The 62,357-nt window shown below is 36.6% G+C and overlaps 1 long non-coding RNA gene across 1 annotated transcript; it reads left to right on the forward strand.

The window, feature by feature from the left end:
* Positions 1-16,385: 16,385 nt before the first annotated feature.
* Positions 16,386-57,508, forward strand: LOC147584277 (uncharacterized). Its single transcript, XR_015247729.1, has 8 exons — positions 16,386-18,491; positions 25,576-25,711; positions 29,299-29,413; positions 51,240-51,335; positions 53,321-53,410; positions 54,321-54,378; positions 55,795-55,899; positions 56,484-57,508. It is a non-coding gene; the product is annotated as an uncharacterized LOC147584277 (long non-coding RNA).
* Positions 57,509-62,357: the final 4,849 nt, after the last annotated feature.

The following is a 62,357-nucleotide window of genomic DNA, read 5'->3' on the forward strand; positions in this document are numbered from 1 at the left end:
AAATCACATTTCATTTTTTGACCTCGATCATCCAGACTTCCTTCCCTCTCCATGGTACCAACCTCTACTTTCCTTTCCAGCTGCCTCTTGCATTGCTTATAGCAAAATTCTTCAGAGTTGTTTATACTTATAGATGACAAGTCCTCTCCTCTCTTGCTCTCTTGAATATAACCTACTCAGGCTTTTTTTGCCTCCACCTCTCCATGGAAACAACTCTTATCACTGATGACTTCCATGTTGTTCATTAAAGTCACTGCTCATATCCCAACTCTCTTCTTACTTGAACTACCATCAGCTTTTTCTGGATATATTTTCTTTCTTTGGTTTCCAGTATAACACAATCATCTGACTGTTCTGATATCTTTATGACTAATCATGCCTAGTCACCTTTGCTGGTGCCTCATCACCTGCCATTTCTAGGTTGGACTGCTTTCTAGCTCAGCACTTAGACTTCTCTTCCATATTTCTCCTCCTTACATAGATGTTCTCTTTCAGGTTAATGACTTCCAAATGCTATTGATCACTTCAGTCTTACATCTTCTGCCTGAAACACCTCTTTTAACCCCAGATATATGTACTTGGATGCTTAATAAACATCTAAAACCTTATGTATGTCCAATACTAAGCTGCTGATCCTTCCTCAATAATTCTATGCTTTCTGCGGTCTTTTCCATCTCACAAAATCCATTCTTCCAAATATTCAGGCCAAACACCTCAGAGTAATCATTGATTTCTTTCTTTCTCGTATACTCCCAACTCTAATACATCAGTAAATCCTCTTATCTTTAAACTCACAATCAGGACTGTCTACATACTTTGTAGCACCTGGTGCAAATGAACATATAGGGCCATTTGTTAAAAACTTATTAAGAATTTCAAGACTATGGCAGTAGAGCATTGAATCAGAGATAGAGTCCTTCATGATAGCCTAGGATACATGCCTATGGAACCTGTTCACAATATAATGATTGTAACTACTCACCTCTTCCACTTATACGAGATCCAAGCCACCAGGATTTTTTTCCCCCTGAACTATTTAAATGGGGTCCAATCAGGTGTTCCTGTTCCCCCTCTTGACCCTTCCAATGTATTCTAAACTGAACAGAGAGATTTACTAAAAGATAAATCATATAATTTCACTCCTTTGCTCAAAGCCCTCCAGTGACTGCCATTTCACTCGCAGTAAAACCTCCATTTCTCTCTGTCCAACCTGAGTCAGTGTGGCATCGGTCGCACCTAGATAACTGCACTATCATCTGAGCTTCTTACACCTGTCTCTCCTGATTTTGATCTGCCTGCATACCTTAACAAGACCCGTCTTTATGAAACACTGTTTTTATCACTTCGCTTTACAACATTCAATCCTTATCTTCTACTATCTCAAGTGAAAATTCCTCTTGCTCTTCAAGCCCTCCATGGTCTACCCCAACTCTATAAAATAACCCATCACCCCTTTTTTTCTCCATTCAGAAATCTCCATTCATTTAGTCCAGCCAGTCTCCAGTATACCATTGACACTTGAACAACATGGGTTTGAACTACCTGAGTTACTTATACGTGGATCTTTTTGATAAATACAGTACATACCATAAATGTATTTTCTCTTCCTTATGATTTTCTTAATAATATTTTCTTTTTCTCTAGCTGACTTTATTAAAAAAACAGCATATAATACATATAACATACAAACTCTGTGTTAATTGACTGTTTATGTTATTGGAAAGACTTCTGGTCAACAGTAGGCAATTCATAGCATACTGGGTATGGAATATTATATCAAAATATTGGGGGTATCAAATATTGTATGCGGATTTTCAACTCTGCAATGAGTCAGTCCCCCTGCCTCCACATCCTTCAAGGGTTAACTGTATTCCATAATCACTCATAATACTGCTAATATTATTTTTCTTAGTAGGAAGCACATTTTTTGCTTTATGCCTGTCTTGATCATGCACATCCTCTGAAGCTTACTTTGTCTCTACTTTCTCCCCAGAGCCTTCTCCAACTACCCTGGTTTCCACTGATTTACCCTGCATTCTAATATCTATCCAACTTAGATTTTTGTACTACCTACTACCACGCTAAGATGTACTCTGTGGAATAGGTCACTTAATAAGCAAATTTGGGCAGGGTCCATACTTTTTCTATTTGATTATCCACTGCACTGTGAGCTTAGCAAAAGTGCTCAACACACATTTATTTATTAACTCATTGCAGGCATATTAGGCTGTTTAATAGTTACTGATTTTTATATTTTATGTGTTAAAAACAAGGCACTAAATATAAAACAAACCAAAGCAGGGGTACCTGGGTGGCTCAGTCAGTTGAGCATCCGACTTTGGCTCAGGTCATGATCTCGTGGTTTGTGAGTTGGACCCCCACCTTGGGCTCTGTGCTGACAGCCCAGAGTCTGGAGCCTGATTTGGATTCTGGGTCTTCCTCTTTTTGCCCTCCCCTACTCGTGCGCATGCTGTCTCTCTTTCTCTCTCTCTCTCTCAAAAATAAATAAACATTTAAGAAAACAACAACAACAACAACAAAGCAGACCTTTTTGGAGTATACCAAGACGGCATACAGAATACACAAAATAATGAGAGTTATCATTTATTGGGAGTCTGGCAAACACAGTACTAATGATTAGCTCATGTAATCTTCAACATAAACCTGTCAGTTAGGCATCAGTATTATTCCCATTTTAGCTGCAAGGATCCTGAAGCTGAATAGGGTTAAGGAACTTTGTAAGGATGCAAAACTAGGAAGTAGGTAGAACAGGTTTCAAATATAGGTAGTCTGCTTGCTGGGCCCATCCATTGTGCTGAGTCGCCCCTCTTAGTCTACATTTGTTTACTATAAAATTGTAAGACTCTGGACCATTACCATAATTTCTATATGGAGTTGTATTTTCCTTTCTTGTATATCAGAGAACTATGGATTCTTTGGATTTTGTTTCAGTCAGATAACCAGAGAAACACATCCAAATATTCACCCATTTTCTCAGTTACAGGCACTTCATAAATAGCCCTTGTGGACCCAGGGCCCACATGGTTTGTGCATGGGGCCATCTTTCGGTTATTCTACAGTGGGACAAGAATTCCAAGTATTTGCCAGTCTTACAAATTAGTTTCCAGAAAGACTTATTTTCAGTAGTTGAGTTTAAAAACATTCTAAATTACATTTACTACAGTTTGTTTAAAGCTTTTTTTCTGGCCTATCTTTCTGAGTTGCAGCTTAATTTTTCACTGTCTCATTTTAATTTCTCTCTTTCTTTCTAGATTTCATCCTCTCATTCATTATTCTTTGTCTCCTCTCTGTTTCTGGCTTTTCTTCCTGCAGCTGGGCTTTTGTTAGAAGGGGTGGACACAGCTGCCCAACCATTTTCACATTCTTCACTGGGATGATTTTCTTGAGGTAAAACATCATTTAAGTATTACTCTACAATTAAATATTTCTGTCATTCTCAAATTCTATGTCTGACAATCTGCCAGTAAGACCCTTTGCAGTTGTTTACATTGGTTTGGATCCCTCCCTGTTACACATTATTTTCTCTCTTCTGTGCTGGTTTGTCTTTTATGTAATATTGTGTTATAGTCCTCATTTCCTCTTTCTGTTTTATTTCAAGCCCCAACTTGGTTCCACGGTTATCTTTCTTTTTTACAGGGGGAGATATTCATTGACTACTTTCCCCTACAGATTTTTGAATACTTTTTAAAATAAATGTTTCATCAGTTTGATGGTCTAAGTTTTCAAAGGATTTAGGGGCAATCCTGGAGGTAGGAATTAGACTTTTCCTCTACCTTTGAAGACTCTTAACTTGTCCACGATGCTATTGGATTGAAGCAGGAACAATGTACGTTGATAGCACTGGTTCAGGGCACAGTGTCGTACCACAAGAAAATAATTTGTGGTGGAAGCCTTAGACTATCTGCTTTGAGTCTTATTTATCAATGTAAGTGTCTTTTAATCTTTCAACAGTTATCCTAGACTTTTTCAGAGTAACACATTAGCAGACTTTTCAATGGAACATTAGACATTGAAACATCTGATTCTTACTAATGTGTTGAATAGCACTTATTTATTATGCCTAGTTTATCTTCAGGTAAATAGGGACGTATTGGGAAACCTGAATTGAAGGCTGCCATTTTACACATACAGAAGGGAGAGGGAGGAGGTGGATCAGGGGTAATACTAACATATTTAACAACTGTGAACACCAATGAATGAATGGAAGCCAGTTTCAGAGTCGGGTCTTAGAGATTCCTATCATGCTAGTACTCAATACCTTGGTTGCTGAATTATTGGGAGGCTGAGGTCCCAGTGGAGGGCATCAGGGTGTGCACATGAGGGACTTAAGTTAGTATGGAATTATTCTCATACTTTAATAGGTGGATACATGTTAGTCTTGGGTGAGAGCGTGCTCACAGTTGATTTATTTTTATTCAGGTATTGCCATCCCCTTCCATTTTATACAGTGTGACTCACAGAGGGGAGTATTGGGATGGCGTATGATTTCCCATGGTGGTTCCTAGTGAAATGTGTTCACGTCAAGGTTAGATCTTTTTAAATTGAAGTTCTCAACTCTATGGTAATCAAAGCTTACCTTTGTCTGCAGAAGAAAGTTTTATATTTCAAGGGACTGAACTTGGGATTGAGGTTTTTTGTACCAGTTATTAACTGTAATTTTGGGGAAATCTATTAATAACTGATTTCATCCCCCCTTCCTTTTCAGTAAAAAGAAGGGAATTGAATTGATGAGCTATAAGATCCCTTTAAGATCTAGCATTCTCTACTTTTATTTAAATAACAATATGAAAACTTATTTTGCCTGACACTTTAATAGAAGATTGAGTAAAATTCAATTCATCTTTTAGGGTGTGTAGGTAAAGAAAAAGTATGACCAACTTCTGGACATATAAACCATCCTTGATAATTCTGTACTCATTTTTTTTCCCACACACACAACCATGTTTAAAGACTATCTGACTAAAATCTTTTTTTTGTCCTTTAATTTGAATACAAAATCAAGCAATGATTACATAAAATACATTGTCTTTCTCTGTATATTTAGCGTTTAATTGCATGCTGAAATATCACTATAGCCTTTCTGCAACAAGCGTACAGTTATCCTAAATTCTTCTCCCTGCTTATATGGAAGATGTAATTTTCAATGTTTATTTCAATTGAAAGCGGTTGAAATTTGTGAAAGTTCATTATTGAGATTGCATTTGTTACCTTCAGAATCATGCAGAAGGAGCTGTTTTTCACATTAATGACACCTGGATAGTAAGTCAGAACTATTAATCGGTGGTATAAACAGTCCATAGCTTGATTAAAAGGAGGAAACAAGAAAAGGTAATTTCTTCGTAAACTTTAAAAACCGCTCTGAAATTAATCTGGATCACATATGAGAATTCCCTTAGCCTTTGGCATTTCCACAGGTCTCAGAAGCACAACAGCTAAACTGTTTAGGTCATGTGCTTCCACCTTCGCACTGATAACCTGTTTTACAGACAGCAGCTTTCGTCCCTAGTGATCACATTTTGATAATGCTCTTACTTAGACACTAAATCATGATCCTTCACACAAAACTAAATATATTCCCTTTAAGGTTAAGACCAATATTCTGCCTGTCCTAATTATAGCATCAGTTTCCATGCTTTAGGTCTTCTGTGACAAACAGGTCATTAATGAGGAAACTGCCCTGAAATAATAAGAGCCTTGTTTATGATTGGGTTTCAATATATTTTTTGTTGACCTGAGGTATAATCTTCGTTGGTTCTAATTTAACTCGAGTGTATATACTTCTTAAAGACATTACAACGAATTAAAGAATGAAGCTAGGATCCAGAAAGAGGAACTATAATAGGAAATATCCAACCTGATGTTTTGGCCACAAATGTATTCATTTGTTTTTCCATTTGCTTCCCTACCCACGATTAAAGAAATATTTATTCAGGGCCTAATATTTTCTAGACAAAGTATTAATTTTGGTGGCGTAAAAATGAAGGAAAACAGACCTCCATCTCGAGGAATTTACCTTTTGGGAATACATCAAAGATATAAATTATTTTAATATACTCGGGTTTGTAAAACTAGAGAAACATATTACAAAGTGCAGAGGTGGGGTGCTTGGGTGCCTCAGTAGGTAAGCGTCCAACTCTTAATTTCAGCTCTGGTCATGATCTCACATTTTGTGATCTCGAACCCTCCTTTGGGGTCTGTGCTGATAGTGTGGAGCCTGCTTGGGATTCTCTCTCCCTCTCTCTCTCTCTCTGCTTCTATTTCATTTATGTGAGTGCACTCACTCTCTTTCTCTCTCAAAATAAATAAATGCACTTAAAAAAACAAAAGAAAAAACCACAAAGTACAATGAGAAAGTACAGTACAAAGTACAGTAATGGTAAGAAAAAATTATAAGGTCCTATCTGTGCCAGACAATCATCTAAGTATTTTATATTTAATCTTTATGATAACAAGTATGAAGTGAGTCCTACAATTATCATTCTCATCTTACAGATTGGAAACTGAAGTACAGGAGGTTATTTGCCCAGTGCCACTCAGTGATTTGGGGTCCACTGAGAGGAATCATGTCTCACAGAGGGATGATTGAGCTCTCTCAGAGCAAGGATAGATGAGCTCCTGAGAACAGTTATAAAGGACCCAGTGCATGGCAACTACTGAGCCAAGTAGGTCCTTCCAAAATCACATCCTATAAAAGGATGTTTCTATCTAGAATATCTAGAATGTTTTATTCTATGTTTCTTGCACTCTGAATAAAGCTGCAATGCCTGCTAGTGTTAGCATTACATTTGTCTTCCCAGACATATGTATATCACAATCAGTCCTTGATTTTAAAAGTCTATTTATTGAAAAGGGTTTAACAGCTCACAAACTCCCCCACTTTCCCAATTTAATCAATACTGTATTGGTCAGGTATCCAATAGGATTTCTATCATCGTCCATCTGCAGGGACAGAGACGGATAGATTTATTTAGCATGAGCAATTGACTACATGACTGTGGAGACTGAGAAGTCCCACAGTCTGCCACCTGTAAGCTGCAAGCCAATAGTATAGTTCCAGTCCAAGCCTGAAGGTCTAGTCCAAGGACAGGAGAAGACTGATGTTCCAGCTCAACAGTCAGGCACAAAGAATGAATTCTCCCTTCCTCTTCCTTTTTGTTCTATTCTGGCTTTTGGTGGATTGGCTGATACCCACCCACACTGGGGAAGACAAGCTGCTTTACTCAGTCTGTTGAGTCAAATGCTAGTCTCTTTGGGCCACACCCTCACAAACACACCAAGAAATAATGTTTAATTAAATATCTGGGCACCCAGTGACCCAGTCAAATTGACACATGAAATTAACCATCCCAAGTGCCAATGCATGAAGCATCGGTTATCACCAGGTATCAGAGACCCAAAAAGGGAGAGGCCCTTTGCTGCTGGCAGGTGTCCAAGTACTTTAGCTATCAGGCCACAGACATCTTTCTGGTTGGTTCCCATTGCCTTGTGTTAGTTTTTTTCTGACTCTGTGGAGCTCTGGATAAATTTATTGTTCCAGTTAATCACAAGAAAAAACATTAAGGAAAATAGTAATTCAGCTGGTATATCTGAAATTAAGACTTCTTTTATAAGTTTTAGAATATTATGTGATCTATTTTCTGCCTAAAATAGATTATACCCAATTTTGATGAGGAGGGAAAATGAATTCACTTATCATAGTTGTAGGATTGTAAATTGGTACAACCTTTGGGAGGGAAATATGCATATATTTTGACATGATAAGATATAATAGATACACACAAAGTTAAGGGAACAGTTGTTAATTAGAGATACTTTATTGTAAAGAAAAAAAATCAGAAAATTTACCTTGTAATAGGGGGTAAGCCAAGTAAGTTATGTTATATCCAGACAATGTAGCCAGTTAAATATCACACTGTGATTATTTATCAAAACAGGGAAAAGTCAATACTATATTTAGTATTACATGAAAAAACAGACTGATAATATATTAGTATATTGTTAGTATGTAGCAAATAATATAGTCAATATGTAATTTTTATAAAGAGAGGCAAATATATATGTAAGGCAGAAATACATGTATATAAAATCTGTACACATATGAATATGTATATGTGTATATATAGACAATTTCCGGAAGGTTTAAACTAATATTTTACTAGTGATAGAATTGTCAGAATTAAAAAAAACCCTCTATTTTCTGCTTGAGCTTTCATTGACATGAATTGTACAATTAGAAAAAAAATTATTACACATATTAGTACTTGGTAATGAGAAAGAGATCCAGATAAAACAGAATAAAATCAAATTTCTCACTCTGTCTTCATTAAATTACTTTTTATTATTATTTTTAGTAAACCTTGTCCTTCTCATCCAGATTTGAGCTACTTTTTGCCCACACCACTTATTGGTTCTTTGGCTAATTGTCCTTCCTAAGGTCTTTAATAAAGATAATTATAGGGTTCTTTCTTGCTTGAATTAACTAGTCTACATTGTTATCATCACTTTCACATATGAGAAAAGAGTTCATAATTAATAAAGGGCAGTGCTTTGCAAAACGCATTGCATTTCATTTCAGTTTATTCTGCATCCGAAGACATTATATGGCAATACTCACGCTGTGGCTGGGCCACAGGTGTGGGGGTTAGTTCCCATTGTATCCTGTAACATTTAAAAAGCATGAGGTTTTCCACATAAAAATCCAGATATGGGGATTCTCGTGAAAAACAGATAACTCTCATAATGCAGTTCAAGTTCCCACCAGACAGTGACTGGCTGGAGATGAGTGGCCACTGTCCTTTGGAAATGGACACACCTGCTCCAGTTTGCGACAGTCCACACCACTCCTTCCTTATCTTATACCTAGCTCAAATTCCTTGCCTAAAGTTACAGGCATTTTAGTCTGCTATCCTATTTTGAATCATCTCTATTTTCATCATGTTCAAGGATAAGGATGATAGAATTGAGAAATAAGTATTCTGTTTACTATCTTACATGACATCCTCTAGGTGACAACTGACCTTCTAGTTTCAGAGTATGTTTCTTTTTTATTTCCCCAGAAAGACTGAAGAGAGAAAAAAATGGAGGGAGGGAAGGAAGGAGGGAGAGAGAGAGAGAGAGAGAGAGAGAGAGAGTCAGAGAGAGGGAGAGAGAAATTACACACGAAAGGCATTTATCGGAGGAATATGTGTCATGTCAAGAACACTGATAATTGGACGATTTTGTTTTTTCTGGTTTACAACCTTATCAATGCCCATGCAAAATCACTTTATTTGTATTTAAACAGCTCAATATTTACTCAGTTTGCACTTTAAACAATTGAGTCTTTTTTCCCATTGCCTCAAGGTATAGAGGCAGAAAAATAATGAAATATTAAAAGGAGACTAGTTTTGCAAATTTATGGAAATCAAGAACAGAAAAGCAGAGTAGCTGAAAGTCCTACAAGGGGACAGTGATGCTCTGGCCCTTTGGGACATTGAGGCATCAACCAATGTGCCATTAAAAAATAAAACCTGTGAGGAGGCAGTGCGGGAGAATAAAAGCCTATTAAAGTGCTCCTAAGAGTTAAGGCTCTTGCCAGCACAGCCATCTGTCAAGAGATTATGGAGAAGGAAATTTCTGCAGGAATTTTCCCTTGGGACCAGATGAAGTGCCAAGAAAAGGTGTGTGGCATCAGGAGTGAAGACAAACTCGGAGAGTCTTCCGCAGCGCTTATCACAGACAGAGAGGGACCCTTCAACCCACTGAGTCTCAGGGAAGAGGAAGAGAAGAGAGGAAGTCTCTGCATTGCCTTCAGCTGGAGAACCGAGGTCAGGGGAAAAAGAGTTTATGAAAACAAATCTCTTTAAGGTAAGTTAAACTTTGTTGCATTGAATTCTGAGAATTTTCCGTAATTCAAAGACAATGACATAATTTACGTTTTTTGGAAAGTTTTTTTGAAAACTTTAATATTTGGAGTTGGTGAAAATACCCAAGATATTTATTTATAGGAAATCTATTAATGCACTGTTTTTACTCATTTCTTCCAAATAAATGCTGGGTAAAAAGTGATCAAGGTGGACCCATGAGTATTTGCCTGTAGAGAATTCACGCTATGCTGTGAACTAATTAACAACCACACAACCATGAAAGTTGCAAGAGTTAGTGACAGGGACAAATATTTCATGAAGTCCCTGGAATCATGTCAGGAAAAGATACTTTAATTTTTAAGATTCTAAGTAGATATTAGTTTATTCCTTGACCTATGTTCCTATATAGTACCACTTTGTGTTTATTAACAGTAATTATTCCTCATTTCCTTTGTGATTGGCTTATTTTTTTCCCTTTTTAAGAGAAAAATGTTGATTATAAAGGTAGGATAAAAATATCACAGATTAAAAATGATCACAGATTAATTACCTAGACTACAAGATAAACATTATACATTTTTTCTTTCAGATTTTTTAAGTCAGAAAGAGAGTTGTCTCTTTAAATGTCAGGAAAATAAACATGTAAGAAGGTATGTTTCATCCCAAGTTAGCAAATGTTTTTAAACCTATGACAGTGATAAGAAATTGTTGATCAGAAATTGGATTAAACATAGTTTAATTCAATTTTATTTTGTCTTGATCAAAATCAAGACATTTTGTTTAACCCATTGATTGCTTGGAGAATTGGAGATGAGGAGTCATACATATCAATTCTAACCAAGAAATAATTTTATCTGCTGGGAAAGAATAGGAAATCAAATAAAACAGAGCTAGTTCTGAGTGATCACAGTGATCCAGTGTTCATGCTGGCACTGTGCCCATATCAGATGATTGTGTCTGTAATTGGAAAGAAATTATCTTGTGAATTTAAGTCAAGTTATTCTATGAATTCAATTATAATGGACAATTAAGTTCAATAACCCAGGCTTTTGAATCTTCCTTCCTGCCCTGCAACGAAACAAAATGAAACAAAACAAAAAACCAATTTTGTCTGAATTATCAAGATATTGTTTAAATTCTTTTTATTTCATTATTTCATTAATTTTTCCATTCACTTGTTCATTCAACCAATATTTAGCAAGCACTGTTTAGGTGGAGGGCCTTATTGGGCTAGCCATGAAATAATCAATGTACATGGTCCCTGTTCTCAAAGGGCTTACAGTCCATTACATGGCATCTAACTTATCCCTTCGCTTCAAAATAATTTGAAAAACAAAACTTAAATATTATTTCACCAATATGAATTTAAGTTTAACAAAGTCAAGTAATAACAATAAGGAGTATCATGTTAATATTATAATTAAGGATTCTTAGTACATTGATTTTATTTGTACTTTAGTATCTGAAAATTTTGTTTAATTTAGCAAGGGCTGAAATGAGCATTATTTACTCCGGTGTTTTCATTAAATTGGTTTGTGGTTCTTTAAAAAACACGGAATAGATTAATTTTAGGTGTAGAAAAGGACAAAGGATTTCTATGCCGTAAAATGTAGACTTAAATTCTATTGGAGATCTACAAATACTGTGTTTTGTTTGTGATCAAAGTCTTATTCCTGACTATAAGGATATATCTCTAAACAGAGTGTATTTGAAATAAGAAATTAGATTCTTACCTGCTATATCCATTGTTGTTCCTAAGATTGATTTGGGAGTATGTGTATTTCTAGCACTTTTGGCACTATTACAGTGGTTGGTCCCCAACAAAAGTGATATTCAAGTTTTTGAGTTATGGAGATTCTCTCTGGGATCTTTGCCAGAAATAATGAAGTTCTTGCTTGGATGAATGGGTCTGGAAACTGTCACTTCAAATAAAATGTGCTTATTATAGAGCACTATCATCATATCTTTTCAAAATAATAAAATACTAAGTTCAATAGTCAATATTTTGATAAGGTAACATATGCACAAGAGTATGAATATAACATTCTTTTCATAGGGAATGGGTTAGTCAGAGGGAACAAGTTGGAATTAAAGAAACATACAACTATTAGGAATAAAATCTGGGTCATTAAAATAGTAGTTCAGAGGTCTGTGAGGAAAGAGAGCAACTGATTATTCTTGCCTTTTTTTTGTTTTCCTTTCAGATAAAATCTTTATTAGGTTTCTAGTTGGGAGTCCGATGTGTTTAACCTTCATATATTGGTCACAAAACATGTTCTTGTACTACATGGTTTTGAATATTTTTTTCCTTTTTTTTTTTTGTCTCTTGAGTATATAGGGATGGAGGACACATGATTTTTGAGGTTCTCTGATTATTAAGAGTGGACACAACCCCCTCCCTGCCTACCTAGAACCTGAGTGCTTTATATCCCAAAAAAGTGATAGATCTCTACCCAAAACTTGGTAACTCAACTACTGTTCAGATTCAGTAAATCACGGGCAGCAATGTAGGGCTGTAGTTAAGCATGGGATGCTAATATCAGACCTCCTTTGTTTCAGTCATAACTTTGCCATTTACTGCTTTGTGAGGGCAAGTCTCTTACCCACTTTCCTTAGGGCATAAATGGACATAATAATGGCACTATTATTATTGTGTGAATCAAGTAAGATAATGTATATATGGTACTTATCATATTGCAAACCCTCACAAATGTTAGTGATGGTGATGGCGATGATGATAAATGTCTGCAGAAATTCAGACTTTTCCAGGGCTTTATCTGGATTCTTGCTTGTCCAGTTTGGGGCATCTTTATTGCATCCCATGCAGGCCACCAGAGGCACCTTTTAGAAAGTGGAAATCTGATCTTGTTACTTTCCCTAAGTGACACTCCATTACCTTTGGCTGAAGACCCACATTTCCTACCAGGGACCACAAGTCTCCTCTCTCACCCTCCTCACAGTTTTTCACACCTCTGAATCTTGGCACAAGTTTGTTCCTCTGCCTAAAACCCTTCCTCTTTTTTCCCCACCTGGCTAATTCCAACTTAACCTTCAACACTTAGCTCAAGCTGTCAGGAAGACTTTTCTGATCCCACCTTCACCCCCTCTGCAGACTCAGGACTGTGCATAGGTCTGCCTTGGCTCTAGTTTTCCAGTCTGTCAGCTTGTCATTTCCTTCAAAAGACTGTGAACTATTTGAAAACAGGGGCTATATCTTTTTTTCATTAACTCAGAATTTAGTATAATTTCTGTCACCTAGAAGGCGCATAAAAAATGTTAATAGGTTGAATGAATGTTCTGGGGAGCAGGCAGGGAGCAGTGATTCTTCTCCTTTTGTGAATGTGTTTGTCTTCTGGGTACTGATGCCACGCAGAGGTACTGACATAAACACAAGAACCCAGGAAAGGTAAGGTAAGCATGGCCATTCTTATTTTATCTTTTATGCTGCTGAGCTCAAGTAAGCGAACCAGCTGTAGTGTTTTTAATTTTAAACATCATTTTTAAAAAGCACACATTGGCAGTAAAGAAATGGATTATTTTTTTGAAGTTTTTTATCATACTAGTTGGCCTGAGGAATTACTGAGGTGGTGATAAGAAACTTCTGGATCTTCGCCATTTGCTCTTCTCTTAGAGGTTATATTGGAACTTGTGCTTAGAAGTCAAGATTATAATGGTCTTTAGAATGATTATATCAGTCCGAATGTGAAGATGCAGTCTTAGGATATCAGATTACTACACAAAATATTTTATTAGACAATTAGTGTTGTTATGAAGGAATTGAAAATGTTTATGGAAATAATTAAGCTGCCTTACAAGACTCTCCTTAAAATTCTCACATTACTCTGACATTTTGAACATGAATTGGGATTTAATGTGGTTTGCATAATTTTGAATAAGCAAATGCGGAGGACAGTAAGATCCCTTTTGCACCATTGGTGCTTCTAGAAGCTCCAGTTTTGAATTTTCTGTACCTTGGGGGAAAAAAAAAGAAAACTGTTTGCCAACTACAGCAAGGGCCTCTGTCTCCAGGTTCTTTCCTGCCCTCTCCTCTCTCTGGCACTCGTCAGGGGCTCTGCTCCTGCTCTCACAACTAGAACCGCAGAAGAGGAAAAACAGCTCATTACAGGCCTGCACTCACTGCTGCTTTGCTCATTCTGGGCTAGCTGCCGTTCATTGGCCCCTGCTTTCTCTTGCCAGCCATGTAGATGTGAGGCTGCTCAGAGCCTCACTTTTCAGGTTCTGTATCCTCAGCACAGCACAGCGAACCAAGATTCTGCGCTGTTAGTTTCATAAGTCTTGTTTTAGCCCTCAACTTGTCAGGCAGCTGTGTTACTGCTAGCGGTTTTCCTTGCTGGTCCTATACTTACCATGAAAAACAGTTGTGTCACAAGCCGGTTGGGGATGAAAATATCACAACCCCGAAGTAAACTGCTATGGCTGTGAGTTATACCAGAATAAGAATAAATTAGAATAAAACTATACCACCTTTTAAAAAAAAATTTAATGTTTATTTATTTTTGAGAGAAAGAAACAGAGCGTGAGTGGGGGAAGGGCAGAGAGAGAGCGAGACATTGAATCCTTAGTCGGTTCCGGGCTCTGAGCTGTCAGCACAGAGCCCTATCTGGGGCTCGAACACGGACCACAAGATCATGACCTGAGCTGAAGTTGGACACTTAACCGACTGAGTCACCCAGGTGCCCCAAAACTACACAACCTTCCGATAAAAGTATTAGTTTTCCTTCTCGCCTTTATTCTTTATGATCTACTCACTTAGGTACTAAGGATTGTTTATTTTTATTTTTAACAAAATTGACTGAAGGTCTACTATATACCAATATTTTGAATTCAAAGTATACTCTTTGGGGAAATGAAGCTACGTAGTGAATTACTGCTTTATGACTTCAGGAACTGGGATAATCCTTGAGACATAGTAGAGGCTTAATCTTTGTGAATACTTGAATATACTAAACAAATTAGACCATGTGGTATATGTAGGCAACTTGGAGAAGCTTGTATAGATTCTATTTCATTTTTAGGAAGAAAAATGAACTGGCTTCAGAAAATAATGGAGAGACCATCCTCTGGTCATTTGCTTTCTCTGACACATTTCAGTGGGAGGATCCTCACAGGAAAGAGCCTTTAGGCCCCACTGTGGGATCTCCCAAACTGTCACTTTTGAAAGACTGTCTCTAAGTCATATTGAAGTTAACTTATTGGTTTTTTTTTCCAGAGAAAAAATTAACTAAAATTGCCATTCAAAGTTATGTTTTCTATTATATGAAAAGTGGTTGTCAATGAGGCACTCAAGGTCAGGGTTGGTAGCTGGCTTTATCTTCCTTTAAAAATGAATTTAATGACTTCATTAAAATCTAGGGATATATAAAAGGCAGCAATACTATCACTAAGTTAACAGAGATTTACTTATCAGATTTCAAACAAGGAATTCATCAAGCTACAAATTCTTTCCAAGGAACAGAACTGTATTCAAAGAACATGTGGATCATATCTCCTGTCATGCCCTTGATGACAATTCTGATGTTGTAAATGTATTCTAGTGTACCCCTAAGTGAAGGCTGCTTCTTGTCTCAGCTAGCTCAAGCTACAGAAATCGACCAGGAAAAGACAGACTTAAGGATTTCCTCTTTTTTTAGGGAGCCAGTATGCCCAGAGCATCCTGGCTTGTCTATTCTGAATCAGGTTTCTATATTCCCAAGTTAACCTATCTAGATGTCCTTACGGCTGTTTATCCTTCTAGGTGTCCTTAAGGCTGAGAACTGGCCTTTGAGTAGAGTCAGCTCCCAACGTGGCTCAAGACTCAAGGCGATTCAAGGGAAAAAAAAACAGAGACAAGTATAAGAGACAGTGACTAAGACTTTGACAGATAGCCGCTGAAGGAAAAGCAACACACACACACACACACACACACACACACACACACACACACTCTCACACACCATTTATGAAGAGATTGAGACATACTATGGCAGTGACTTATTCATCTTTGATAAAGAACTAAGTTCTTTAAAGAAAAATGGCATAATTAGAGTAAAACTATTTTGACTCCAAGAATCGATGGTTCTGTCAAATTGGCCTTCTTTTTGACATACTTGTCTTTACCTCAAGACCTTTGCACCAACTATTCTGCTACTTGAAATGCTCTCCCTCTATTTTCACATGACTGACTTCTTGTCATCATTTGTAATTTTCAACTTAAATATCAACTTCCTCAGAGAGGCTTTTCCCGACCACAGTAAAGAAGGCAACTCATTACCCATCTGACATGACTCTATTTTAATTCTTTGCATTGCATTGTACTCACCAATAGCTAATATTTTTTATTGTTTACGTTAAATTTTTTTTCTCTTCTCTGTTACCTTGGCATAGCATAAGATCCTATGAGTACAGGTTCTTGCTTGTTCTCTTTCTATCCCTCGGTTGCCGCATAATAGATATCCAATGAATGAATATTCACGCAGTGGATGATGACTTTTTTATCGTTAAAAAGTTGCTTGGATTTTAACTTATGTGTAATAAAGACTTGTTTAACTGCATTTGAAGATTAGTAATAGTGGGAGGAATTCCAATAAAACTATTTAACTCTCACAATTTTCTTTCACACTTCCCTTCCATTTGCCAATTTGGTGTGAAATGGCCTTGATTTTTTGTCTTAGCTATTTACAAAAAATCAAAATTATTCATACAAGTTTTAGTGAGTTTTAGCATTGTATTGAAGTTTGATTTAAAGGCTGACATGATTTCTGCATATTTCACAATTGATTAAGCCACCAACCAGAGATCCATGGAAGGGTCAGGTTTCTAAGATTCCTTTTTGATGTGTCTAGGCTTTTAGATGAGGGATATCATGTTCAGATTAAAAATGTCATGGCATTGCTTTTGTTTTTGTCATGTTGTATATTGCTTTTCTCATTAGTGTTGTCACTGGTGTTGTTTACCTTTGTTGAATGACCAATGACAGAGACGTGCTGCTAAAATGTAATACTGAGTTTAGTTATCGTGGTTTTGTGATGATAAACAGGATCAATAATAACCAACCAAGTTATCCTCATATTAAGCTGAATTATAATGGTTAAATATTTTTTAATTTGTTTTGCAAATCTAGCAATCTTCTAAAATAACCTCAGTTGGACAATCTTCTATTCACATCAGGAGTATGTTGTGACACCTGATTCCAAAAAGTATTGAGTAATTTACTTAAATATGCTGACAACAAATCTGCACCAATTGATGAAAACATTTGGTGCAGATGAAAGCCCAGGAACTGAAAGGAGCATATTTGGGTAACTATAACACATTCCACGATCAGACCTGAAATTGAGATTGGCACCTACAAAAATATCGCCATCTCCTTCATCCACCACACCAGTATGTTTGAAAAAATTCTATCGTCAACCACTAGCTCTCAAGAAACATACCTCTAAGTCCACTTCCTTCCTGCCTGTAACACACAGTGTGTCTGTGACTCAGTCCTCGTGCTGTGGTTCTTGCTTGAGTGTGATGGAAAACCATGTGAGGAGCTCTGTTCCCCACTGCACGCTGGACACCACTGTCCTGCTGGATTCTGCTGACATTAAACAAAATCTTTAGGGTTCAGGAAGGTTGGGCAGACACATCAGAGGCAAATGTGTAACACCGTGGAGCATTTCTGCTTGGCCCGTTGGGTTTGACATGCCAAAATAGCCCACAAGGAATAGCAGTGCCTTTTGAAGTAGCTGAGATGCTTCCCTGATGTCACTGCTCTGAGTTTTAGATCAATGCCTGGGAGATGAATCAGAACATGTGAGGAGAGTCACCGAGGGGAAATGTGCTGGAAAGGTTGCAGGAGTGAAGCACCCAAGCCCGGAGAGAAGGTGGGGTGAGATGTGCAAGCAGGAAAAAACAAAGGGCTGAGTCATTGGAGGCCTAATTGACAATGGCACAGCTGTGACAACAATTTGCCGGCGGCCTGACCTATTTGATGAAAGGGTCTCTGCTTTCCTTGGAACCTCAGAGTTGCAGTGCATGGTAGGAATGCACCACTCGTGTTTCCAGCTGGCTCAGCCTCATAAATACCTAAACTCACAAGATGACATTTTTAATGCTCTACAATTGCTGTTCTGCGTTTATATTTATTGCAATTCAACATATCCATTAGTGCATCTATCATTGATAAGTTTGTCACTGCTTCAGGAAAACAGTCCATCATGCTGCATCAATTTTACTTTACATGCTATTAATGTACTATAATGCAGCTTATAATATCATGCGGATATATTTGATTAGAGAGGTGCCAGAGTCAGTCAGATTGCCCTGAGAATTGCAAGAGGACCCAAAACCTTTATTTGTTTGTGGTAAAGATGAACAGCCTTGGTGCACAGTGAATGTGTTAATATAACAGGTGTATCTTCTTCACTTTCTCAAACAGGCACGGCAAGGAACCAATTTAAGCAATCTATTTTGACTCACAACAGACTTATAATATTTTGTTGACACTTGACATGTTTATTCTTTTAGCAAAATCATAATCATGTTTTAATATTTCCTGCATGCAATTAGCAGCTTTAGTCAAGAGGCAACGATGGCATATGAGTCCAGGAGAGAGGACCAACTATGGCTTTCCAAAACGAGGTAAATCAAAATATTAAAATCTCAGCAAATAAAACACAGCTTTTAAATACACGACTTGAGATATTTCTGGATGCAGTAACAATTTCTGTTAAAAAGAAACAAAACAAAAGGCACCTGTAGCAAATATTTGAAATTGTAGAGAAATTAACAATGCTCATGAATATGGACTCTTATCATTTCATTTCTACAGTTAAAATCTGACAAATCACTGCTAGTGTCCATGAACTGGAGGATGAAGTAGGTCAGGACAGTCTGAACTATTTTAACATTTCTGGCCATAATGAAATGCTTCAGCCGCATTTTAAATCTTCTTGTACCAACTGCAAATTATAAAAGAAAACCTGTTAGGCACTTAAAAAATCTGTTTGTGAAGTATTATCAAACCAACCTGTGAAGATTGTTTTTTAAAGGGTCAAACCCAGTAGTCAGGCAGATAGGCGTTTGAACCCTTACTGGGTTACTTTTCCAATGTGTAGCATCAGGCAAGGTAGCTGATTCTTCCAGACTCGGTTTTCTGTATGTTTACGGAAGATAGTGAGACTCAATGCATCAATTGTTCTTAGAATTAAATGAGATGCCAGGTCTGCTACTTCCACACAATGTAATACACGTAGCTATTGGAAAGATTTAGATGGCCCTGTATGTGATTTTACAAAATGGTTACCCAGAACTCTTCAAATTTAAAACATTTAAGCTCAGAGTATTATACCAATTATGTAAAAACATGATATAAAATATATATGCGCAGAAAACTTTGGGTAGGGTATACAAAGCGTGGAAATCTGTAGTAAGGTAAGGTACCAGCAAAAGATTTCCTTTTCATATTACGTCCTTTTAGAGTGTTTGAAGTCTTGCTGTCTGTTCATATTATTTTTACGATAAAACCCATAGTTTAATTTTTTTAAGGATATAATTCATTAGAAATATTAACACATTATCTGGCACATAATGATAGCTCAATAGATGCCAGCTGTTTTCATAAAGGCAACAATAAATGCTCCTTTTCTCCACGAAATGTGATAGACATCTCTGTTGCTACTGTTTTGAGGAATGTAAAGTTTGACCCTGCATTTAAATAGGAGGAAGTTGTATGGGAACCGGTAGATTTGCAAAGTCCGTGCGATAAAATAAAATCTCCAAGTGTGGGTACATCAGAAGGCACCAGCAGTAGGAGGGGTTGCTTAAAAAGGCTGATAGCAATTTGGGGGTGTCTTCATAAACATCGAGTGCACAGGAGGAGTAGGGCCGTGGGCCCTGTGTACTCTTAGCTGTGACAGCTCTGGAAACGGGTCATGGTCAGGTTTCCTATCCTGCAAGGAATGCCGTGGATTTGAGTATGTGCACAGGAAGGTGATCGGGATGGCATCGGGAGCAGAGTCCCTATCACTGTGAATGGCTGAAGCTGCTTAGGACCTGGGCAAGTGAAGAAAAGGAGACCCTGCTGATGACAGTTCCAGGGCTGCCACACAAGAGAGGGATTCAACTTAATCTGTGTTAGTTCCTGAGGGCAGAACTGGGACCACTGAGTAGAAGTTAAAAAAAGACATAATTCAGCTTACAGCCACAGCTAAAACCCAGCGTGTCATGATTTATAGCAGCAAATGCTACCCTAGGCAAGGATAGACTTTTCTGTTAAATTCTGAAGATAAAACATACCAAAGCATCTGGATTCTCACAAGGATAATGTCCCAAACCTAAACTAAATAAATAATCCCTGCAGATACAGCTTTACAAAGGTTAGATACATCTAGCGGATGAACTTTGTGTCTGCTGCAGAGCCTCATGCCATCCGGGCTCTATCTCATTGCTGCCCCCACCTGTGTGCACACGTCATGTGTGATTCTGTCTCTTCAGTGCTTTTACTTCATCCTTTCATTCTGGTATCACAATTTACAGAGTTCAGTACTGGGCATCCCTGCCTACCGATGCTGGGCTTATCTCTCTGCCTTCAAATCCCACGCCCCCAGTTTTTATCCTCTGTGCCCTCCTAATATGTGTTTCTTCTCATTGAAATGTGAACTCCTTGAGCGTCTAAGTGCAATATATATTTGCATCCCCAGAGTAGAGTAAACCTCAGTAGATTGAATCCCATCCCTTGGTGAAGAGTAAAGGGGGCAATTACAGACTTAAATATAGATTTAAATATTTATTAGGAAACCATTCACCATCTCTTTCTGGCCCTTACTTTTTCCGGAGATCATCTATCTCTGAAGGTCATAAGCAACAAGAAAGTGAAATACACACAACCAGAAGAGGACTTTTACATAACAATGCATGTGGAAACCTGAGTCACTCATGAAGGAAAACGTCTCATAAAAATGTGTATTATTCTTCAATGTTTCTAGGACTGCATTAAGATATTTCAGATTTATCCATGGGTACAATATTTCAAATATTTCACAGTCATAGTTGCATTTGGACTGCATATTGTCTTTAGTGCTGGAACAGAGTTCAGGGTCCCCTACTATGCTAGACATTAACTCTTTAACAATGAGCCGAGGCTAACTTCAAGAAAGCATAGAGATACAGTACTTAGCTTATGTTGGAGGGCCAATTTCCCTATGAGTGAGTCTTGTGATATGTCACTCACCCGTTCAGGCCAGTAGAATCTTACGGATGTCAGGGCTGGTCAACAGGCATCCTCATTTTTCACTCTCATTTTCACTCTCATTTTCTCCTATACCCTATTCAAAAGTATATTTGAAAGTTTTAAATAGCTAATGCAGGTTTCATAAGCACTCACCTAAAATGAGGGAAGTAGGATAGGATTTTAGCCTATGCATCAAAAAGGGTGAAACCTCTGAATCAGGTTCAAATGTTACAGTAAACTACACCAAATGTTTGCTCTCAATTTCCAAAAATATAGCTCAAATCTGAAAATCTAGCACATTAAAAATAGCCTGTATCAGAAATGCTTTTTAAAAACTTTCCATTACTATTTATTTAGGGAATGAAAAGCAAATATGCTGATGCGAAAGAAAAGATATTACTTCTAAAATTTCACAGATCAAATTGTTCTTACAACCTTACCAGAAATTGTTCTTATACTCATTAGCTCAGTGTAATGAACTATTGTTATTTGCATTTGCTCTGTGCCAGGCATGGTCCTGATCACTCCTGGACATACATAGACTAGAAAAGCCCGTCTAGACAGGGGGACTAAAACCTAGGCAACTGACATCTCTTCCTAACACTTACCTGAATTGTGATTTTCACAATAATTTGTTTAATTTTTAAAATATCTATCATCATGAGCTGTGACTCCATAAAGGCAAGGACTTTTTCTGTCTTGTTTATTAACAAGATAACACCTAGCACAGTGACTGCCACATTATAGCTGTTCAGAAAATGCTTGCTGAATGGTTGAATAAGTAGATGACCAAAATACAGTAAAACCTTGGTTTGCAAGCATAATTCGTTCTGGAAACATGCTTGTCATCCAAAGCACTTGTATATCAAAGCAGATTTCCCTGTAAGAAATAATGGAAATTCAGATGATTCATTCTACAACCCAAAAATATTCATGTAAGAATGATTATAATACTGTAATATAATACAAAATACTAAAGATACTAAAGAAAATACAAAATATAAAGAAAAATAAACAACCTGCAGTTACCTTTCAAAACCTTCATGGCTGGTGTGAGGGAGACAAGAGAGAGGAGGGTTATTGTGTAAGACGACTTTGTCTCTCACTAATGGAATCACTGCTCTCTATTGGCTTAATGGAATCTTTTTCTGCATGGGGGCCATTATATTCACTCGGACGGATGTTGACTACAGTACAATATTAATAAACTCTTGTCAAATACTGTATTTAATGTAACTGGAAGCAGAGGAAAAGGTCTATATCTGCAGGCAGCCTGACCTAGAATGAAGCAAAGCATTCCTAAGCTTACTCTTCTATGGAAAAGCAACGGACTGCCCAGAGGTGCTTTGAAGTGACAAAAAATACACTAGTGCCAGTTGTGGGCACCTTCCCACGTTCTGAAAGATCACTGACTGCTGCCAAACACCACAGCCTGAGACTGAGCATCCAAGCATGGGAGACAATCACACACAATGGTGCAGTGAGAGAGAGAGAGAGAGAGAGAAGAACCATTGTCTCAGTTGTGATCATGTGACGGTCAGTGTCACATACTACTTGTATTGCAAGATATCACTTGTTTATCCAGTTAAAATTTATTAGAAATGTTTGCTCATCTTGCAGAACATTCACAGAACAAGTTCCTCAAATTTGAGGTTTTACTCTATTATATATCAAAGTAGAGTAAGGTAATTATTATGAAAGAAACACCTATAAAGCACAAGGAAGGATTCAAAGATAGGCATCTTATATTTTAGGGTGGGCATTAGTGAATGGGTCATTCAAGATAGCCACTAAAAATTTATATCACATGTACAGAGACTTGATCAGATTGAAATATCCCCTCTTTATCCCGATGCATTCTAAGATTATGGTTTCACGTTTCCACCCCTGAAATATCTCATAGGGTAGAAGAGAGAGAAGCAAAAGACAATGTTTAATTACTGCCCCAACTTGCACCTACCTATTGCACCTATGCAGTCATTGTCACCAGCCTTCTTAAAACAGAGAGAGGGAGTGATCTTTGCTTGTGTTTATAGATGACAGAGCTCAAGGTATTTCAAGCCATGTGCATGAGCGCAGACCATAAGATCAATGGAGCCCTGCAGACAGTTCCATAGGCACAGTATGAATGACTTAGTCCTTTCCTAGCCTAGGAGCTGCTGGCGGGCAATCCTTTTGCTGTTAGCATCCCACTTGTGCATTTACTCTTGGCCAGTGTGACATTATTCCTCTAGTGCGAGCCACCCCATCTGAATGCTACATGCCAGCATGCACTCCTGTTGCTACCCAGAAAATGACAGCTTTTCCACATTACCTCTGGTGGTGACTCACAGCATCCCTCTCACTTGTGATCAATGGCTTTAGCTCCCCTTTCCTCTGTTGCTTTAACATCTGTCTCTGTTGGTTCTCCTCACACCCTCGGCTCAGCAGTCCTTGGTGGCAGTAGGCTTGGCTTTGATGCCAGTTGGCTTGCAGAGTAGGAACTCAGTGCTGGTGACCCCTTCTTGTCATTTGATGTTACACAGCCATTACTGACAAAATAAACACAAGAGATCCTGAACTAAGATCCTGAACTAAGTGACTTGGAAGTGCCATTCTCGGCAGGGCTGGTTCAATCAAGAAATTTGGGGTGATTCCATTTGTGAGGCGTTAGTAGTTTGGTACCCTGTGTGTCAATACATCTTTTGAAAGGATCTCATTAGCTCTGAATTGTGTATAGGTATTCTGAATATGTGTTTCGCCTCTGCTGCATATGCATGATATATTATCTCCTTTGGATTTATGATGAACAGCCCCATGTAAACTTCACAAATAATCCATAATTGCTGATCTTCTGTTTCCGGGGATTAACTAATATATATTGATGGCCATAGAACTTTAGAAAAATCACAACCTAATGCTATGAAAGATCATCTGATAAATTTTCAAGCGGCATTTCCACCTTCTTTATCACATCTTCTACAACAGCCAAGTAATGGTATACTTCACTTTCTAGTGTCATTTCGACATCAAACTTAGGGGTCACACTAAATCTAAGTCAGCAACACGAAACCACTAATAGCCAGTGTGTCTAGTAACATTGGCTATATATGTGTGTGTGTGTGTATATATATATATAAATTTCAGCCAATACTATAATACTTATTATTTAGAAATATATCAGTATGTGTTTAATATAATGTATCAATATATTAGATATTTATATATTATATATAATTTCTTTGCCATTGTATATAATATATATATTTATATATATTTACACATATATATATATTCTTTCTTTAAATTAAAATCTCATTCTGTAATTCCCAGTGACCACTTACTGATTAAAGCTATTTTCAGTCATAATGAGAAGCAGATAAGGATTATTGCTAGCAAGTGTAGTCTTCAATTTTAAAGATTAGCACTATACAATTTTCCAGAGAATCTACCTCAACTTTTTTCTACCTCAACTCAATGAAGTGGATGAAGTAAGTAGTTGTTTGGTGCCTGACATGAATTTGTTTTGTTGTTAAGATATGTTAGCCCCAAATGCCAACTTTTGATTTATTTCCATGAGCCATGCCATGTCTTTAGTATCAAACTATTGACATAAGTAAGATTGTGAAGAAGGCTAAATATGCAGTATTCCCATCTACTTGAAGTTTTTCCTTTCACCTGTTATTAAATGCCTTACTTACATGAGTCAGGACTCTTGGTTTTAAGTCCAGTGGCTACTCATTTAACCAAGTTACCTTCACTTAACTAATTCTCTAGGTTGATATATGCCTTCTCTTTCCCCTATAAAATGCACCAAAGCCCACAGCCTCTCAAATGCAGATATAAGTTATTCTCTATCATTTTTATGCACCCTTTTTTCTACAAGTAAGCTGAATGCTTTTAGGACTAAACTACGTTTGGTTCCAAACTTGTTTATGTTTATTGTAGTATTATAATTATGCAATTTAATTTATTACCTGTGTTCTGATGAATTAGTGTGGAAAGGACAGAGTAGTTGTCAGTTGAAATCAAAAGCAATACTTAGGAAAATTTGGTAAGGGCAAATCATTAAAACACTATTGCTCAGACAGGGTAATGTATGGAAGTGTTCAATTACTGAACTAATATAACACTATATGTTAGCAAACTGGAATTAAAGTAAACATTTTTAAAAATATTGTTCAAGAATCAGGTATGAGTAAGACAACTATGAATCCAGAAAAAATATCTTTAAAATTTGGAAGATTTCTTTACCTGGATTGCTTTATGTTTGGCTTAAAAATCTATTTCACTTTGAAGAAGATTCAATTAGAAATCATGGTTATTATTTTTCAGCTGTGGTTTATATAATAATAATAGTAGAGACTCCAAGTAAAGGTATAAAATAATTAGGAGAAGGTATATACATTTTTTATATATTTCAAGTTAAATTATCCATCACATTTATGATTTCTCACTTGAACAGCTTTTTCAATTAACCAACTATTTCTTGGTTTAACTTCTTTTGGAAAACAGATTTCTCCCGTAACAAAAGCTGACTATGCCTAGCAGATATACTAGAATAATACGGGGTATATCATTGAATCCAACGATGAGTTGAATCATGATGCTGGAAAAGAAGGAAGCAGGAAAGCTCAGAAGCAGAAGTTTGGTATGTGATTATTCTCACTTCATCCTTGCTCATGTGAGCACTAGCACATTTAAGTCTGTGTCTCTAGATTTTATTTTATTTTAGTATTTTTGTTAATTACTGAAATGTAGTTGACATACCATGATCTATTAGTTTCAGGTATACAACATGGTGATTTGACAATCCTATACATTACTCAGTGCTCATCATGATAATAGTAGTCACAATCTGTCTCTAGAGTTTATGTTTCAAGTTTCTGGAAAGGAGAAGCTGAATCAGCTACCCTTGAATCAATCACCTCTCCTGAACCAATAATTTATATTCTAAAGGAAGAGATTGATTTATAACCATGAATCAAGAAACTCTTTTTGGAAAGGGAGAGCCATCATGAATCATGCACCTCCCCCCCCCCCCAAAGAATGTACTACACCCTTAAGATTGATTAGGGATTAAAAAAATAGAAAGAAGTTTCATAGTATATATAATGAGGAGGGGAATTTTATCCACCAGCGTTCTGGGGACATTTTCCCAAAGCTGAAAGAGGTTAGAGTGCAGAATGAGGGTATAATTTCTGAAGACATGAAAAGCAGAGAGGATAGCCTATAGGAAAAGTGGGGTCGTAGGAGGGTAGGGTATGAGCAACAAGGGTCTAGAAGGAGGAAGTCAAGGGAGGAGCAATATGGTGCTGAAGGGTAGAAATGAGAGAGAGACAGAGAGATAGAGAGATCTTGGCAATATTTTTAGGGTGAAGCAACACCTACATATGTGCACCCCCTTTGTTATTAAAAAAAACAAAATACATGTCAACATTATTTTTTAAGGATTTTTGATTGCTGTATTGGATGAGCAAAAGCAGGTCACTACACGGCAGCCATAATTATTTATGCTAAAATATCCATAATGTAATACATACTGACTATAATATTTCAGATTTGGCATTGGTTTTGGAAATCAATTCTGTTCTCTATTCAGAAGAAAAGAGTTAAATGCACACACACTTATACCATTCAAAGTAAAATAGAGAATTAGAAACTCGGTTTCTAGTCTTTGTTTCTACGATGCATGTCTATAAACTAGTATGTCTAAGACCCATTTTTATTACTCATAAAATGTGGTTGATGAATATGAATATCAAATAAGCTGACATGTACAAAAGTGTGCAGTACAAAAGCAAAATACTATTTCAGCATGAAATTATTAATTGCTTATTGTCCATATAGTCTAAGAATTCATTATGAACGCTAGAATCCTAGAAAGGTAGAGATAGAATAAAACAGATGTTAATAAATATTATAGATAAAGGAAGAGTATCCACTCTGTGCTTTTTACTCTCTTCCCCTTTATTACTTCTTCTGGAAGATCACAAAGATCATTCATCTTTATTTTCTCTAGCTTCCCTAACACATTTAGATCTCTAGCTTCTCCCCCCCCATACCTCCAGCTATGATATAGCCTCCCTAGTTCTCTTCTTACATAGTCCTGAAACAAATACCCATAACCCCTTTCTTTTTAGGCTTTTATTGCTAAGAGCTACCTGGAAATAAACACCAAGAACAAAAATAGCATGTTAGAGAAGTTACTAATTCTCGAGATACATCAGTGTATTTTTGACATATCTGGGCCTGGAGTATACTGAAGTGTATGTGTGTCTAGCCTTTCACAATTTTTCATTGTGTCTAGCCCTTCACAATATCTCATTCTCTTTTAACTTTACAAGGTACTGGGAATGTTTTAATACCCTTGGTATTTTATATCTTTATCTCTGGGTAGGACTTTCTAAGATTTTGGTAAAAGTTTTCCAGTTCTTGAAGAACTCGGTTTGAGTAACTTCCTGTTTCCTCTCCAATCCCTGTCCTCTTACCCTTTTTGTCTGTGGTATGAAACCTTCTCATTTTGGATGATGATCTGAGAATCCTGTTAGAACAAAACTAAGACAACCAGTGTGTTCAGCATCGAGCAGATACTTTGTCAATTGGGGAAACTTCTTACAAATACCTGCAATTTTAATATCCCTTCATTTCATACAGAAAAAAAATCACCTTAGGTCATTTTCAACAGATATAATTTGGGTCTCCTGTATATACTGGATGAAAAGGGATATGTGTGAATTAGTTTTTACTATACTCTATATTGCAAAAAGATTATAGCTTTCCATAAACTTAACTCATAAAATGACATTCAATGTAAGTTATTTCTTTCCAGAGAGATTCCCATGGAATGCCTCTAGTTTTAAAATAGTACTCATTGTTTATTGAACCAACTTAAAAGAAATCAAAAGTGATTATGCTTATGTTTTCTTAAAGAAGAAAAAAGTGAGATTTTAATCTATTCATGTTCCCTCTGTGAGAGTATGTTCCAACTGAGAAATGGGACAGAACAGGAAATACTTTATGATTTTTTATGTGAAAGGGGGACTATAATCATCACTTCTGTTTAGTTTATAATTTTTCAAGTGTTGCCAGCCTTTCATCCCCTCCTGATGGGGCACTTCTTAACTTTCATCATATACAGTTATACAAATGGGTATTAACAGAGGAAAAATTACACGAATTATTTAGGAAAGTCACATGCTTTAAGCATTCCTATGAAAAGAAATAATTCAGCATTATCCTTAGCCTCCTTTGTGTATAAAAAGCCACTATTTACCTACTCTGGGAAAAATGAAATATATTCTTATGCCAAGGTTATTGTAAAAAGCTTTTATACATATGTAATATATTCTGTTTGTATATTACATATATATTATATACTGCATATTGTGAATAAGGTGAATATTTTTCTAAAAGTATTGTGTCTCTGAATGTTGTATGTGTGAGTGGTATTTAAACACCATTTATTTAATTCTTCCATGTAGCTCCTTTCATATAATATAAATCATTCCAACCACAGTCATTAAAGTGCTTTTAAACAGTAAAGTTCTGTATCAGTAGGCTGTGTTATTATTATTACTTCTATGGTTTATTTATACCCCCATACACTGCTTTCTGCATTTTATGTATTCTTTTATTTGTGAAAATCATTGAAAATCATACCACAAGCTATGCTGTTCACAAGCAATCTGAGGGAATCATGTAGAATTTCTGAATAATAAAAAATGAAATCAATCTCTATTTGTGCAAGTTCCTAGTGTGTTATGAATGCAATGTGATCTTGGTATTTGCTTATCAAAGGAATGCACTAAAATATTGCAGAAAAGGCCATGGGACATAGTGAATTCTATTTTATTATTTCACTGTCCTTTGACTATTAACTCCAAATTCCTCTTTCTTCTGTTGGTCTTATTAATGAACTTTAACAATGAGATAAAAGTCTTCAGTCTAGTGTTTAACACAAAGTGGTAGAATTTCAACATGAATGAGACTTCACTTTCTAGAAGGTTTTGTGATTAATGAATAGTCTGCGTTTTGATGTCTTCAGATTTTATTAAGAGAGCCTAACTCAATGAATAGTTTTCTTATTCAATGATTATTTTCTTATGTACTCTGCTCATTCAAGTTAATTCGGTAGATATTGATTGAATTCCTATATACGCTTCTGAGGTGGTCTTTTAAAATGACTTCATCTAGTCTTCCATTCTTGTGTTCTGTTCTTGTATTACTCTGCTCAAGACTGAAAGTCCTGGAAGAGAGAATCCAGTTGGCAAGACTTAAGTGGAGAGCTGCAGTATGGTGGTGAGAGCAAAGTTTTGACAGAAGGAGCCAAAACTCCTTCTACCTCTTAGAGGTAAGATAAGCACCTGATTTTATCACCCTAAGACTGCACTCATTTGGGGAAAATTTCTGCCCAAGAATAATATGGAATGTGGTCAACAAAAGGGGATAGATAATGATATCTATAGTGAAGAAGCCTGCGTGGAATAGGTGGATATTTAGCATAGCCTTAAATGAAGTGTGGGTTTCAGATAGATATAAAAGGAGCCAACAGCATTTCAAGGACGGATCGGTTTGCATTACTAATATCCAATCATTCATTTTCTTATAATTTGCTGAAAGAGCCACGCATCAAACAATCAATCACAGAGACAGTAGCATTACAAGCTAAGAAGAATGTTTGGGTCCTAGGAGTTAGCCACTTTGTAACATGAGTCTTGATAAAGGTTTCCAGTTTACTTTATCTTTGCTTGAATTTAACTCGGTTATTACTAGAATTATTGTGAAAAACTAACATATGCACAACTTTTCAGATTCCTCATAGGGGAATTAAGACTATCGTGCGTTTTATTAATGACTCTGATGCCCTCAGAGGGAGGTTCAAAGTATTGCAAAGAAGAGATGTGAGAAAATGATTTTCCCTAGTTGTTTCTCAATTCAAGTTTCGGTTGTACCTTTTACTTGTTATGTGACCTTGAGAAAATATTTTAGATGCTCTGGTTCTTCAAATCCACATGTGGCTATGTCATATTTATACCATTGATTATTTGATATATATATATTGGATATAATAGATTACAAATTGTTTATAGAATTAAGTATACTCCCAATTACCTCTCTTACACTAAGAGAAATAAATGTATTCTGGAATTAGAAACCACAACAATTTGAGAATTCTTTGCCATTTTCTAGGGAAAAAAATAACCAAACAGTTCAATATGAAATATGCGTGCACACGACAAGAATGAGGTCCCCCATAATAGCTTTCAGTAATCTTCTTTTGAAACTAAAATTATATTCGTAGAAACTTGTATAAAAGCCATTTCTACTTTTCCTGGTATTTTTCAAGGTAAAATAAGGTAACTCATTTTCCATCATGAACAATATCAGAGTTCCTAGTTAAAAAATAGAACAAATAAATATAACGTTCTTTCTCAATTTCTGCGTCAACGAAGCAATGATGTGTATACTTTAAAATAGTAGGTAATGTAAGCAATGCTTATGTCACTAGCTTGGCAAACCTCCTTTTAAGTACATTTTAATTCAGGTATTTCTGATTCAAGGGGAAATTATTCATCCAAACCAGCCTTGCATAATTTAGATCAGTAGCTGGTTTCTTAGTTATGTGATACAACTTCAGGGGACAAATCCAAAAGTCTTTGTTTTCGAAGTACCTGAAAATATCACCAAACTTATCAAAAGACCTGGTTAAGGATTCAAATCTTATCTTGGAAGAGCAGAAAATTAATTCACTAATGCCCAGAAACATGTACATTCTCTTCATTCCTATATCCAGTCCCATCTCCCTCTGCTCCTCTCAAAATGCCTCCTTCATTCCTTCCTAAATATTCCTGTAACTACTTGACTTCCATTCCTTCCTATTCTAGAACTGATACCTCTTTTCTCTCTATTTGTTCTAATTCTATATTAGCCTTTAATAGCTGTATTAAACCTTTATAGCTTAACCCCTGTCTTCCATAACACCTTCATTAGTAACTCAAGTTGAAAGGCATTGTCCTTTTTCTGAACACATATGAGCTTTGGAGTCTGTATGACTTTGTTTTTTATCATTTGGTTTTGCCGTGTGACATCTAATCTATTGTATGTTTAGTTTCTTTTTTTAATTGTTCTTTTTCCTTTTTTTCTTTATTTCCACCTTCCCCCCTCCATTTTTCTTGTTTAATTTATTCTTCACACGCCATCCAGAAGGATCCTTCTAAATGTCACTCTCCTGTTTAAAATCCATTGCACAGCCAATTAGGTCTAAATTCCTAACCTTGACTTATGAAGCCACAAGGGTTTTTCAAATCACATAATACATTGAGCTCTTTCCTGCCTTAGGGATATTGCCAATACTATTTTTTCTGCCAAGAATTCTCTCTATCTTTTTTTATATGGTTAGCTACTTCTCATTCTTTAGAGTTCCATCTATGTGTTATCTTCTTTACAGTCTTGCTCTGACTATCTCATCAAAATATGATTCTCTCTGAGTTCTCTTTTATTTTAAGGCCATATTCTTTTCTTTCATATCTATACTGATATTTCCATTTATCTCTCATAATTTACTTTTCACCATTGTCGACCATTCTCTGCCCTGGAGACTTGCATTGTGAACTGAATCATTGGGCTTCCTGCTCTCTGGGTTTGGGTTGGGTTTGGCCAATGAGAGGTGAGACTCAGATAGTAGGGAGATGTCTCCCCTGTCTGCCTCTCTTCCAGGTCATCCAGTGTTGGCTGTTTCTTATAAAATGGATACTGTATATTTCCATTTTACAGATGAAGAAACAACTCAGAATGGTTAAGAGATTTATACAATTACACAGCTACAAGTGGTTGTGTCAGGATTTAAATCTGAGCAAATCTGAGCATTTTCTCTATATCACTCTGCCTCATTTAACAATTGAAACAATCACTTCATCCAGCTTTTATTTCTCAGGCCAGTTGAAAGCATTAGTCTGAGCTTCATTTTTCCATGTCTTTGCCTCTAACATTAATGTCTCTTTGACTTATGCTTACAACAGAAGATTGGGGAAAGTCATCATAGTATTTATACTCATCTGTATTGACCTGTAGAATCCCTGCAGAACTTATCAACTTTGTTAAAAATCATCTAGACCTATGACAAATAACAAATAATAAAGAATGACTAAATTAAAAAAAAAGACTATCTTGAAATTTATCTTTAAGATAATATATATCTACCAAGATATTACAATAGTAATAACTTACTTTTAAGAATTGTTTGAACTTAATTTTCAGGTTAAGTAAGAAAAGTGCTTAAGATTTTACAATACTGAGCTACATATATATTGCCTACCACAACAATATCAAGCAAACTTTCAATGAGAGAAGATTTTTGAAATCATCATGTAACAAACCTTTTATCAGTAGAATTTCTATATTGGATTTTATTAACTGGAAAAAGTTTGCTACTTGGACTTTACTAATTGAGAGAACAAATGCAAGGGCTAGAATGTAAATTCAGGCAGAATGCAAAATTCCTACAGGTTTTAAATATTTCAAATAGTCTTATGGGAAATAATTATTTAAGCCTTGGAAGTTTGAACTTTTTGCATATTTTGCTAAAGGATTCTATGTCTAATACCTCACTCTTCCCTTAAATGTGAAGAGCTATATGAAGAGGTTTTTATTCTCTTAAGGAGATCCATTAATCTCCATAACCATAGAAAAGGCAAAAAACATGAAGGATGAGAATGAACCTTAATGTAAATACAGATAAATATGGCGACAGCTGTAGCTGAATAGTTACAGAATTGGCTTGAGAAATGAAACCTCTGTAGTAGACACAAACACACACACACACACACACACACACACACTTTGGATTTATTTATGAAACAGCGTCTTCTAAACACAGAACCTTGCATTGCAGAAAAGGCAATTAAATAGAACAGCATGAGGTTGTCAATCACTTCAACAACTAACAAAAGCATCTACTATCAAAGCAAATAATGTAAATGTGCAAAAAGGTACCTTGCTATCAAAGCAAATAATGTAAACATGCAAAAGCTAAGAATTCTCTATATCAAATGTCACCATTTTAATGTTGACTATTTTTGTGGATATTTTTATATATGCTTGTTACTGTGTCAGTTATTCTGAAATCTTATACAGAATTCGCTATTATCACTTAGAGGATTTGGTCATCATGTGAAGCTTTTGAAAGAGGTTGGGACTTTCTTTCTCCTTTTTTTTTTTTTTTTTTGTTGCTGGTGTTGTACAAATAAATGGACAGTCACAGCTTATCATCACTTAAAGATGCATGTGCATGCTGCAGTTTACTGAAACATGATTGGCTGCTACATAAATCAATCTGATAGAGATCGGTTCCATGAAGAAGAGATAAATCATTAGCCAGAGCTTTTGGAATGTAATTCATTTTAGATAGTGATTATTGATGATTTAATTTTAGCAGTACATGTACATGTCTAGATCATGATTTTATATAAAATGTTAATGCGGAAGAATATATTCATTTTAAAAGTGAATATAAAGAAGCCAATTGGAAGTTTGCATGCAAAACATGTTAATGAAATGGCAAGGTTGAGAAGTCCAAAGTTCTATTTCCTGTATAAGCTACGATGGAGCATGTTTCTCAGGAAAATTTCTTAAATGTTTTCTTATGACAAAGAAGTGGCTCCAAACTTCATTTGACATATCACACCCAGATTACTGATGCTGAGAATTTTGTATTTATATCTTCTACATTTTGGCCTCCATTTCTACTGTTCTTTGTGCCCTGATACCCACCACTTCCATTCATTTCAATTTAACAGCATCTAGTGGGAATCCTCATGAAGAAAGATCTCGTGCTCTGAAATGCACTGTCAGTTTTCTGTCATGTGGATAAGCAGGGAATGAGTCATGTGTTCAGTGGTGCTGACGTCAGTAGCTCCAGGTGGCAGTGCCATGACAATTTATATTGAGAGGTGGACCAGCTAGATGGTACCCAGGGCCCCTATCTCTAAAGGACACTGAGAAATTAACAAGATGGAAGAATTCAATTTATTAGAAAAGTTCCCAGAAAAGTTACGTACTGTTGGGAGAAGTACTTTGAAAGGCGACTTGGAGTGGGGATGAGCTAGTCAAATAGCAATAGGTAGTCACCAGAATATCTTCTCAGAAATGTCTTTGATTTACTGAGTGAAGTATTCAAATTAGGGTCAGAGGTGAAAGCTGCCACCAGTAGGAATCCTCCTTATTAATCTTTCCCTCGTGAGATCCTCCTTTGAATAAATGTGAACAAATATTTTAGCTATATTGGTTTGCAGGGGCACCAAATGATCTCCCTGCCCACATGCCTGATTCAAGTCCCTGGAGAAGAGGGCAGGTGAAAGCACAGTGGCAGACCTCAGAGGAATTTTTATTTCATGTCTCTGGTCTTTGCCCATGGCTAGCCCAGTTACTCATCCTGGGTTTTCTAATCACTCTCTAAGCCTAAATTTAACAAGGATGTCCATTTCACTGAGGAGATACAGTACATTCAAAATCCTTGTTTGAGGTTAATTTTACAGTTTTCTTGTCTATCCCTGGCCTCTCAGTACACAATCCCTGTAGTCTTCACTTTCCCCCCAGAACTGTCACCGTCTTTCTAATTCCTAACAGTTCCTCAGTCTATACAGTGTAAGGTCTTGACTGATTAATCTGTCAGCCTCTAGGATCCAGTTGTTGCTTATCCCCTTATACTTGTGACTCTTCTTTTGATTCTGAGTGATCTCAAGACACCAGGACTTCTCCTTAAATCACACTGGGTGCTTCATTTTAGTTGCTAACTCCCTGGTGGAACAGGTATAACAGGGTCTCCCGGTGGGTGCCAATATTTGATTGAAAATGAATGCGTAGAATCCAGAAACATCCTGCCTTTTAAACATACAACTCTCTGCCCCCACTTCTTGACTGAAATAAATAAAATAAGATAAAGCAAAGATTTTATTCTGAGAAAGTATGAGCCATTGGAAAGTATGAGAATGTTCAGAGAGAAGCTGGCATATATGATAATATAAAGGATTATATCCTTTGAAGATCACATCAAGTTTCCTTTTAGGAAAATAAATATTCCTCTCTGTGGCAATCACAGAGGATTTGAGGGTCTCAATTCCAGATGAGAGAGAAGTAAGCTAGCCATAGCAACATGAAGTAGGAAGGGTGTGTGTGTGTGTGTGTGTGTGTGTGTATGTATGTATGTATGTTAAAAAAGAGCCTTTGGTAGGGAATCCCTGTGGAGGTATGCATATTCTGGGGAAAGTCATACAAATCTAGTATCCTATATTTCTTCTTTTTCTTTTTCTTTTTTCCTTGTAATTTCTTTCCTTCTGTTATCCCTAAGCCTTCAGCGAAGTTTTGCTAAATATCTCAGCTTGCTATTGACTGTGCTCTGGGGAAAAACGAGATAAGCCCATGTCTACACTTGGCACAAAATGGCATGAGGGGAGCAGAAATGGCAGAAGTCAGATTCAGGCAGCAAGAGGTTGCAGGCAGAAGGGTGTGGCAGCAGACAGAGACAGATGGCTGGCTGAGGGCGAAAGTGACAACCAGCACACATTCTTGAACATAAAAGCAATCTCTGGGATTCTCAGAGTTACTAGGGCACAAGAAATTGCTAAAAGACCAAAGTCCCTCAGGGTGGGGTCTCAGACTATTGTTGTATAGTCATTAAAGGGAAGGGTGACCCCTGGAGGCCAGAGCAGCCTACAGCGCGAACTTGCTTTATTCACCAGTTCCTTCAAGATGCATTCCTTGGTAAATAATAAAAATTGCCCACCCGGCCCGAAATGCCAGCTAAGCATTTTGAAAACTGCATTATTTTATTAGACCATCTTATTGAATTAATGTACAGTTAGGGCTAAAGGAATAAATGCAGACTTAGCACTGTTTATCCTCCCAGGCACCACCTGCTCCTTGATTATCCTGAGCCAGAGATTCAAGCATCCTTACTCTTCCTGAAGAAACCACAAAACATTCCCAATGGCATGAGTGCCCTCTCACCCCCTTCCAATGCTCATCTACCACCAAAATGAGGTCTTTTTGCTAGTGCAGTGCATTGTAACTAGCAGTATATTTGCTAGAGTTAAATGTTTCTTCTCACAGTCTAGTGAATAAACTTCTTAATGAGATCTGAATGTATTACATACTTTGGTTTTACCATCAAGCCTTTTGGTGGGGAGGTCCGTGTGCAGCAGAGATGTGTTCTTTACTGAAACTTCATAGCTAAGAAGTTGTATTTGCAGCTTGATCCTGAGAGCTGTTGGGATCTGATGGGCTCATGGTGAAGCAAAGGGATCTGCCGTAGCTCTAGTGAATAAAAAACTGTATCCAGGCCTGATGGATTATCTTTGAACCTTGGACAAATATGCTAGTCTCTTTTCAAATAACATTTTCAATTTTGCCAGTTCAGAAATAGCTTTTGTCTCCTTAAGCACAAGTTATGATCCCCAACTGCTTCACAATTTACCTTCGGATCAAAAGTAGATTTGTTCTATAGCTTGACTACTGAAAAAGTCTTCTTCCTCTCTTTATCCTAATTTATAACTTAAAATAAATAATATAATGTATCATTGATTCCTAATGGAAAATATTTTTCTAAAGAGCAAAACACAAGAATTATTTGAGTAGTTTTTGATTCAAGGTGGCAAGTGCCTCAAGTGAAATAAATTATACTGAGATTATTTTAAATCCATCATTTTGTTTTTAAAAATTTGGTTAGTGAAGCTACTTAGGCACCAAATAGATAGTGATGATTGCCCCAGAGTTCAAAAATCAGAGCAAGAAGTTGTCATTTATGGTCATCTGACTTTATGGAAGTCTCTATGAATGCTACAAACTTTTTCCAAGTGATGTTTTACAGAATTGCTTTTAAAAACCCCAGAGGGTAAATACTATTCTCAGAATAAACAGAAAAATGCTGACCTTGTCAGATTTAGCTGCTGAAAGCCAAGCTGTTTTAAGACTTAGAGGATCAAGGGTCATGGTTATAAACAACGCAGATTAAAAAAAAAAAAAAAAAAGGAAAAAAGTAAGAAAGCTAAACGGAAAAAAGTATGGTGGACTACACCATGAATATAAATAATAAATGTGTTGACCTTGACAAGAAGGATACAAGATATATTTATGTAAAAATAAGACAAAAAAAACAACCTCCCTCCCCCCACCCCAAAAAACCCCAAACCCTGAGGCCAAAAACTACTTGAAAAAATGTTTTTTAGAGCATATTTAAAGCCGGAAATGAGTCACTTTAACTTCATCTGTTTTTAGTTTCAGAAGGGGAGAAAGGTCAAAGCTTCTTTGTTTTAAGTAAGCTGGTCACTACTTCTGAAGTGTAACATGATAGGGTTCAGGAGCCTTAATGAAACAGGCATTTCCCAGACACCCAGAGCTGTGGGGCAGTTCTCTGCAGTGGCCAGCAAGAACTGGGCTTCAAGAAGTTGTCTTAAACAAAGGCAAGGCGGAGCATGACCCTTTCTTGACTTTCATATCTGGGTGGGTGTCTGTAGCCACCTCCATGGAGAGTAGGATGCAGAAGTCAGCCACTCCTTTCGGCCTTTTCATGCTTTGTGGCACATCGTAGCCCCACAACCAAAACGATTCCAGTTCTATTCAGAGTAGGCACTAGACACAGAGCTTTGCGTTTTAGATGCTGCCCTGATACAAGTGATGTTTTTTTGTTAAGCCTAGGCAAAGAAACAAGTTAGGAAACAATTGTCATGGCTGAGAACACAAACACTAACTTCTAAAAACTTCAATAGTGCTTAGAACTACTAGATTCAGCATCCTTCTAAAGGGAATGTTAAAGTACAATCTGTCTAAACAGTAGTGAGGCTGAGGCTGATTGAGGAGATAGATTTTGAGAAGCCCAGGCCCTGCTTTGAGCCTTGGAGGCCCAAACAAACTGCAGTCTGCAACAGGAAAGATAGTAAGCACCTCTCTCCTTGTCTTCACCAGATTTGTCAAAGTGAGATCTAAATGGGGGGGGGAGAGGGAGATTTGAAGCTCAGAAACAAAACTTGTAAATGTAGTTAGATGTTGAAGACGTCCTAGCCTGTCCTGTTGGTGGCTGGCCTACCCTTTGCTGCCCTCCGGTACTCCAGCTGGAACATGCTGCGTCCCATGTACCTCTGGACCGTAGGCTGGTTGTTCCTGACTTTGACTCGGCAACCTTTTTCAGGCCTGCTGTATTCCTGACCTTGCTTCCTCTGGGCAATATATTCACTCTGGGTCATCACTACCATGCCTGTCACCATTTTGCTTAATGGTTGGAGTTTGATGTTTTTGACCTTGGATTGAACCCAGTAATGAATAACTTCTCTATACTGGCTCAGCGGCTGAATTATCAGTGCCTTTCCCTTGGCAATATGCATGTTTTCAATGATTAGAAATGCAGCCTCCCAAGTAAGAAAAGGGGGTGCCTATTTACATGGGCTGCACTTAGTTGCAGATTCTGGAGCTGGAGATATTCCAGTATAGCTGCCTGTTCATAGACATGCTCCAAACTGTTTAGTGTAAGGACAGAACCTATCCAAAATCTGGTACGACCTGCTTCTTTCACTCTATCCACTTAGGAAGGCTGAGAAATGTTTCCCAACCCTGCAGCTCTTGATAGTTTCTCAAGATTTTTCATTACATGGTCCTACCAAATTCACCATGACCTTGAAAACCTATTAGAGAAACTATTATTATCCTCCAAGTTTACACCAGTAGCAGATGGCAGGTCTATGTCCTATTGTCTCCATACCAGCCATCTTTCTACCACTCTCTGCCTCTCTTCTGTTATTGTTATAAAAATAGCAAACCAACAGTTGCAGGGTTCTAGAGGTATACAAAATCTTAAATACTGTCTACTTTAATGTTATTGTTGTCATCGTCATTATTCTTACAAAAGAGAAAATATGGCTCTGAAGAAAAGAAGTGGCTTACACAGAGTTGTTAGTGAAAACATCGCATCTTCTGGCTTTAAATCATTTCATGGTGGTAAAATATAGTAAATTTGAGTAATATTTAGCTTCTGGTATGAAAAACTTCAAAATAATTACTTTGATTTTTCTTAACTATAGAAAATATGAGCAAAGGCTAAGTTTTCCATCATTTTTTTAAAGTTTATTTCCTGTAGTTGCTTTTCTTAAAAAAATTTTTTTTTAATGTTTATTTATTTTTTGAGAGAGAGATTGACAGAGTGTGAGCAGGGGAAGGGCAGAGAGAGAGAGGAAGACAGAGAATCTGAAGCAGACTCCAGGCTCTGAGCTGTCAGCACAGAGCCCGAAGCGGGGCTCAAACCCACGAATCGTGAGATCATGACCTGAGCTGAAGTCAGACGCTCAACCGACTGAGCCACCCAGGCGCCCTGTTCCTTTTCTTTCCTGAATATATCCTGACCTATAAGACATCACTGATGATAAAAATATGACCAGAACATAGAATGTATTCTTAGAGAACTCTTGTGTCAAAGGAGATTGTGGCAGTTTTAAACCATGGCTGCAAATTCTTTGACACTCTTCTCTTCAAAATTTGGGATCTGTGACCCCTTCCCAGTAATCTTGGTAGGCTTGTGACTGTTTTAGCCAATAATGGTGATGCCACAAGACTTTTTATCCCTATATGTTCATGCACTTGGTAACTTCGGCTGACATATGAGAAGCCCAACAATTACCATGAGACCAACATGTAAAAGACAATGTGCATACTCCACATGTATTGACATTCCTTTTAACAGTCCTGCTGGGCCCAATCTTCCCAGTAGCCCCGCCAAAGCACCAAAATAGGAGCAAAGTCATCTTTGATCCTACATACCAATCCTTACCAGCTAAATACCACAGAGTGACTGTCAACATACCATGAACTAGAAGAAACACATGGCCAAACACCATCCAAATATTTGACCCAGAAAAATCACAAGACATCATAAGATTGTTGTTTTAATTCACTTAGTTTTGGCATTTATTATACAGCAATAAATAACCAGAACAAGGATACAATAAATAAAATTTAAGCAATTCAGAAACAATAGAAGACATTGTCCTGATCTCTATGAGTTTGAAATTCATCTGGGTTAATGGGTAAGAGTCACTCATGAAGCAATTAGATCAATGAAAGCCAGAAAAGTCAAGGAAGACTTAGGAAAAAGTTAGAATTGAATGGATCTTGGAGAGAAGACATAACTTAGTGAGGGAGCAGCTCAGGAGAAGAGACCACTGTGATATTTAGCAAGTGTTAAAATTGGTATTAGAAACTAATACTAACTGGTATTAGTAGTAGAAACAATAATCACCATGAACTTAGTGCTTCATATGAGCCAAGAACTCTACAGAGGCTTTTCTATTTTATTTCATTTATCTTTTAATTAACTTTCATGATATGTATCACTATACCTTTGTACATGGGAAGAAACAGAACAGTTTGCCTGATGTAACACAGATAGTGTGTGGTAAAACCATGGCTCCAATGCTCGTTCTATACTTCTCTGAAATCACTTTTCACTAAAGTGAAAAATATAACTGTATTATACCTATAGCATATTAACAAAATTCAAAATAATTTCTTTAATTTTCTAGAGCTTTAGTAAGTAAATCAAGCGTGCATGTATTTTAACTCCTCTTGAGTCCACAATATAAATATAGTTATTAAAATTATTTTATCTTTGGGGCGCCTGGGTGGCGCAGTCGGTTAAGCGTCCGACTTCAGCCAGGTCACGATCTCGCGGTCTGTGAGTTCGAGCCCCGCGTCGGGCTCTGGGCTAATGGCTCAGAGCCTGGAGCCTGTTTCCGATTCTGTGTCTCCCTCTCTCTCTGCCCCTCCCCCGTTCATGCTCTGTCTCTCTCTGTCCCAAAAATAAATAAACGTTGAAAAAAAAAATTAAAAAAAAATTATTTTATCTTTGAAAACAATCATTTTATCAGTATTTTTGAAAAATCATTTAAAATGTGTTTTTTTTAAATAGAACTTAAAAAAATCCCCAATATTTCAGTATCATCCCTTTTTCAGTAGCCTCTTTTTAGCTTAAAAAAATCCATGTTTTTCCCAAATGAGACATACCAACATTTCTAAAAGGTACTCTCTGGGGGATTTTCTTCTCAAGAACTCAGAAAATACCCTCTGTTATGTAGCTGAATCCAGGATTAGTTATTTCACTGAAGATATTTTAACCTCTGTAAGCTATTTAACGAGCCTGAAATATGATGAAGGAGCTTGAGCTTTAACATACAAAAATAAATGAATAATCAAAATCATATTCTTAGATTTAACTAAAAGAAAACACATGTGAAAAGGTGCAAAGATCTGTAGAAAGACAGGGTTTAAGTGGTCATCTGGTATAGAAAAGGTATGAGTAGATTCGGTGGTGTTCTCTATGATTTAAATTGTCATTAAAAACACTCAATCCTGAAGTGATAAACCCAAGCTTTAAATCACACACTCTGAGTGTCTCAGAAAGCAAAAACCCCATCTCTTAAAAGGAAAAAGTGAAACAACACAATGTGCCCATGAAAGAGAGTAGATCTGTGTGAGCAGCAAACAATGTTCTTATGCATCTTTGTTCCAACATGGCATAAAGTGTATGGCATAGCTGGTAAGAAAAACTCCATGAACAGAGATGACATTTTCCCCAGAAATGAAGAGCTTACAAAATAGCCAGCATAGGAGTGTTTCAAAATCAGAAATCTGTGATACACACACACACACACACACACACACACACACACAGAGAGCCAATGGTCTGTTCCTCATTAAATGATTGAATTAAGATTATTGGAAAATAGAGTAAATGTCTGTCTAAAGAAGTAAAATGGCTATCAATGTGTCATTGTTTGGCAACCTGTATGTTATAAACATTTTCTTGTCATTTTTGTTCTATTATACAGAAATACCCAAATTTACTAATTTAATCTTCTTTTAAGTAGATATCAGATTATTTTCTTCTCTTTCACTAGTACAGAGAACTTACATGGATATAAATTTTGTGCAGATTTATAACAATTTTCTTAAGATAAATTCTTACAAATTAACTTATTAGGTCAAAGAGTATACTTGTTTTTCAGGCATTTTTTACGTATGACCAGTTTTCCCTACAGCAAAGTTGTGCCACTCTGTGCTCCCAAAGCCTGGGAGAGCGCGTCTCTCTTTTCAGTTAGTATAACAATGTAAGTTTTTTTTTTTTTTTTCTAATGTGAAGAAAGAACTCATTTTCTAAAAGTGTGAATTTGCTAAGTGTCTTTATTCCATTTCCGTTTGTTGTCTTTTTACACTATTTTTTGAACGTATTAGTTTTTCTTTTTTCTTTTTTTTGAATGTATTAGTTTTTCAACCATCAATTATATCAATATATTCCTTCTAGGTTCATACTTTGTTACTATGATGTCGGCTGATCACCTATAATTTCTCCTAGATTTTTATGGTTTAATTTAAAAAGCACATTTTTAATTCACCTACAATTCATTTTGATGTTTCGTGTGAGGAAAAATGTCTTTCTACTTTTAAAAAACACATATATTAAAAGCTGTACATCCTAATCACATATTCTAATGATATTCTAAACATATTTGTAACTTTTATCTAAAATTATTTTCAATGCCAGTAGACAGTTATAAAGCCACATAAACACACTGCTCTGAGATTTATAAGCATACTTTGATTTTGATTAGAAGTGGAACAACTCAGCTTGATCACTTATTTCATACAGCAGACTTGGCTTTGATTGACTTTTTGCTCTCTCTAAAAATAAAATCTGACCTCAATTGGTGAAAATTCACCATCACTAAGGATATTTCAAAGGATTTGTACCAAAGGTACCCAAAAATTCCCAAAAGAGGATTTCCAAAAATATTCTCAGCGGTGGATTAAATGTCCTCCTAAATTGATTAATTTGAAATTGGCAGCACTAATTTTGTATTGTTGGGATTTTAAATTTTGGTTTTATTATTTAATGATTGTGTTTCTTATATTTTCTCTAAGAACCAACTTGCTAAGTGACTAATCTTATATATTAAATATATCTGGTGTGATTTCAAAATACCCATCTACTTGTGGGGAAAACCATTTATATCAAAGCAAGGAGGTGTGTGTGTGTGTGTGCGCGCACGCGCGCGCACGCGCGTGCGTGTGTGTGTGTGTGTCTATGTTTTATCCAGACTAATTCTAGGACATATAGAACATAGTATCTCATGAATAGATATAGGATTGGGAACATTTTTGTTAAACATATATTCTTTTTCTGGTAGCTTTAGGAATGAGAAGCACAGTAAACTAGGAACACATATCATACATTATGCTAATTAATAGAAATAAATGTTCTAATAACACTCTTTTTTTTTTGGACAGAAAGTTTATTTCTAGAAGTACCAAAGAAAGCATAGAACTATATTTTAGGAAGTCCAGAAAGGGAAGTTTTATCTAGAGGTGGCAAACAAGTCGGCCTAAATTCTTCCTATTCACTGAAAAAAAAATTTTTTTCTGTCTTCAAATTGTCTTTTATTTTTGTCTTCAAAATGTAAATGCCATGGGGTAATTCCCATACCCTGAAGCTACCACAGGCTCATCCCACTCCTGAGCCCTAAGGTATTTGAATTTGCAAACTCCAAACTGGAATTTTTCAAACACATCCAGCACTAATTAAATAAAACCCTATACATTTGAGAATTACGGCTATTTGTTTAAGAAAGGGCTATGATTAGAAAAAAAGTAGAAAAAAAGGGCTATGATTAGAAAAGGGCTATGATTAGAAAAAAAGTAGAGTAGAGGATTTATTCTTCAGCTCTGATAGGAAGAGTAATGGAATGATTTATTGAATGTTTTACCTTTGGAGTCCACTCACCTTGTGAACTATAACCTCTTAATTCTTAACTGGAAGTTCAAAGAGAACTCATGCTTTGGGGTCAATTCTTTCTTTGGTCAGGGTGGTCAAGGAGCACCAAGATTCTTGTACAAATAGAAGTCCCCTGGCCATTTCCCTTCTCTTTTCACTTCCAGCTTCATTCTGTACCTGCAGGGGGTCTTGTGCACACCTATGCAGGTGTTATAGCCACACGTTCAAATACCAGTTATGTCCATCTTTCCCCGGAGCTACCTTGTAGTCTCATAGTTGGTGCTGTTAGTTACCAAGAAATGAATACGGAAAGGGCCTCTTCAGGTCTTAGAAGCAAGCTCAGGGTCATTTGAGCAGAGTTTAGAAGGTTGGGCGCAGCCTTTAGATGGGCATGTCTTCTTAGCATTGTGTACTGTTCCATAGGAAGTAGCATGGCTGGAGAAAGGCCCCAGAAGTGTTCTCCAAAGTACAGGAGTCAGAGTGGGGGAACTTTTCTTGTTAGTCCAAGGGTAATAACTATTTCTTGGAACTAGAATCTTGGTGATTCATCTAGTCTTGGTTCCCAAACCAGCAGTTTCATTTGCCCTGTTCTTCCCAAAGACCACAGTTTTGCCTGGCACTCTGATCTTTAAGATAATACCTTCACTTCCTTCTGCTGATGACTTGGATTTCTGCCTGATGTTTGCTCCAAGCTTCTTGATCATCTTATGAATCCAGAGAGTTGAAATCTCCACTCAGCATCCTTTTAAAAAATGTATTATTAAAGTATGGTTGACATACAGTGTTACATTAGTTTTAGGTATACAATATAGCAATTTGACAATTCTATACATTGCTCAGTGCTCACCATGATAAGTGTCACCATCTGTTACCATACAATGTTATTACAATATTATTCACTACATTCCCTGTGCTGTACTTTTAATCCCTGGGCCTTATTTATTTTATAATTGGAAGATTGTTTTGGGTACGATCATGGGGCTGACTGCTGGCCTTAACTCACATCATAGGCTACCTCTGGCTCCTTTTTCTGATTACCTGTTGTGTTCTAGTAGGCTTACCTTCTAGCCTCATTGTCTTACCTGATTTGGAATCAAGCGAAGCTCCTATAGAAGAAATGCCAACATACACACTTGTCCTGGGCAGGATGGCTGCAGGCTTGTAGAGAAGTCAGAAGACAGTTGCTACCAGTCACCCAGGAACAAACATCTTACAGCCATTCTTGTTAAGTGATTAAGAGACCATTTCAAGGTGGGCCTCATGTCCTTTTTGAATGTATGTACAATTATCTTAAAGGGAGTCAAGCAGATTTACCTTTAGTGTAGGCCCTACCTTGCAGAAGCATCCTAGCCTTTCTTCTTGCAAATGCCTGAAATTGCTTTAATGGGAATACAGTCTCTCATTCCATAATTAGCGACAAAAGGCTTAAAATACACAAGGCTGACTATGGTTAGGCATTTACAGAAACGCATTCACACTCAAGTGTCATCAATCAATCAGTTAACATCTATAAATGGCAGATATTAGATCTCTTCCTTTTTGATGAGTGTATGTGGTGGGAAAGATAGTAGAAAGAAACTTACAAAACTCAGTGCTTCTGCAATGTGGATGGACTTACCATTGAGATGGGGAAAGAGGAAATGAGCAGAAGGTTGGGAACCTAGAAGGCAGCATTGAAAATTTCGTGGATTCAATTACCTTCTCATTGCCAGATGGAATGTAGAATTCAGTCTTGATTCAATTCCACTGGAATTGGATTCAAAGAATATAATCTACAAATGATTAATCAGTGATGTGATTATGTTTGAAGAACAAAGTATTACACTACAGATTCTGCAGAGAAGAGATAATAGCTATCTTCAATTTACATTTTGACACCTGAATCCACAGATACGAAGCAGCTTCTCATGTTGTGTGGAGTCCAGGGTAAATCTCAAATCAAAGCACAGGATTGGGACTGTTGTACAAAGCTATCCTCAAAGATAGTTAGCAATAAATTAATATAGTAAGAAACAGGATATGACTTTCCCATAGGAAAAGCAGAGCCACCCACTTGAAATGCCTACTTTGGAACTTGCAAACAAGTTTGATGTCAATCTGTTTTTCAGGATTTCTTGGCTTAAAGGATTTAGTTCTTCCTAAAGTAAACAAGCTAGAAGGCTCTGATTAGAAGTAGGCTGGAGTGCTTGAGTGGCTCAGTTGGTTGAGCGTCTGACTCGATTTTGGCTCAGGTCATGATCTCACAGTTATGAGATGGATCCCTGAGTCAGGCCCTGTGCTGACAGCACTTGAAAGCATGGAGCCTGCCTGGGATTCTCTCTCTCCCTCTGCCCCTCCACCCCATGTGAGCGCACTCCCTCTCTTTCTCTCTCTCAAAAAAGAAAAAAATAAAAAAGGAGGCCAGACACCTGATAGGATGCTGGGGGAAGCAATATTTTTGTCAAAGGATGCCTTGCTCCTTGCTCCTAGAAGCTAACACTAGAGTTATGGTGGCATTAGGGAGTTCTTAAAAATAGATAGAAATTAATTAATTAATTCAGTAACTAATTGCACATTTATTGAGGATCAATGAGAGATGTAGTATAAGATACCATGATTTGTTCTGATGACGAAACAAATATTAGCCATATAAACGCTTATGGGTTTCTGTTGATAGAAACCAGCTAAAGTTAACATTGAACCCAGGGGAGATTTATTATAAGGAGATATGGCATTCTAAGCCAGCGAGGATACCAAACCTCAGGGAAAGATGCTTCAGGAGGCCATGGAATGTAGTCCTTTATTCCTGGGGCCATGACTGCCATCTCAGTACCTGGCACATGACTAATAGTGCTTGATTAACAATTGTAGAAGATACTTGATTAAAGACCAATCAAAAAAGTAGAAGATACTGTAGCAGGAAACCCAGAAAGTGGTCAATTTCCATGTGTTATGTCTTTGCCTTTGCACTTGTGTTCTGTCCGCTCACTTGACAGAGAATGTTGCTGGTCCACCATCCTGGAATGTAGATATTGCAATCCAATTACACTTATTAACTGTACGTGATTCTAACTGGATCAAAATAGATGCTTCGTCCCAAGAGGTGGCTTTGTCCTCATGACCAGGACTGAAATTATGTGGTAAAACATGTTCAGGGGGCGCACTTAAAGAGAACAGTTCTGAGTGATTTTTATTGCAGAATTGGTAACTAACGAAGCCAAAACTGGATCCTGCAGTAATAGGGCCTTTCAATATGTATATAAATGTATATTGTTTCTCAGTGTTCTACATTGAGCCATCTCCATTCAGTCTCCCTGGAAACAGGCTACTTACACCTGTGTTTTCAAATAACCTCCTATAAGTTTGATTCCAAAATCTATATTTTTAGCATACAGCTCTTTCCTGAGCTCCAGATCCATATATCTGTCTTCTTACTTAATTTTCCATGGTTGTCTCTCAGACACTTCACTTCGGTATGCTCAAAACTGAAATCGTCTTCCCTCCAAAATCTGTACCTCTTCCAGTATTCTTTAACATGTAAAGGTGGATGTTTTTTTTTTCAAATACACAGTAAAGGCTATGGTGAATATTGGCAAATTAGCGTCATTAGAGTCAAAAACATGGATACAAAAAGGACATCTTGGAATTTGGAATAGAAAATTAAAATCCGAAAGCTGCCAGTAATATCACACATTAATAAAATGTTTGCCCACACACAGTCTGAAAACAAGATGTAATTTGGGAATTCAAATCAGTTTATTTGGCTATTGGAGGAAGGCTTAGTATTAGGGTGACTCTATATCCCAGTTTTCCTGGAACAGTTACAATTTTTTCCTCTTCACCCAGCATCCTGTCTTGTTTTATATTTGTTTCCACTGTTTTATTTTTTTATTATTATATATTATAATAATTATATTATATTTGATATTCATATTATTAACAGTTGAATTAAACTAGTCTTACATGAACTTAGTAGAACTCCACTAGTTTCTGTCATGTTCTCATCCAGTAATGTGTGAGTCATATGTAAGGTGAACAGAATTTATATTCTATCACTATTCCTAGTTTTGTCCAGGCACAGTGCGTCTAAGCTCTCATTTCATCCAAAGAAGCTAACTCCATGTGGTACCCGTGGGGTAACGGGAGGGGTATTCTCCTCTGATGCCCGCGATGGTACTTGGTATACTAACCAGTTGTGCCAGGGTCCATAGAGTGGTCTGTGAGATGCACAGAGTTGTCAATCAGTGAATTCGATGAGAAAATGGGAAATGACAGGTTGTGTATACATGAAACATAAGCAGTTAGTAAAGGTTGAGCATAGCCTGCCATGGGAAACACAAAGAATAATTTAAACAGTCGTGCTAGAATGATTTTGGTATTTATTATATGGTGCAAATCTCTAACTATTCAATAGTTTTATTTTTGGTAATACCTTTATGTTTCCTAATATATTTCCTTTTAAGCAAAAAAAATAAACTGAAAAAACAAAAGTGCATGCTTGTTGAACAATTAAAAATTGGTTTACCATACCTCAAATATATTTTGACATTGACTATATAACCTGCACAAGAGGTTAGGTGACATTTACTATCCCCTATCCTCAGGGGACATAGCTGTACGTGTAAATAGAAGGTGACAATTTGCTAAGCACCATCAATATATACTACAAAAGAAATGTCTTTTGGAGGCTGAGTCCAAAGTAAACTATTTAACACGCGTATATAGTCAGTGTGTTTATATATCACTCTTTGAGACATGAGTTTTCATTTAGATCAGATGACAGCTCATCTCAGTTAATTTCACTTATTTTGATTCCAAGATTTCTTTTACATACAAAAAATGAGGTTATTGCTTTTATTTTTGACCCATTAGTAGGAAAAAAGAAACTCCATGAAGTGTTAGATGATGTCAATGTTACATCAATGTCATCAGATATTTCAAGTAGAAAATTAATTCCAAAAGTGGTTTAACTTTTTTCCCATCTAATTTACAGAATCCAAGTAAAACTTTTGAAAGTGTATTTTGTCATAGATGAAATGCATGACATTCCTGGAAATGGAATTGTAAATTCTTTACAAAGGGCAACACTGAGGATAAAATTGTTTTTTCTTACATTGATCATAAGAAATTTTGGAGTAGTGTGGAATCATACTAAAAACAATGTTTTTAACAAACTAAGAAAGTTATGAAGTGGATATGTATGCAGATTTGGTCGTGGCACACATATAGCTCATAGCTATTTCCAAACAAACTGATGTATTCTACGCATCAAAATAGAAGTGTTATTGTTTTAGAAATCATTTATTTCGGAAATTTATTTTTTTGAGTAGATCTACTACATAGTACCACCAATAAAACAAGAACAGTTAGTTGGCCAAAGCAAAATAATTTTAAAATTCTACAACTTCCGTTATTTTCAGCATCCTCTTCAGCTCTTAAATCTATCCTGGTGTGGATGATCAATTATATGATTATCCTACCTTTTAAATAAAAGAGATCCCTGCCTATCCATTGAACAAAGACATAAACCGGGAGGTCATTTGACTCTTTCTTCTCACTCAAACATCCAGTCATTAAATAATCATATTTTAAACTAAGTTCCCACTTCTCTGTCACTATCTGAATTCAGTGCTTTCATGTTTCTCTCCCAAATTTCTTCAAAAGACTTCTGTCTGGTCTTCCCTTCCCCATCTTTCATCATTTCAATCCATCCTCCATACTGCTGTCAAAGTGATAGTTACTTAAAATCATTTGAAACTTCTCAATTTCCTACAGAATGAAGTTCAAGCTTGTTGTCATAGAAGGTTTATGCCTAGCTTTCCTATTTCACTTCTTGCCTCTTACCTCCATGTACTCTTTATTCCTTCCACATCTGTGCATCAAATATACTGTATTCCTTCAGGACATGAGACAGACAAAATTTGTTGAGCCTCTTACAATCTTTTTCCCTTTTTTCTGCTTGGCTCTTAGCCTAAGGTACATTCCTTTACCACAGCAACACACATAATCTATTGTAATTGTGGATTTTCTATCTTCCTTTGTAAACTGAGTTTCATTAAAACAGAGAGACTGTATTTCCTTTAATATTCCCAGTAATGAAAACACTCCCTTACACATAAAAAATGCAGTAAAAGTGAATACAAGGTTGAAAAATGAGTGTTGTAATGAGAGGGCAAAGGGATAAGTTATTTCCAGATAGAGAGAAAGAGGGGAAAATGCACACAGAATCTGAAGTTTTAATTGATTTTGTGGTATGTATAGGATTTGCACATGCAAAGATGGAGAGAAAACAATTGCAGGCAAAAAGTACAGCTGAAGAATATAAAAAGAATCTTGGACACAGTGAGAATTTAGTGTGGGTAGAGTGAATTAGAACAGGAAGTTGAGTGGTGAGGGATATTTGCAAGGTCCGGATCTAGATTCCCGATATCAGTCTAAAGTTCAGGCTTTATTCTCTTAAGAATGGGAAATACTCTGAGTGTTTGAATAGGAATCATGCATCTATAGCTACACGTCGTCTGAAAACTAAATGTGAGAAGGCTTCATAGAAGGAAAAGAAAACTAGTTAGGAAATCATTGCATAGGCTGGATGAACCGTAAGTAGTGCTATTCTGGAGCCAGCTTGTACCTGCTAGTGAGAGCCAGTTGCTGTTTTCAGGAATTTTGTGAGGCAGTTTTTATATACAATCATTATATTAAAGGTTAAATTATGTAAACTTACAATTAAAATAATTTATATTAAAAGTAAAGTACTAAATACTCAAAATTATTCACTTCATACTTAGTTTACTATTATCTATGCATTTGAGGTTTACACATATCTACACTGTGCACATGAGATAAAATTATGTACTATTGCCTATCTCTTCCCAACTCAATTTTAGTGACATTACGGTAGTAGCTTGAAATTAGTCATGACAGAGCATTTACACTACAGTGATTGGCAAATGCTGCAATCATGACTTGAGTGTTTGGCGTGTTTATTGTCTAGATTTAAGAAAGTAATGAAGATGATTATAATAATGCAGATTAAACTTAAAATTATGTCTATAGTAGTTCCATTGTGAATACCACAAAAATTCATAGAACATTTTTTTCTTTTTTTTAAAGATTTATTTATTTTGAGAGAGGGAAAGCACAAGTGGGTGAGGGGCAGAGACAGAGGGAGAGAGAGGGAATCCCAAGTAGGCTCTGCACTGTCAGTGCAGAACCCGATGGAGGGCCTCATTCCATGAACCATGAGATCATGACCTGAGCCAAAATCAAGAGTCAGACACCTAAACAACCCAGGCACCCCCGTGGAATATTTTTTCCAATAAAATAGAATTATCCAAAGGTGCCCATGTGATTACTGAATGAGTAAAGTTTCAACTTACGCCTTTATGTTTTTTAGGATCTTTACATCAGAACTTCATGTGTTCATCAATTGCAACCATGGGTTGATTGACTGTAGGTATGAGAGTTTGGTGAAGATCAACAAATGCATCGTGTGAGAATGAATTGGATCTGTGAAATTTACAGCAAAGAATAATATAGATTTTATTATAATTTTTAAATTGTGTGCTACACACCTTTTATATTAATAACATTTATATCAAATTTATGTATTTTTTCTTGCATCTATCTAACTATATCTATATCTATATTTATATCTATCTATATATACACACATTTTTCGGAGGGGGTGAATGACATATTGTACACTGCTGGCAATGTGACCTTAGCAGTAAAAATGAGGAGAAAAGAATGCTTTCAAAAAGTATTTGGAGGATACGTTACACAATGTGAAAGCTATAGGGAAGGGAATGAGCGGTGGTAAAGAGATGTATGAGGTTTTGAGGCTTGTTGAAATATATACTTTGGAGAAATATGAAGCACAAGTAGAAAAGATTTATGAGGAAGAACAGTTGAGTTTTTGACTGTTGTATAGATTTGAGAGTCATCTGCATTGAGGTGTCCCCAAAGTCACTGTAAAAACTATAAAAGGGAGAAAATAGCCTAGAGAGATCTATGAGAGGAAACCGAATCTTAGAGAAAAGGGAAAAAAGGGAAATGCAGAGAAAGAATCAAGAGTAATCAAAGAAGTGGGAAGAGATCAGGAGACTACGGATGGGGTGATAGGAACCTGGGAAAGAGAAAATGCCAAATAGGACATTGTCAATAGAGATGGAGAATTTGCAATCAAAATCTGTATTGTGTTTGAAACAAGTAACCTAAAGGGGAAAAATTAGTATTTAGATTAGAACAAATCGCCACAGAACATAGTAAAAGATAGAGCATATGACGTGCATGTTCTCATAGAAGAATCGGGGACACACAAGTAATTTATCTTCCAGAATATCTGTAGGTTTGTTTAGAACCTCAATTAAACTCTAGGGGATTGCATTTAGACTGTCTTGACAAAAAACACAAATATAGGCTGTAGATTCTGAGTCTTTGAAAGAATTTTCCCAATACCTCAAAATCAAGTCCAGGAATGGTGATTGTAGTTGGCAAGTTCTGGTATTAGGAGATCTCAATTACTCACATGAGAGCAAAATCCAAGAGTTAATCCGAGTGATTACAAAGTGAAAGACATGTGGGCGACATACCTAACACAGACACATACTCATAACTGAAGTGTGAGCTTTATTTGATAAGGGTTGTGACAGAAAATGGATTTGGAAGGAAACTGGACGGCAGGCTTCGTCAGCTTTCTCATCATTCAGGGGGTTATGCCATGCTGAGCAGCTAGAATCCACACTGCAGCAGCGGCATTAATAGGGCAACTCTGGCCTTTCTGTTTCCCACTAGGTGCAGTGAAAAATTGACAAGACAAAGTTATATGGAGAAGGTTGCTATGTCCCTTAATTACACATGAAAAACCAGAATTTTCTAGAAACTGGAGAATTGGGCCAGGTGATTCTCCTGAGATTTGGGAACTTGTGTTCTACATATTCTGGATATATTACCTTGATAATCTACTTTGAAGAGATTTCCCCTACAAAATTGGAGATCCCTAGAAGTGACTTGCATTTTATTAGTATTGTTGTCAATATTACAGTTTTATGATTTCTCTCTTACATATAGCAAGGTCACTTGACATTTAATATACTTCTTTGGCCAAACTTAAAGTTCCTATCAGAGTATGAACACACTGCATAGTAGTATTTTTTTTAAATTCATAAAAATATTTCTCTGCGTGAGCTTAAAGGCAAGGAGAATGTTATGTAAGGGGGTAGGGAAAAACCAGGTATATATATGCCCCCTTTCCAAAGAAGGTCACATTCTGAGGCTCTGAATGGATATGAATTTGGGGGGGTGGGTACTAGTCAACCCACAGCAGCTCATAATTGAGTTAAAAATTTTAGAGAATATTAAAATAACTATAAAAATTACAGATTGAAGTTTTCTAAGTAATGAAGATTTTATTTGGATTTATTTCGTATCATATTCTCACTCATTTTTCATTTAGTTTAATTTCTCCTTCTCTAGTTGCTCCTGTCTCAGAAGGCTATGTCTTAACCAATGAGAAAGGATAAATTCGCCCCTGTGGTTGATATTTATGGGAATGCAAGGTGACAGGTAAGCTGATGCACTCTTTCTAAATATCTGACCCACAAATGTAGCCAGACGCTTAAAAATAAAATCTGTGTTTCCTAGCTGTGTGGTTATATTAATATCAGACTAAGTGACTTCAAGAGAAGGAGTATTGCCAGAAATAAAGAGGGCATTTCATAATGATAAAAGGGTCAGTTTATCAAGAAGACATCTTAAATGTGTATTCGTCTAATAAAAGAGTCTCAAAATCTGTGAAGCAAAGAAGATGCACTTAAATCCACAATCACAGCTAGACATTTTTAATACTCCACTCTCAGTAACTGATAGAACATATAGACAAAATATATCAGTAAAGATATAGAAAATTTGGACAGTTCTGTCAAAACTCTTGGCCCAAACAGTATTTTATAGAACATTCCACCCAACACGGCAGAATACACATTCTTTTCAAGTACATATGGGAAGTTGACCAAGAGAGACAATAGCACAGGTGAAAAAAATAAATGATTTATTTTTACAAAAAGGGAAATTGCACAGAGTATATTCTCTAACCACAACAGATTTATATTGGAAGTCAATAACATAGAGAAAAATCTCCAAATATTTGGAAACTTAAAAAAGGGTATGCTTTATGAATATGATCTCAACCCTTAAAAAGAGTGCCGGGAAAACAACTTATCCAACTCTCTGAATTCCAGGTAGGTACAGAAAAGTATCCACTAAATTGATCAAGAAAATGACCACTCAAAAGCAAATAATCCTTTTAAAATGTGTAAGTAATAGGGCTCCGTAAGGTTGTCTTTGCCATTAACCCTAGGCTGGCTGCATCAAAAAAGATGTATTCAGCATTATGAACGAGCCTTTTAGCTATCTTAAGATTATTGAGATAGATGCTGTAACTTTCCATGGTTCCATCTTCTTTTAAAACCTCTAGAATCTCAAAGACTTCCTGGAGCTGCAGAGGGTGTTGCCAATCATCGTGGAAATTTAAAGTAAATGCTTTTTCTACAGATGTTAATGTCATTGTTTATTGACTGTTTACTCAGCTCAGATGTAATTGGGGTCATTAGGGATCCGGTCAATACCTGACCTTTTCCAATAAAGGGTGCACGCTGTGTTACTGGGCCTCACACCAGCCAGCCCTTACGTGGCGCGCAGCTGTTCCCACAGCGCAAAGCAGAAGCAGAGGCGCCATCCATCGCTGAAACTTTTTTGGGAAAAAAAAAATCTTCTGCTGTAGACATGGTGTTTCAAAAATCAGACAAAATATATTTCATGGAAAATCTATTTTGAGATCGACATTCATTTGAAAAGCTAAAACTAGCATCCGGATAAAAAAAGGAAGGGATGAAACATCAAACTGAAAATATCTTTCTATATTGTGACATTTTCGCAAATGTAAATGAGACCACCTTTAAGGCTGTCACAAGCAAAGAAATTCAACTGGGGTCTTGATGACTGAAGGGATGTTAAAGAATCTCTCATCAACGGACCACAAAGAATAAAGCGAAAACTATCCGTAATGTGCAGATGTTATCAGGATGTGACTTCAGCACAACCCCACATCCTGATAAGGAGACAAAACTGCAGATGTTTAATATATTACAGGAACTAACCACAAATTCTGTTTTGCTTCTCCAACTTTATAATGTTTAATTTTTTTACGACGTGAATTGCACTTTGGAAGAACTTCCTCTCAACTTAATTACTTCATAAGTCTAAATGCCCACTGCTAGGATGAGGCGAGTTCTGGGTGAAGTGGTCCAGAGATTCCCCCTCCCTGGGTGCGGGGCAGTGTGAAGGATGCCTGGAGGGATATGTGTAAGTCCTCATATGCAGGCATGAGGAGAGAGTTCTCATTGTTGTGTGATAGTGGAACCCTAGGTGTGAGATAGAGACCTCGCACTGATTTCACAACAAACCTGCTTTAAATCTGCTGGAGTCCTGGCAAACCAAAAGAATTCATAGAAACTCACATTTGTTAAACAGAGCAGAAAATATTTGGAGATGCGTAGCAAATAGTTCTGCCCAGATGACTTCTTCTTCTGAAGTTAAAAATGATAGAGTAATGATTTAATAGATTATTTTACACTATTTCGAAAGAAATTATTTGCCTTGGTGTGAATTCTGTTTGGGGGAATGCTGGGTATTCTTTTTTTATATTCTCGAAACCAGCCAAATGTCAAATCATGAAAAAGTTGTACCAAGACCTATATTTCTTTCATTTTGATTAGTTTAGATATAGTCATTTTCCAGGAAAGTTTAAAAAAAAAAAAAAACAGTCCATTTATTCTGTTCAGATGCTGTTTTTGACCCCATCTCTAAGTGAGTGTGGGCGGTTGGGGTGGAGTAGGGCAGGTTGGTACCCTGTTCTGCCACCCACTGGCAGTTTTTCTTCTCTTCCTCAGGGAGCCAACCTTGCCCTTCAGGGCCTTTTTGCCAAACAAGCCTACATTGTCTGGATCAAAAGGACGGAAGATTACAGAATAAAAACACAGAAAAAGGAGAAAAAGGTAATTTTTTGAAAAAATAGGATGACATCTTTGAGATTAAAAACATAAACCATGCTTATTAGTTTTTTGGGGATGGGCTTGCACTTTAAAAAAAAAAAGTAATTTCTAATCAAAAGAGTAAATGTAAGAAGCATACCCAAGATTTTATTTTTACTTTTAGTGGGAGTGATTAAGTCTGGTGTTTATAAAGATGAAAAATCAGGGACAGCTATCACCCAGAATCAGAACTGGCTTAAGAAATATTCTTGAAAAGAATTTTCTTTGAGATTCAGGAAGGAATAAAGGGGGTTAACATATATACCGTACTTGATTCCAGAGGGTAGTGATAGAGGAGGAAAATAAAAAGTAGAGCCCTGCTTTATCTTAGAAGTTTCAAGTAAGAAAATAATGGCATTCTGGTGATTAGAAACAAACCAAACCAAAGACAAAGCCATTCCTGGTTTTAAACCAAAGACAAAGCCACCCCTGGGTTTACAGCACATTTACATATTTATGTCCACGTGGGATGGATGCAGCAGAAAGTGAACACGGTTCATCTGTAAAGGTTGGCTTATTGTCGGTCTGTGTTCTCTGTATGTTTCTAGTCCCAGTGCTCGGCCCAGTGTTGGGCACATTAACACTGGCCAATGATGTGAGTTGAATTAAATCATTGAACAAGAGAAAAGAACCCCATTCTGGATATCAGACAAAGTAAAGGATTCAAATACGTGAAGACTTCCACACTCTCTGTCTAAAGGACCATCTCTACTTTTAAGAAAATTTCATGGAATTTTTATGCCAGGGTAGGCGACTACAGAGGGAATGAAAGAAATTCTTCAGTGTAAGGTGGTTCCACCTTCTGCTAAGATGTGACCGCCAAAAAAACTCAAAAATATTTTGAGGAGATGCTATCTGCCAAAGGGATTACCACAATACATGTAGGATCAAAGAAAATTCCACATTTTACCCTGGTGATTAGCTGTAATTAAATAAAGTAAGTCTTTTTAAACTTCATTAGCAGCAAGACGTTTGCTACAGCAGAGTGGGCACAAATCATCCATTCTTAATTAAAAGATAATCCACAGGATGGCCATAATCTTCTTCTAAAAATACACCATTTCCCCCTGAAAGACTTTCTCATCAAATGAGGATAAATAACAGTTTCTATGAGTTTAAGCCATGAAGGAATGGATGCTCCTCCCGTTTGCTTGAGTGAGTGCTGAATGTGGCTGATAACATCACTTTGGCATGCTATTATCTAAAATGGTAGAATACCTCACTTCAGCAAAGTCTGACATAAATCTTTGAAAACAAAGACATTGCATATGTATGAGCTGAAATAGATATGACAGTGTTGGCACATTAATATTCCTGTCACTAGGGGGTTTCAAACTTTTAAGGAGAGAATGGGAATGAATTCAGTCTGTAGCTGGTAAAATAAGGCAGCATACAGTAGGACAATTAGGCATCACTAACCATAGTAAAATAGGTACAGAAAAAGGGTTCCCCTGCTCCCTGACTTTGGTAAAAAATGACCGTGGGATTATCTCTTGGGAATGCCAAGAATAATTAATTTGGTTTAGAGATTTGCATGGTTGTTCTAAGCATACTAATAAGAATGTTCCGTGAAGACCAGTCCCAATCAATAGAAAAGAGAACTGTTTTTCTCTTGTGTAGCCACTGTGGTGGTTCATGGTAACAGATGTTTCCACTTATTCCACAACAACCCTCATTAAAAGTAACCGTGAGGCCTAATTGAATAGTTCTCCTCCTAGTTGGATTGGTGCAGAAAATAGTCCTATTATTGTATATTCCACAATTATTTCGTTTCCTGTTTTTGCTTGCTGATATGAAAAGCTTTACCATAGCGTTTTTTTTTTTTTTTTTTTTTTTTTTTTTTTTTTTTTTATTGCTGAACTCCCCAGGATGAAGTAAATGGGTGAAAAAGAAACTTCTTTTTACTCCATCTGACTCTGTATGGACTTACTATGTGTTGGGAAGTATCTACTTACAAATGCGAAGTATTTTTAGAAAAGCCTTATAAATCATCAAATTCTCGAAAATCACCACTTACCAGGGAAGATGACATAACAGTTGCATTCGATTCCGATCCTTCCGTAGGGGGGTGAGCAAGTTATTATTCAACACTAGGTCTTAATGAAAATTCGACACTACGTTACACTTACGGTGTTTGAAGCCGATGTGGAAATGTTAGAAGTTTTCTTTTGGTAAAACATATGCATTGGCCTGGTGAGTGGAAATGAGGGGCTGCTTAAAAGATTTTTTTACCCAAAGCTTTTTGGACACATTGCTGTAACCCTGGGAGGCTTGGTCTGAGCCCTGAACAGCAGTTGCCCAGATGCAGAAAAAAAGGCTTCAAAACCTCTCCTTTGACAAAGAGACATGAAATAATATCTGACAAAGGCATCGCAAGCAAACATGATGGCAAATCAGCAATTATACAGGCGACAAAGGAGAGCACATCTCACTTCCAAATGTCTTTTTTCTTCTTCTTCACATTTTACTAATAACATCTCATAGAGGTGCTTAGGTCAGTATTTTTAAAAACAATTTAATATATGACTGTGCTTTGGGTTTGGTTTAACTCCTTTATTACACTAATGCTATTTGTCATTTCATGCATGTGTCAGCATTGTTTTTGAATGGCAAAAAAAGGTTGGGAATAAACCAAGCACAAAGAAAGACACTTGCAGCTCACTATAGGTAACTTTGTTTTAGAAAGGAATAAATACTCCACCAAGATAGTCTAAACAGCACTTGCTGTCTCCTAAATGGAGTCGTATGTGGAAGGAAGAGGACCTACAATGAATCAAATAATATTGGTGAAGAAAAAATGGCAGCAAAATTGACCAGCTCCAAACTGCATAGCTTCAATCTTTGATCTCCAACTCTCTTGCTCTTGAATTTGGAAAATAGGTAAGAGAAAGGCTTTTAAAAAGGAGTTATAAAGTTAAATTTAAATATGAAAATATTTACCTTTTTTATCAAATAACATACCATGAAAAATTTACATTTGCAAAATTAATTTTGAGCCCATCGTATAATAAATCATCATTAAAACCATATGTGCCCAACGAATTCAAGCCCAGGCTTCAACCGGGATGGATATGAAGGAAAACAATAATAATAAAAGTAATAATGATATCAATAATAATAAATGAGATGGAACATGTACTTCACAAATAACTGCAATACACAGTTCCTCAAAATCTCTGCGTTTTTATTGCATAATGATCAATCTGCTACTGATCAAAGGTATGCTGTACCTCAAATAAGCAAAATGCTCATGGTGTGAAATTGATGACATGAACTGTAAATGAAAACAAAGCTACTTAGGCCTTTAAAATTATTTTCTTTCATGTGGATTCATTGCAGAAAAATAATGAATTGCAGCCTCTTCTTTCCTGACATATTTGGGATAGTTCACATGACTTTGAAATGGCTTAAATATTTTACCACCCACTATAGAATGTTCTGAAGAGGGGAAGGAAAACGTGTATTTGTTTTGCCGGTGGTCATTTCTTACTGTCTCATTTAGTATGCAGGAGTACAAAAGGTATACTGTTAAAAGGAAATGAAGAGCAAACTTAGTCAAATGTATTTGAATGCAAGAATATAAGGGATATACTAGAAGATGCTTGATGACTAGAAATCAATCCATTTACCACATGGTCTGTTAGTATAAAGATTCTGCAAGATCTCAGAGAATCTCGTGTGCTAATCAAGTTAATTAGCTGTAGATAAGGATACTCTTAAAATTAGGTCTGTAAACACCAGACTTTTATTTTACTTTTTTATTATTTATTTATTTTTAAAATTTTTATTACATTGATTTATTTTTGAGAGACAGAGAGAGACAGCACAAGTGGGGGAGGGACAGAGAGAGAAGGAGACACAGAATCTGAAGCAGGCTCCAGGCTCCGAGCTGACAGCACAGAGCCCTTCTTGGGGCTCGAACTCACAAACCATGAGATCATGACCTGAGCCGAAGTTGGATGCTCAACCAACTGAGCCACTCAGGCACCCCAGTAAACACCAGGCTTTTAAAAAGCACTAACAAGGTGTAGTTTTTTCCCAATCCCGTTCACATAAAGAAATTTTTTTTTTCAATTTACACCCTCACAATTTGTTTAGGATAATCTCTTTTGTTCTATCAGATCACATAGATTGAATATTTTGTGGTATTATGTTTTCTGATAACAATGCGAGTCAGAATTTCAGCATACCACGGATAAAGCTATCATATTCTTTTATTCATTACATATAACATACCTATTTTGATTTAGACCCTTGAAAAGCCAGCGTTTTATTAAAACATTTCTAACATATAAAGATATTTGATTTTAAAGATATAACATACCATGTCTTGCTTATTTGAATTAAACATTTGTCTCACATATTAGTACACCACACACTTTTCCTTGTTTGGATCGAACCAGAATGACCATGTGCTTGATTCTAAATGCGGTTGAAACATTTCATACCATGATCATTTAACACGCAATGTAGTAAAGAAATATCTACACACAAGTATGCATTTGGTATTACCAATGAAGAATACACCTGAAGTCAATGGTACCGTTTAATCTTCCATGCTATGGCATTTCATTTTCTAGCAAAACAAGTCTTCTGTCTTCTGCTACCATTTTATATAAAATAAATAAAACACCAACTTCTTTCCTTATCCTTGCATTGCTTACTCCTCCAAAAAAGATACGTTTTATAAAAGAAGTCGTTATATTAAGATGTATGTCTGCTTTCCTTCAGAAGACAGATTAGAGCATTTCAGCTGCCACTAAAGTTGTCGCTCTTTGTAACAAAATGTAATGCTGCATATATAAAAATGCAAAGTGTAATGTAGAGTCAAATGTCTCTCAGCACAAGAGTTGTTCGTTTTAGCACCCATTTTGTTGGTATTTATCAACTTACTAATTATAGGCAAATTGCTTCCAACACGAAAACTGTGATGATTAGCAGTTTTTTCTGCTAACTCTAGTCTACTGTAGTTCCGGTAAAGAATGTCAATAATCCAGATTCCTTTCTTTTTCCTGGCTTAGAAAATGTAAAAATAAATTCATCAGGCTAGCATTTCTCAACTTTCGGGAAATGTGGTTTGGAAGGATGAGGGAGGAAAAAGGAAAAAGAGATGGATTAAATATATCGAATCAGGAAGGTCTACTTGCTACCTCCCATCATTGGACAATCGTGAAGGCTCACTGGAGATTGGTCTATGACAAAATGGAATTAGGCAATCCCAATGTAATTAACAGAGTAGCTGCATTTGAGCATTTGCACAGGAAATGCATCAATCGCTAGAACCCAGCATGCAATCTCTATATTAAAGGGAGGAAGAAGATTCTTAAGCACTACCTCATATGCTATCATTGATACCTAGCAAAAGGCTGGCATATATTGTTTTAAACCTCTCATGTAACTCTTCAGCAGAGATCTATGATATTACTCGGTTAGACATAAAACAGTTTGTAACCTTCAGACCTCCATTACAGTCCTTTAAAGTGTGCTCAAATGAAAATGGGAGTAACATGCCAATCTAGAAAATGTTTTCATAACACGCAATACTATAAAAGGTTGAATTTTCTATCACCATTGCTAATTTCAACCATTTGTTTCTCATTACAATAAGTAAACAAGATTAAATGGAAAACCTTACAGTTCACAGAGTACATTACACAGCAGAAATGTCTGTAGCGAATACGGACTTAGTGTCTTAACCAACTTATGTGCCTCTAAGTGACTATTTCTCCTTGCTATGAAGTTCTTACAATTTTAAAGTTATATTGGCAGGTTCCAGTCAACAATGATGTCTGCGATGGCCTTCTTCCTCTAATACATTGCTTTTAGTCTAATTGCTTATTTGCAGTCTCAGCAAGCAGAGAGAAGAATTTTATCCTCTTTGCCTTGTCTCTGAATACTAACTAGCTGGCCCAGCCGAGGCTCTCTAAAGAGAGAAACTGCATGAGGGACACACTGCATTTGACACAGTCAAGAGGTAAAAGAAAGAGCAAAACAAAAGTCTATTCAGGACTGAATCCTCTGATATTCTCCCCCATCCCCCAACTCCTTTAAAAATAAAGCAAAAGGGGGCAAAACCCATAAATCCGTGCCTGAATGCCTGAGGTTGTCAGAATAAAGGACAATGAATGACAGGTGACTGTCAGTATAATTCTCAGTCTCCAAGTTATCACTTTTTGGCATTGTTGAACAAAAAAAGTGTATACATAACAAGGAAATATGTCATGTGTTCTCTGTGAATGCGCACAGTTCAGTATAGGAGAAGCAGCTAAGTATTTCCACATGGGCACATGGGTTTCTCTTCAGTTCCGTGTATTTTTTGCTGGAAAATGTTCTGAAATTATGAGATGTTTTTCTAGTGACAATAGTGCTAAGTAACTTTGGGGAAACTGCTGAAGGGTTATGAACCTGGCTTTCGCTTAAAA

Source organism: Puma concolor, chromosome A1 (assembly GCF_028749965.1).
Source record: "Puma concolor isolate L17-30 chromosome A1, mPumCon1.1.hap2, whole genome shotgun sequence".
NCBI classification, from domain to species: Eukaryota; Metazoa; Chordata; class Mammalia; order Carnivora; family Felidae; genus Puma; species Puma concolor.